Consider the following 62,311-nt stretch of genomic DNA (forward strand, 5'->3'; position numbering starts at 1 on the left):
CAATGGTGAGGTTACATTGTAAGAGAAAGCCATTGCATTCCTCCGCCGCACCAGAGAAGGGCGCTGGCCTGGCCATGGGACTGGCGAAGACAATCGGAGAAGAAGTGTCAGAGGTGGTGTGAGTGGGTGAAGATGGTGGAGCTGATGGCACTGGTGGTTTGGGTGATTGCAGCAAGACTCTCTTGAGGGAATCCACCAGCTCCTGGAAGGGATCCGGTGCACTCATCCTGTCTGTGAAGCTGTGTTGGTCCGATCTTCAGTCACAGTATGGGTCGGACACGGGATGAGTATATAAAATAGATTTATTAGACACAATGAGTTTCAGAGGGAAAGGCAAGGAGGTAGAGATGGTCTTGAATCCACACACACTATATCTTGTTCCAGGAACGGAGACTGGGGCTTGACAGACAGACGGATCCAGGGGAGAACGATCTAGGAGGATGAGAGGAACCCAAGGAGCAGACACAGAAGGTAAGACTTTCGAGGTAGGTATAATATAAAGGATATTGTTCTTTGTCTCAACAGGTAGTTGAAGAGGAGTCCAGGTCGTGTCGACGAGATCGGACGGTGAGTGTGTGTGGGGATGGTGTTTTTATCTTGAGTGCTGGTGATGAGTTGATGAGGTGCAGGTGGACGTGATCAGTATTCAGGTGAGGTGGAGCGTTGTGATTGGTGGAAGGTCGGGCCTGGCCGATCTGTGACAATTACACTGTTGAAGTTTTTGAGTAACTTACCCAACACTGATTGTAACATTGCAATCTAAAAACATAATGTTTTTAAAGCAGAAGTTAAATTCACTAAACTAAAAATGAAAATAAAAAAGCACAGACTAATTGAGTAAAAAGGCTATTTTGATTACCACATTACAATCACTTTACAGTTAGCGCTATCATACAAATACACTTACTTGTAGGTTTAAAATTCTACAAATGTCACATTTATTGTCCAACTACAAATATTTCAGGAACATGTAAATTTTAGTCAGAGTTATTGCGCTCCTATTTCATTGCGCTCTGCCTGTTTGGCGCGCATGCGCGCAGCTGCGCTCGTTTTAAATTAAGTCTGTAAAGTTTAGCGGAGAATCGCAAAGCAGAAGGCTCATGCACTTCTGACAGCAAAATGGAAACATTTCCATGGCTTTCTAACATTTACAGATGGAGCCTATACCTGTGAAATGTAAGTTATGGATTTAGGAAAACATTAAGCGCGAGTGGTATCTCTGTCAGAGGCACACGCTGCCTTTCTGTCAGAGCATCTGACGGGGCGAGCGCGTGCCGCTTTAAACTGAAACTATAAACTATAGGCTAATATCTCTGCTGATCACTGATTGGCCCTAATGACGTCACTGCCTGCGTCATTAGGGGTCATATGATGCTTTTTTTAAAGATCATTATTTTGTGTATTTGGAGTAACAGAATATATTGACATGCTTTAATGTTCAAAAACCACATTATTTTTCAAACACTGTACATGATTGTAGGTCCTCTATGCCCCGCCTCTCTCAAACGCTTCGTTTTCTACAAAATCCCTCCTTCCGACAAGCACAGTCTGCTCTGATTGGCCAGCTGACACAGTACATTGTGATTGGCCGAACACCACAAGCACTTGTCGGAAATGTAAACCGCTTTCCATAATCGGGAGCTTCAGTCGTCTTCGTCTTAACTTTGATAAAGAATATCTCTTTAGGTTTGAGACTTTAGTCTTTGCAACTTCAGGTGTAGCGGCCACTCCGCTTCGCGTCTTGACCGCATCACCACCTCGGGTGTGCATTATTTTTCTATTATACTACGGCGCCGTTGAATGCTTGAATCTGATTGGCTGACGAACGTTCTATGGTGTGCAATTATTTTCAGGGAACGTAGTTCCAGGCAGCTCTTGACCGCATTACATGACCATATCACTTCGCCAAATGATTTCTGTTATTTCAAAGGTTTTACAACAGCAAAATAACCAAGACCCACAAGGACACTGGCCAAATAAATAAATATAGTAAATAAAAGGATAAAAACGACAGATCATGTCCATATTTTTGCCACAAAATTACGCTTTATTATGTACAGAAAGCACATACTCTATCTCTCCCGCTCTCTCCCTCACAGACCGCACATACATAACAGTTACAGTTTGCACACACACTAGCATACATCGCGCTAATGTTGTTAACGCTACTCTGACGATTTTATCAGTAAACAACTTAAAAACTACATGACTTCTCACAAGCGAGGTAACAACAAGGGCGCTGTTCGTGAACAAAAGGAACTAAGTTTCACTGTAACTAGAGACATTGCTGCCGAACACTATTGAGAGACGCACAGAGGTAATTCTCTCTCTCTCTCTCTCTCTCTTTCTTTCTCTCATAACTTAGTTATTAACTGTATTAACTACATTAATCTGTTATCAACGGCTCAAGCCTCCGTTACTAGGTTTAAAATGACGTTTTGGAATTAGCAACAGAGGCCTTGGATGAGATGCTGAAGAAATAATCCTACTCACAATAACGATTTAAGTAGAAATACTGGACGAATGCCTTGAAATATATCATCTGATCGATGTCTTGAGGTGTGGACACTCCGCTTCGCGTCGTGACCGCATCACCACCTCGGGTGTGCATTATTTTTCTAATAATTCAACGGCCCGTCGTCAATTATTCCTTACTTAAACGGCATGAGACACAACAGACCTGCTAGATTTAAATCAGCACAGCCAGCGAAGGATCTAATGCGACTGTTTCGAATGAGCGCACCTTTCTTTTAAACAACAACAACAAAAGGCTGTTTCGTTGTCTGTTGAGGAAGTACAGATGTTCCTCTCGTGGAGAGCTTGGTGACGCAGAATGAAGTCATGAAGCGCCATAAGTGATCTACTTCTGAGGGTGATATTTTTACAATGAATTTGTGGTTAATTTACTTTTGTTAAATGTGCCATTTGGATTCAAAATAAAATAAAACCTAAATAAAAACCTAAAAATTAAAATAAAATAAATTAAAATAAAATAAAATAAAGTTCAGTTATATAACAAACGGTGCATTTGTAATGAATTTACAAAATACCATATGCAAGTTTACATTAAAGGGACTTCTATGAATTGTGGGTGATATTTCATACAATGCAATTAATTTAAGGAACAGTTTGCAATTTACCTTTTTTTAAAAAAAAAAAAAATATGTACAATTTGAATTCAAAGTCAAATAAAAAAATCAAACAAAAACAATTTATTTAAATAGTTAATTAACACTGCATTTGTATTTTCCTTAAATGTCCTAAAATACAATACAATACAATAAAATAAAATACAATAAAAAATAAAATAAAATAAAATAAAAATGTCTAAACTACAAGCTCAAATGTCATATTGGGAGATGAAGCTATTTGGTGAGTTTTCACATCAATTGTTTTGTTTTTAAAGGTAATCATTGCAATAATTGCCACTTTATTCATTTTAATAATAATGCTAAATGACATCCAGTATGGTAACTAAGGAGATCTGATGTCACTGAAGGCAAATTTGAGCCTTGTGACCAAAAAGAGAAAAAAAGAAAAAAAAAAAAAGAAAGCACTGGGACAGACAAATGTTGTGGAATAAAATTACATTGAAATAACACTCCACACTGCAGTCCCTTGATAAATTTAATTTGAATGCAATTAAATAGTATTGCTGTTCATTTTTCACAGTCACTACATTGAGGATTCAATGACAACTATCAAAAATAATGTAAATATTTGTAATGCAGATGTAATGATCACCAAGTTGTTACTCTGCTTGTGTAATTATAATAAAAGTAGGCTGAGGAAGTTTTGACAGCAAAATAAGTTGTTGTGATGGATTGCATGTGATGTAATACAATTAAAAGAAATTAAGGATTTGCATTTTAATGACATTATTATCATCAGTTAGACGGATTCATTAGTCTTTATTAGTTTGGTATCAGCGCAGACAAGTGCAGTCAGCAGAGCATGAGAAATGTAATGACATGAAAGCGCTTCAGTGTAGTGACGGCAACACACACACACACACACACTTGGGTCCAACGGCACGTAGATATGCTGCGGGGTGTCAGTGCAGCTGCAGAAACTAACTAGAGCTTTAAATGGAACTGTCATAACCTTAGATCATATCACACACACACCATCATCAACATATCACATCACTTCATATCATCTTGCCTTTTCTTGGCAGACATGGCATTGACAGCTAGCAGATGGGTCAGAGTTGTCATGACGACAGACCATCATGATCTGGTGACTCAGATATAACCGCGTGTGTTTGGAATGTATATGTCTCTCTTTTTCCTTCTCATGGCCTCCCTTGTGCTTATTTTGTATTATCGAACAAACACGTTGAGTTTTACTCTAATTATTAGGTTTAATTATAAGCCTCCTTTGGTGTCTGAACAGCGTTAATTAATGAAGTCAAAGAGGCACCCTCATTTTCCACATTGATTATCATCAATTAATTTAGCATACACACCAAGATAAGACAACTCTGTCTTTGGCTCATGTAGGGAATTAACAAAACCCCACGAGGAAATATTGCAGGTGAGAAACAATTCTAAAATCTGAAACCATATTTTTGTGTGAGGAAAGGACTAAAATGTAACGGAACAGTTCATCCAAAGTTGAAAATGTACTCACCTTCAGGCCACCAAAGAATCAGAACAGATTTGGAGAAATGTATTGCATTACATCACTTGCTCACCAATGGATCCTCTGCAGTGAATGGGTGCCGTCAGAATGAGAATCCAAACAGCTGATAAAAACATCAAAATAATCCACATGTTGTGGAAACATGGAGAAAGCAATATTATGGATGGAGGAATCGTATTTTAGCTAGAAGCGATTGTTTGAAGTTATAAACGTCGTAATGATTCATTTCATGTTGCTTTTCACTTCACAAGATGTTAATTGATGGACTGGATTGGTGAGGATTACTTGTGGATTATTGTGATGCTTTTATCAGCTGTTTGGACTCTCTTTCTGACGGCACCCATTCACTGCAGAGGATCCACTGGTGAACAAGTGATGTAATGCTCAATTTCTCCAAATCTCTGTTGATGAAGCAGCAAACCCATCTACATCTCGGATCACCTATAAGGTGAGGTCATCTTCAGTGAATTTTAATTTTTGGATGAACTATTCCTTTAAATGCACCTCTGCATATTGAATCCAACTAGCATCAAACAATGACATTTAGCATTTAAGGTGCCAAATTTGAGTGAACAGCATAGATTCCTGTTCATTATCCAAAGCTATGGCTTTAGAAGACTATGTAGTTTGCAAGTCATATGGACTACTTTTTAGGTGCTGTTTTTGGTGTGTTTCATCTCTTTTGAAGCTAAGTATCTTCAGTTGTTATTGTAAGGAAAAGAACACCTCTGAGATCTAGTGAAAGCCTCCTTTTATGCGAATCTGTGTCAGTGTTGCCTTTCTAGCTTGAGAATAATATTAAAATCTAATTTAACTTTAAGATTTTCTGCTTTTCTGCAAACAGTTTAATTTATTTCCTCTTAGATCACAAACAAATAAACAAAACAACAAACAACCTGGAGTAAATAAAACTCTTTTTATTTCATCCTACTTTTTCATTCTTTGTTCCTCTTTATTTTCATGCTGTGTTTCAGAAAGCAAGAGGAAATTTCCAGGGCATGAAAGATGACATTGATCAAATGCATTCTCACAGTCTTTTCTTTATTGGTATGCGGTGAAGGCTCACGCTTGGCTGTGCACCAAATAGTGCAATTTCTAATCTATCTGACAACCAGCGTCTCAGCTGGCACATCACTCAGCACCCACGTAGTTTGCATCCTTCCCACTGAACACATTTAACTGTGAGATGTTCCTCTCCTGCCTGCCCATTGATCATGTGGCAAACTCAGATTCTCTCGACTACAACATATTAGGGCCGATGACAAGCAGAAAATGTTACAAATGAGCTCGTACACGTTTGTCAGGTAGCGTAACTGTCAGGATGTACAGGAAAGCATCTACAAAGTGCTTTGTTTCATGTAGTGAGTTATTCTTTTTTCTCCCTGTAATATGCTACTCTACCTCACTGACTTCCTGGCTGTTGCTGTGTTTCACGTATGCTCCACCTGTTCTTTGATTTGGCCTTCTCTTTGATTTCTCTGTCTCAAATCTGTCATGTGTAATATCTCTCCCTCGCATCATTTTTTTCACACATACAAAGACAAACTCAAGCTCTTGAACACTGTCTTGCATGTACTCCTGCCTACCTAGTACGACAAATTGATATATCCAGTAAACACAAAATATTTATGATTGTTTTTCTGGCGATTAAAGGAATAGCTCACCTCAAAATGCGTAGTTGATGAAAATATACTCACCCTCAGGCTATCCAAAGTTGTAGATGAGTTTTTTTCAATAAATTTGGAGAAATGTATTGCATTACATCACTTGATCACCAATGGATCCTCTGCAGTGAATGGGTGCCGTCAGAGTATTATAATAATCCACAAGTAATCCACACCACTCCAGTCCAATAATTAATGTCTTGTGAAGTGAAAATCTGTGTATTTGTAAGAAAAAAAAAAAAAAATCAAATGGTTGCTTCTGTGCGAAATACCAGTCCATCATAAATAACACTTCTTAAAAACTTCTTAATGATAGATTTGTTTGTTATAAAGACACGGTTTTGCACTTCACAAGATGTTACTTGAACTGGAGTCATGTGGATTACTTGAGGTTTATTGTGATGTTTTATCAGCTGTTTGGGTTCTGACGGTACCCATTCACTCCTGAGGATCCACTGGCGAGCCGATGAAGGAACAAACTCATATCGGCAAGGCAAGGCAAGTTTATTTATATAGCACATTTCATACACAGTGGTAATTCAAAGTGCTTTACATAAAAGGAAGTGAAAAAGTCACAATAAAAACAAGGAATTAAAAAAGTAAAGTAAATAAAATAAAAACAAGATAAAAATTGATTTAAAAAGAATTTAAATAATAGAAAATGATTATACATAGTGCAATCAGTTCGGACGTAGCACAGTGCTCATTTGACAAATGCACAGCTAAACAGATGAGTTTTGAGTCTGGATTTAAATGTGGCTAATGTTTTAGCACATCTGATCTCTTCTGGAAGCTGGTTCCAACTGCGGGTGGCATAATAGTTAAAAGCGGACTACACTTGTTGTGTGTGAACCTTTGGTATTTGTAACTGACTCGATCCTAATGATCTGAGCGGTCTGTTAGGTTTATATTCGGTGAGCATATCTGCAATGTATTTAGATCCTAGGCCATTGAGTGATTTATAAATGAGTAAAGGTACTTTCAAATCAATCCTAAATGTAACTGGAAGCCAGTGTAAGGACCTGAGGACTGGTGTGATATGCTCAGATTTTCTGGTTCTAGTCAGAATCCTGGCAGCAATGTTCTGGATGAGCTGCAGCTGTCTAATGGTCTTCTTTGGAAGGCCGGTGAGGAGACCATTACAATAATCCACCCTGCTGGTGATAAAGGCATGAACAAGTTTCTCCAAGTCTTGACTGGACACAAAACATCTAATTCTTGCAATGTTTTTGTGATGATAGTATGCTGATTTAGTTACTGCTTTGACATGACTACTGAAACTAAGGTCTGTCTCCAGAATCACCCCAAGATTTTTGACTTGATTTTTAGTTGATTGATCCCTAGAGTCAAGGTATGCATTCACCTTGAGAACTTCATCTTTGTTTCTAAAGGCAATGACTTCAGTTTTCTCCTTGTTTAACTGAAGAAAGTTCTGGCACATCCAACAGTTTATTTCATCAATGTATTGGCAGAGGGAGTCAATGGGGCTATAGTCATTTGGAGATAAGGCTAGGTAAATCTGGGTATCATCAGCATAGCTGTGATAGGCAATTTGGTTCTTTCTCATTATACAACTTTAATGGCCTGAGGATGAGTACATTTTCAGCAAATTTTCATTTTTAGGAGAACTTCCCAAATTTACAGTCATTTTGTATCTCAGAGCAGCACACAGTATACTCTTAAAAATAAAGGTGCTTAAAAGCTTCTTCACAGCGATGCCATAGAAGAACCATTTTTGGTTTTACAATGAAACATTCAGCCAAAGGTTCTTTAAAGAACCATCTCTTTCCTACCTTTATAGAATCCTTCTTTCGCTACAAAGAACTTTTTGTGAAACAGAAAGGTTCTTCAGACGTTAAAGGTTCTTTATGGAACCGTTTAGACAAAAAAGGTTCTTCAATGGCATCGTGAAGCACCTTTATTTTTAAGAGTGTAGTGGTGTTTCTAAATGAATCAGTGTTTATGAACAAATTGTTTAAGTGAATGACGCAATGACTTACTCATAAACAGCCATTTGTTTCGAACTAAGCGATTCACACATAAAGAGTCATTTGCTTCATTACTGAATGAATCAGTGTTCTTGACCGAATCAATTTGAATGAATGATTCATTGACTCACTCATAAAGAGAGTCAGATGTTCGTTCCTGAACAAATCATTATTTTGAATGAGTCAGTTGACTGAATGTTAACACACAGAAAGAGTGAAGGAAAAATTGGCAACTCTATACACAGACCGGCCATCTGGACACACATCTATATCTATACATGGACATCTAAATATATACACACACACACACGCATGCACGCACGCACACACAAATGCATATGTGCCATTATTTTTTATAAATATATTACCATTACTGCCCACCACTCTCACATTTTCCCCTGACTTTGTGAAAGTATCTGTGGAAAGCTGCATCTCTAAACTCTCTCGTATTTCACAGTGGGTGGAGAATGTGTCTGATTTATTTCAACCCCACCTCTCCCCCAACCTCAAACACGTAGAGAGCAAGCCGGAGCGAGGGAGGGGAGAACATGGATCATGATAAATAACAAGAAGAGGAATGAGTGTGTAGCTGTCCTCTTTTCGTGCCCTGAGATGTGTCATTAAGGTAGGCAGGGAGGGAGTTTACTGACATGTTTATGACAAAATGTCCCTATAACTGATGAAAGACCATTTCATGCTGGAATCTTGATGCATGCAAAACTGTGATTTTTCCTCCCGATTTGTTAAACACCTACAGACACCTCTTTAAACACCTCTTTTCTTGCAAAAACACATTGATATCTGTCTAAGATTGGCTCATTGCTCTCAGTGTATCTATAGTAGACAGCAAGGACAGGGGTTTACTCCCCCCGAGCACACAGATAAAATCAACCCTCATTTGATATGAATTAGAGTCAGTGTCATTCAGCTGCTGTAAATGAACGCCTGCGGTTTGGGGAACACAATTCTGTTTATTACTGCTGCTCCACAACACTTACATAGTGGCTTATATTGTACTAGCACATTTAGAGCAACTTTTGTTAAAGGGACAGTTCAGACTATCCAATATGTAATGTAATGCACCACAACAACACTTAAAAGTAGTCCATATGACTTGCACACTATATAGTCCACTATACAGTGGGGCAAAAAAGTATTTAGTCAGCCACCAATTGTGCAAGTTCTCCCACTTAAAAAGATGAGAGAGGCCTGTAATTTTCATCATAGGTATACCTCAACTATGAGAGACAAAATGAGGGAAAATAAATCCAGAAAATCACATTGTAGGATTTTTAAAGAATTTATTTGCAAATTATGGTGGAAAATAAGTATTTGGTCAATAACAAAATTTAATCTCAATACTTTGTTATATACCCTTTGTTGGTAATGACAGAGGTCAAACGTTTTCTGTAAGTCTTCACAAGGTTTTCACACACTGTTGCTGGTATTTTGGCCCATTCCTCCATGCAGATCTCCTCTAGAGCAGTAATGTTTTGGGGCTGTCGCTGGGCAACACGGACTTTCAACTCCTCCAAAGATTTTCGATGGGGTTGAGATCTGGAGACTGGCTAGGCCACTCCAGGATCTTGAAATGCTTCTTACGAAGCCACTCCTTCGTTGCCAGGCGGTGTGTTTGGGATCATTGTCATGCTGAAAGACCCAGCCACGTTTCATCTTCAATGCCCTTGCTGATGGAAGGAGGTTTTCACTCAAAATCTCACGATACATGGCCCCATTCATTCTTTCGTTTACACGGATCAGTTGTCCTGATCCCTTTGCAGAAAAACAGCCCCAAAGCATGATGTTTCCACCCCATGCTTCACAGTAGGTATGGTGTTCTTTGGATGCAACTCAGCATTCTTTCTCCTCCAAACACGACAAGTTAAGTTTTTTACCAAAAAGTTCTATTTTGGTTTCATCTGACCATATGACATTCTCCCAATCCTCTTCTGGATCATCCAAATGCTCTCTAGCAAACTTCAGACGGGCCCGGACATGTACTGGCTTAAGCAGGGGGACACGTCTGGCACTGCAGGATTTGAGGCCTTTGTTACTTTGGTCCCAGCTCTCTGCAGGTCATTCACTAGGTCCCCGTGTGGTTCTGGGATTTTTGCTCACAGTTCTTGTGATCATTTTGACCCCACGGGGTGAGATCTTGCGTGGAGCCCCAGATCGAGGGAGATTATCAGTGGTCTTGTATGTCTTCCATTTTCTAATAATTGCTCCCACAGTTGATTTCTTCACACCAAGCTGCTTACCTATTGCAGATTCAGTCTTCCCAGCCTGGTGCAGGTCTACAATTTTGTTTCTGGTGTCCTTTGACAGCTCTTTGGTCTTGGCCATGGTGGAGTTTGGAGTTGGACTGTTTGAGGTTGTGGACAGGTGTCTTTTATACTGATAACAAGTTCAAACAGATGCCATTAATACAGGTAACGAGTGGAGGACAGAGGAGCCTCTTAAAGAAGAAGTTACAGGTCTGTGAGAGACAGAAATCTTGCTTGTTTGTAGGTGACCAAATACTTATTTTACCGAGGAATTTACCAATTAATTCTTTAAAAATCCTACAATGTGATTTTCTGGATTTTTTTTTCTCCGCTTGTCTCTCATAGTTGAGGTATACCTATGATGAAAATTACAGGCCTCTCTCATCTTTTTAAGTGGGAGAACTTGCACAATTGGTAGCTGACTAAATACTTTTTTGCCCCACTGTATAAAGCCATAGCTTTGTATAAGGAACAGGCCTGAATCAATATGCTGTTCACTCAAAGTTGGCATCTGAAACGCTAAGTGTCATTGGCTATTGCTTGTTACATCATTTTAATATGCAGAGGTGCACTTAAAGGAATAATTCACCTTAAAATTTGCTGAACATTTACTCACCCTCAGGCCATCCAAGATGTAGAGGAGTTTGTTTCTTCATCAGAACAGATTTGGAGAAATTTAGCATTACATCACTTGCTCTCCAATTAATCCTGTTTGCAGTGAATGGGTGCCGTCAGAATGAGAGTCCAAACAGCTGATAAAAACATCACAATAATCCACAAATAATCCACACGACTCAGTCTATCTCTTAACATCTTGTGAAGTAAAAAGCAAGAACAAATGCATCATTAAGACATTTTTTTTTTAACTTCAAACCATTAATTCTGACTAAATAAAAAGAGTTATTTTGCATTATATTGCTAGTTTGGAAAAAAACATCATGCACCAAAACCAATAGAAATGTGTTTGAAAATAGTCATTATTTCTACAGTTCTGTTTTGTGATGCTAGTAGTGCATAAATAAAACACTTGCCTATGAAATAGACTGTCCAGCATGGCAATGGCATTTGAATCAGACTTCGAATTTGGCAATTCATGCAGATATCCACAACTCCAATATTACACAAACATAGCCGGAACTTGGATATGCACGGTCCATAAAAATATTTTGCTTTTAAGCAAATGAATGCATAAATGAGTTCCTACCTAATGAAATTATTATGATAAATATATTTATAAATACAGCTGTGTAAAACACAATTAAAATTTTATATTAAGATTTTTCTGATATTTTGAGGTAGGAGGTGGATGATTTTATTGTACAGATGTGATATGGCTACAGTGAGCCTTGTGCATTCAATTATTATCCACATTACATTTACTGAGTGATAAACTTATCCTATTCCTCTACCTCTCTATTTAGAATTGCTCTCTGGTTTTCACAAAGGTATTATGGTGAAATTCAAACATTCGCTGTACTTAAGTTTATCTGTCCCTTAAGACACGACTCCAGTAAACGTATAAAATAGCAAGCATCAGTTTTGCTCCTATCTCACCTGCACAGAGGGTCCAATCTTATATTTCTTTCCATCAAAATCACACAGTCATATGCCTGCTCTCTCTCTCTCTCTCTCTCTCGCTCTCGCTAATGTCAACAATGGCAATTCTCTCTTCAAACATACCATTAATTTCCCCAGGCGTGCGGCAGGGATTAGTACAGTGATCTGTCTTCAGGGTCATTCAGAGAAACACATTAGGATGATCTTTCCTGTTCACTTTCATCTCTTCGCTGATCTGTGGCCCTTTTAAACATTGTATAGCATGACTTACACCAGACTCTTGGAGCCCAGAAGGAAATGGTTAAAGCTACATCAAGACACCAATCTTTGACATTTTGATGCTGGGTTTCTTCTATCTAGCTGCTGGGAGTGAATGTTTAGGGGCATGTGAAATGATCATGCTTCCATGAGCTTTTCAGGTCACAGATACAAAGTCAAGCCGCGGTTGATTCCACTGGTCTGGCCTGAAAGTGAACTAAAACAGGTGTTCCTTGGTGAGCATAAGAGACTTTAAAAAAAAAAACATTTAAAAAATCTTACCGACAAAACATTTGGACAACATGGTTGTCACGTGTTTGAGTTCCTGTTTGTCCATATTTGATTTAGTTCCTGTTCTCATTAGTTAATCTTCATTCATTCTGATCACCTGTGTTTAATTATCATCTCGTTTGCTCCTTTTGTTTGCCTGTCTTTATAAGCCTTCCGTTTCTGTCTATTCTTCGTCCTGGATTAATGTTATCAAATGGAAATTGTGTGTTGATGTTTATTAAAAACTTGCGCCTTTTGCTACAACCACATCCCATAACAATGGTACATACAAACATGCAACAAAACTATGGATTAAATCAAATGCATATTTCTATGAATATGCATATTCACCCCCAAAAAAAAATCACTCACTTTCTTGAAAACATTTCTCTACCTGTTCAAACTTGTGTCATTCTTTCAAACAAATAATATTTAAAATGCACTTTAAATGTAGATTTAAAGAGAATGAGAATTAAGCTCCACAATCAATTTTAATGATACATATTTATGTAAATCAAGATAACATTCAAATGCAGTTGCTTTGTCTGTGTAATTAAATCACCCTAATTATCATACATAGACTCAACAGTAACTTAGCCAGCGGTTCACAATACTGGAAACAGAGAAAGTGTTTGAGAAAGAGACTGGAAAAAGTTATTTTTGCAATTCAGTTTGGTACTGCTACTCGCATAGAAACTACACAATGAGACTTTAAAAGTTAATATGCATGCATCATTTGCCCTGTCACAACTTCAGTAACATAGTCAAGCGCTGGGAATGGGTCAACATTTCCATATCAGTCACTATCTCCATTTTCCAGAGGGAAGAAATAGACTCTGATGGTAAACTATTAAACTACTTTACACTCATAAAGCAGTGAAGCTGCCCTGATGTGCTTCTCTCCATTCTAATATGATATAACAGAGAGAATGTTCAGAGACCGACTAACAGCGAAAGATCTATGATATTATGAAGGATGAAAAACCTCATATCATGTCTATAAACCCAGCCGCCCTTGTCAAATGAGTGTACTCATTAAACATTCAGATTCTACATATTACAGCACACAGCAGGATTCAGCTTGAAGAATGTGAGATAAGTTAATGTATAATGTTTAATACAGAAAGCAGTTACAACGGACTACAACGGCCAGGACCGCAGTCTAACACGAATGAATACTTAATTGTGATGTATTTAACATTGAACCTAATAGTGTTAGCTCGCTGGAGATAATCATATCGCATTAACAAGCTCCTGACAAACTGCAGACTGCAGTGAAAACAACATCACATTAAAATCTTATAAGGCATAATGCTTTTGTAAACAAACAATGTATAATGTGGCACAATATACTGTCTCTGTTCCAAAAGCTAGTTAACTGCCTATAGACAGCATTTAAAGCATCACAGACACTCTTACAATATGAAGACTGATGGAAAAAGTAGATACTTTAAAATAATAATAATAATAATAATTCTAAATTGTATATATCCTTAATGGAGAAGGCAATCCCACAGTGCACTGCAACAACCTCAGTAACTCAGATGCAGGGAAAGCAAGAGAAATGTTGATTGTAAATTATTCATGAAATACAGAAAAGTACTGATTAAAAAAAAATAAAAATAAAAATAATTAAAATTATTATAAAATAGTTTAACAAAAATGAAACCTGATAAGTACATAAGCAAAGTTTAAACTTATAGTAGATTTCAAATGAGTTTAATATTTGCATGTTGTTATGCTAATGATACAATAATTTTTTGGGGGGCTAAAATATTTTTTAGAATATTTAAAATTATTTTTAATTGTTTAATTTACATTTGTTCATTTATTACAATTATTGAAATATGTGTTTTCAATATTTTTATATTTAAAGATTGTAAAGATTTTTATTTTTATCAGTACTTCTCAGTATTAGTATAAAAAATTATTTTGTTTTCCCTGCCAACTATGTTACTGAGGTTGTAGTAGTGCATTGTGGGATTGCCTTCTCCATTAAGGATTTACACAATGCTACCTCAGTATTTAAAGAAAAGTATCAACTTGATTGAAGTGAAGTGAGTGAAGAAAGCATTTGTGGATAATTTTGGCAATGTCTGCTCAAAAACTGAGGTGAAAAGCTCAGATCAATAAAGCCTACAACCAGTCATTTCCTGTGCTAATGGAAAGAAAAGAGTTCATAAAATGGTCAAATCCAATATTTGGTAATAACATAGGATAATAAAAACAAATTGTAAGCGATTTTTTGTAGGTCATAGTCATTGCTTTTTTTTTTTCTTTTTTTTTTTAACTAGTATTTTCGGGAAAAAGAAAATCCTCTCCAGGAAAAAATGACCGGACATTCTGGACATTGATATTCCAGCTAGCTGATATTTCAGCCTGAACAGCTACTGACAATTGCCTAAAACCAGCAAGTCAGTAGACCCTGACCAGCTTAGACCAGAAAATCCACTCAGGCTGGTTTAAGCTTTATTTATTTAATTTCTCAGCAGACAAAACTGAGGTGTATAAGCTCTGATCAAAGAAGCCTACAATCAACCAGTTCCAAAAAGAAATAAAAAACCTTTCCCAACTGAAATAAACAAGTTCATGAAAAGATTCAATAAGTGGTAATAGCACAGCATAATGAGAGATTTACAAGCAATTTTTAAAACGTCTGCCATTTTGGACCAGGAACACCAAATCATCACCAAAAGGATTTTCAGCACACCATAAGGGCTATTTCAACACTAGCCTAAACCAGTTAAGGCCAGCAATCATTTTACTAGCAGGGTTAGAAGGCAGCTGTCTATGTAGGCAGCAGACAGTAAAGCAGCTCACTGAGTTTTGGAACAGAGCCACTGTGTTAAGGCAGATAAAGGCAAGCGAGAGGGAGAGAGAAAATTGGTGTGAATTTATTTGACAATGCACACAGCATTCTTTGATAATTGGAAATGCTGAAAGGATTGAGGAAATTTTCCATATTCATAATTCAGTAAATGGTTTATTCTTGCCCAAGTTCTTTATGCAACAAAACCTCAGATAACATGAAAATAGGCTTAAAGAAGCGAGTTTGGAAATGAGGGGTGAGGAGCAGTCGGCGCCTCAACTATTCACCTGAGCGTCATTATAAAAAGGTAGCGCTCGAATTGGATTTCAATCAGACATTTATTTGAATTTGCTGCTGAAGCTTTAGTCAAATAAGAATGAGCATGAGAAAGAAGCGCTTAGGCACTCAGAATAGTGAGTACATGTGAATGTGTGAAGGATGATAGAGTATAAAATGATGCCAAATGTCTGCGTGTAGCTTTGATGACAAAAGTAATGAAGAAATATATGCCAATGGATTTTCACCTCCCTTTGTAGAAAGTGTGCGAAATACAATAATGCTGCTAGTCGGTAAACTTTTGCACATCAGCGCTGATGAAGAAGCGCCCATGTGTGGAAATGAGAGGTCTTTGCCCATTGACGTTAATCTCTGCATTAGCATCTGCTGGGCCATACGTGCACAGATAAACCTTTAACCAGGCCCATGGATCTTCATTACCGCATGCCAGTTAAAGCTGCAGTTACTGCCAAATGTCTCTGTTAGCCAGATGCTACGTTTAAGTGTCACCACTGCAGGGATGCGTTTAGGTCAATATCATCAAAATGCCTGAGCAGGACACTTTCAAAGACAGTGAACAATTAGTTTAGTTGTATTAGACAAGAAACGTTCTTATTGGTGGTAAAGTGTGGGCTAGTGAAAAGAATACTCTGTATGTCTGCAAGAAAAAACTAAATGAGTCTAAATGAAAATAATGAAGTGCTTTTATATAAAGGAATAGTTCACCCAAAAATGTAAATTTGTTGAAAATGTACTCACCCTCAGGCCATCCAAGATGTAGATCAGTTTGTTTAGCATTCCAGCACTTGCTCACCAATTGATCCTCTGCAGCGAATGGGTGCCGTCAGAATGAGAGTCCAAACAGCTGATAAAAACATCATCAATAATCCACACCACTTCAGTCCATCAATTAACATCTTGTGAAGCAAAAATCTGTGCGTTTTTAAGAAACAAATTAATCTTTAAGACATTTTTAACTTAAACTTTAGCCATTTTAAAAATGTCTAAAATGACTCCTCTATCCATAACATTGTTTTCTGCAGTGAAAAAGTTGTCCTGTCTGAATCAAGAGAGAAATATGCAATATGCATGTTTTGGATGAAAACCATTCAAAACAATTCATAAATATGTTGGTGGATTTTGATGTGGGAAAACAACAGGGGATGGGCTTTATCACTGGAGGAAGCATTATTATAGATTATGGACTGTTATTTTGGCCAGAAGCAATGGTTTGAAATGTCACAATGACGGATTTGTTTCTTACAAACACACAGCTTTTTGCTTCACAAGATGTTAATTGATGGACTGGAGTGGTGTGGATTAGTTGTGGATTATTGTGATTATCAGCTGTTTGGACTCTCATTCTGACGGCACCCATTCACTGCAGTGGATCCATTGGTGAGCAAGTGATGTACTGCTAAATGTCTCCAAATCTGTTCTGATGAAGAAACAAGCTCATCTACATCTTGGATGGCCTGAGGGTAAGTAAATTTTCTGCAAATTTTCATTTTTAGATGGAACGATTTTTAATAGCCTCCTTTTGGTGTATGTAGTTATTTGTGCAATTATTGTCAGAAAAAATAAATAAATAAAAAATACATGCACATCTGATTGATAGTTCCATTTTTTCCCCTAAATAAATAGGGCCCATAGTGTACTGCATTTGTCAGCTACCTCCTGGTTATCAACTCCAGTAAACCTTCATGCATGTAGTGATTAAAACCAAACATGCATAAAGATGCATGTGCATTTCTTATGTGCCATCTGAGTTTTGTTTACAGCGAGTGTACAACACAATCAAAATGAAATGCATGCATCCCATATTTACACTTGCTCTTTACGGTTTCTCATAACTCAGAGCATCTGTGTCGCATGCCAGCTGTGAATGAAGACACATTTGTTTTCCGAGCGATGAGTAAGATTATGCTCTATTTGTCATGTTTTATGAAAATGTTTGTGGATTTCAAGCTCTGCTCATTCTCAGATCATCCTCTTCAAAGAAAAACATGTCCCTAGGTAACCGCTGGCAACCTTTCCTGCAAAAAGGGTTTTTCTATGTATGAAATATTGTATTTTTGCAGCTCATGCCTAATACAGAGTGAAAGGTCATTGGAGCAAAGACACAAGGTCACTGATATTTTCGAACGAAACCCCTCATGGTCAACCATAAAAGCACTCAATGAACCTCCATTTCTCTCATACACAAACAGATATTCTGAATAAAATACAACAAAAGTAACACCTATTAACCATGCAAAGCCTGGCATGTGATATAATAGTCAAAAAAAGTTTGCGCATGTTTGTTGTATCATATTTGATACATAAGGCTTTTATGGCTCATATAGTATGATACAGTAAGAATATGGAGGCCAAGGACAAAAAAAAAAACACCTCAATTTAACTATGCATTTTGCTGCAATTGCTGATATTTAAAACTAAAAATAAAAAAGCGGGGAAATTCTGACAGGCTTGTTATGTAAATCAATTAGATCTTTATAACAGTATATCAGACTACTTACATACAATATCAGTTGTCACCCAATAATGTCTTCATAAGATTATATTTAATTGCTTGGTTTAATGATCAAAGCTCTGCAGTTTTTATTATGTGGCAAAACATGCAATACACAACAATAAATGATATATATATATATATATATATATATATATATATATATATATATATATATATATATATATATATATATATATATAAAAAATCCTCAAAACATTTATGGATCATATTTGATATGTTTAAAAAAAGAAAAGAAAAACACTATGTACAGATAATCATTCAAAAGTTACTTCAGTCCAGTAGCAGGGTTATTAAACTAAAAACCTCTCTCTCTCTCTCTCTCTCTCTCTCTCTATATATATATTAAAAAAACTAATAAAAACACAACAAAATTACTAAAACCCTAACTAAAATTAAAATGACAACAGAATATATAAAAATAAAAACTAATTAAAAAAAATGATAGAAACTATAATAGTGTAACTAAAATAACATTGGCAAGTTTATCTTCATGAAATATAACAATATACAATTTATTCTTATATATGTTTAATAAAAATCATTTCACAGCAAAAAGAAAAGTGAATCACAACTTCAAGGTGGACATTTTTAAAATTATACTTTTATAATTATACTCAGGCTTTTTACTCACTTAAAAAAGTATAAACTATCAATCAGATGCCAGAAGGCATGCCGTAGATCATGTACAAAAGGGTTTTCAGGGGTTTGATCATTTAGAGGCCTTTGTATATCAAATATGTAGGCTTTATAGGGTTAAATTCACAAAGGGACAATGATCTAAATGACCTTGTTGGCATTTAACCAAACCAAATACTGCGATTGTAAATGTTCACAGAAGACCCTTGTCTTTGACACAGGCTGACGTTCTGTCACTCAGGAAGTCTGGAGTAGTGAAGCGCACTCCAGTCACATGCGCATCTGTCACTCACCCGTCTGTCACAGTCGTTTCCCTCGCACGCTGTCACACAGCAGCTGGTGGTCCGGCGGAGGAGAGTTGAGATGGTTGTTCATTTAGACGGCAGATGTTGGATACAAAGTGACATCGCTAACTTAATACATCAAATCATTACGTCTCCACCCATCCAAATGCTGCCCTACTTACTGGAACAGAGAAGGAGGGAAACTGATTCACTAATATGATGATCTCAATCTTGAATTTATTGCTCTTACAAGGAATTTGATTTTGGGATTTATATCTCACTTGTATGCTAACTCAGCCTCCTCATTCTATAAAGTATATTCATGCTAAAATGCATCATATAACGAATATATGAATGCAACTGCATTAGAAAAATAAATATTAAAACAAGTGGCATTTTCAAAGTAATGACTCTAGAGCTCTTCTTGGAAGTATCTCCCCTTTTTAGAGCCATTTTTGACCTTGAGTGTTCACTAACCGGTCCCAAGGTGATTTTTAATGGATGTATGAAGTCAGCTCCTCTCAAGTTCACACAAGTGTCCTGCTGAGTGTATTTGGTGTTTAAAAACTAGGCCCATCCAGTCACAGTTACATAATACAAAAAAAAAAAAAAGATGTGGCATGTCTGAAATTATGAAGGAAAGAAACTTTTTTATAATTTTGAATTTAGCAAGAGAAAACATGATGTTCTTCTATAATAGTCAGCAGTCAGTGTCAACAAAAAAGTAGAACAAAAATGAAATCTGTATATAATAAACATTTTGAGGCTTGACTGCATGGTAAAGAAAAAAATCTAAACATGTGGTACAGCTAACAAACATAAAGAAATAAAATAAAAATCATTTTGGTGGCACTGGCCAATAGCTAGGTTTTAAAACTGCATAATGAATTGGAATAGGAAAATAAATAAATAAATAAATAAATAAATTTGAGACTTTTTTTTTTTTAATTATAGATTAAAGGTTTACAAAGAGAGAACAATAGAACGATAAATAGATAGACAGATAGACAGACAGACAGACAGATACTCTGAACAGTACAGTTCTATCTCAGGCTTTGTTTTATTTATATATGCCTCAGCTATAATTATTTTTGCTTTGATGTAATTTTTTCACATTGCTGTGACAGGCGACTGTACATTACACAAACACAGGCTTTGCTTTCGACAGAATGATTGATAGCTTTGATGGTGAAGTTCAGAGAGAGTGTATTTTCTTCTCAAATGTTAAATGTACTCATGCACTCTTTCCACTTTTATAAGCACCTGCATCTAAGGCAGTGAGAATATGAGTGCTCTTGCTGCTATAAAAATGAACACGACATGAGAATGGAAAATCTGAGGCACTCTTATCATTCCTTCAGGTAACTCAATGTTAGTTTTCAACATTCATTTGGGGTTTGGAAAGTGAAGAATACAAAAAAAAAAAAGGAGATACAAAACAGTCCTGTTAAAGCACTAGGCAGCAGAATAGTTGAAATTACACATTTTTCAATTTTGGGAGAACTATCACTTCAATCTGTTATTGAAAGTTTGTTTTTGAGCCAGTAATATGAGCCGTGATGCAATCTGACTAATCACTGCAGTCATGAGTGTTTGATGGCATATTTTTTAATGTTCTCTGAATGTTTTTTTTTAAATGTGTCTATGCAAATGCTAAGGGAACATTCCATTTTATAATTTGCAAACATTATGGGAACATTATTTTTGAATGTTCTCTGAATGTTCTGATAAAAGTAGTGACATTTAAATAATAATAATAATAATAATAATAATAATAATAATAATTAGACAAACTAAAATGTTTCAGAAAAAAAGAAAAATTTCCTGACTAAACACATTTATATGGACACCAAAATACTGATAACTACCAAAAATCAATTCATAACCCAATTCATGGTTTACATGCAAACCAATAACATGGCAATGCAAGTAAATTGCATTTACAAGACTGTATTAAAAAAACAACAAACAAACAAAAAAGGCTATTCCATGTCAGAGCATTCTATTTATTATGTGAGTTGTGATGTTAAATAAAGCATAAAAAAAAAAAAAAAAACGGATCAGCAAGAAACTTGCATAAATTAATTCAACTCATATTTGAGGTTTCTAGAACTGTACCACTTATCATTTGGCTGCACAAGATGAGAAAACGTTTTGAGAACATTAATAAAGGCCAGATAACTTCTGAGAATGTTCCCTGTTACCTGGAAATATTGAACCGTGATAAAGACAACAGACAGAGAAAACAAAAGTCTATTTCATGCTTTTAAGAGCCCTGCAAAAAAGAGCCCATGACCTTCTACCATCTGAGCTGCAGGAACCTGTGATGTAATAAAACCACATACTCATTTTTGAAAACACAGACAGAAAACCAGATTGATAGAGGAAGTAATGAAAGACAGAAAGAAACTAAAGTCACAGTCGGTTGCCCATAAAACTTTTGATTTCATAAGCAGCCTTGTGGAGAAAGAAAAACAAGCATTGGTTTTCAGACAGGCCTGTGGCATGTCATTAAATGAAGCCACAGTTGGGCTAGTTCTGGTGTCTTCATACACGCCATGACAGCTTTTACACCTCCACTGCCAGCGTCTCATCCCTGTGCATATCTTTCCCTGGAACGGCAACTCAGCGCTTTCCCATGACATATTACACAGAAACACAAAACACAATCTCCCTCGCTACCATGTATCTCCATCAACATGAAGGAAACAAATCAGCACTGAGGTGTTTCTACCAACTAAATCTTGCCTTTCAGACACACCGACCAGGCGAGGCAGACTAATTACGCTAGAGATTTACATGCAGAAATGGTTTTGCCCAGGCTAGCATTTTCATGGCAAGTCCTATTTATTAAATACTAATATAAGCACATGGTAGCATGCATTAACCCACCACTGCATGCATGGCTAATATATCGACTTAATCGATGGGTTTAAAAGTGTCATATCTGATGTTACGATTTGCATGACCGGCAAAATTTTTTATTTCAAATACACAAATACACATAAGTGCATATTTAAAAAGGTCTGATTAAAAATCTAAAGCCATTGGAGAACTTTAAGCTCCTCAAATATACATTTTATAATGACTCTGCATCATAATGATGATATTTATAACAGGACCTCTAAATGTAACATGAAGAACTTTATAAATTCTAGATGCCAAGAGGGTACAAAAGGCACAGAATCACTGGACTGCTAATAATACAACATTATACAACATTGCAGGAGCACAGACAACTTAAGAAAATAACCTAATCTTTGGCCGAGAGGTTTTCCAACCAACAACAAAAAAACATTTTACTCATAAATACACAAAAGAAATGGCCAATTGTTCATGGGACATTGCCAGAAATGAGCAGCTGGCCATTCTAGTGTCAAAAATGGGCTATTTACGAAGAGACCATTTCGATTTTATTTCCAGGGACATTTTGCTAACGATATAAACACAAACTGTGTCATTTTTACGTCATACTCAGTTTAATCGGCTAAATTCTTAATACAAAAGTGTTTAATTATACAATTACACTTAATAATGCTCCATGCTGGCTCTGCTTTCATTTCATTAATCTGACAAATGCTCGGTATCAGCACACACAGCTATTTGTATAACTAGATATGCGGAGAATGCGATTTAAATAAGTAAAAAAAAAAAAAAAATTCTTAGAGAAAAAATATCTTTTATTATTTTTATTGTAAAAATAAATAAATAAATAAAAAATACACTCAAATCAATGTTACAAATGAAAACATTGTTATGTAGAATATGAAAAATAATTTTGAAATTTGGATTCATTGTATTTCACAATACAACAATAGATAGATAGATAGATAGATAGATAGATAGATAGATAGATAGATAGATAGATAGATAAAAAAGTAAAAAAGTAATATATTTAAAATACATTATTTCATACTAAGCATAGTTCAAATATATTAGCATATTTACTGACATATCGCTCGAGACTTACTGATATAACAATTATTATTAAACTGCATTTGGAGTACTACATGTGAACAATGCACACTTCTTAATATTAAGCCTAAAATGTGTTTTAATGTCACTATTGATGAGGATTGTATGATCTGTGAATAATGTTGGTCTTCAAATTCAAGATATTTTGTTGTACCTGAAGTATACTAGCAATAGCTCCACTTTAGCGCAATCAAATGTTATATCTTTAGTTGGACTTCAGCACTACTTCTGCATATAAAGTGCATTAAGCACAAAATTAGTTGTTCCAATTAAGCAGACCCATTTATTTTATTTATTTAATTCTTTGTTTAACAGGGACAATAGACAGTCAGAAAACTGCCCCAGAATTAGCTACAGAGCTAAATGTCATCTGTTGTCCCTGAGCAGGAAAATACAAAACAAATGATGTGACAAAAACATCAGTATAATACCATGTACAGTAAAATACCCCCAAAATTTAACAGATAAAAAAATATAATCCCCCACATAGAAACTACAATTCACATTTCTACAAAATATACTTTAAGGATACCACTTTAGTATACCAAAAGTACAAATGCAGCATATTTTTAAGTACACAAATATGTAAATGTATTTGTAGTATATTTAGCATTTCCACAAAAGTTGTTTGCACCGCGCTCTTCCGTCGCTTGATCTTTCATTTAGGTGCGTTGATCCATTAAATCACTTACTATACAAAACTATGATCCGCACTCACATGAAACAGTCTTTTCTTTTTGATGCTACAAAAATGTAGTATTAGCATGAAATAAATGTAATTCAAATACATTTTAGTATATTTATTTTTCACTAGAGTAGATAAATAGAAATATAAAATGTAGCCGATTAAATTGAGTATGATATAAAAATAACACAATTTGTGTTTATATCATTAGTAAAATGGAAAATAACAGTCTTAATTGTGCTGTCATGTCGTAAACTGCTCGTATGTAATACATCCATGATGGCAGTGAGTGCTTTTTTTTTCTAGACCTTCATCTTCAACATAAATTCACAGAAAAAAAAAACGTTCCATTATGATACGGCCTTAAGAACCAGTGAAGAACCTGTACTTCATGCAATCACACATTGTAGCTTAACGAGACAAGGACATTCGATTCAATGAAAGTGCCGCATTTGCTTTGAGAGATCGGCACTGAGAGGAGGAAAGGAGGTAGAGCTGTTTCTTTTTGCGTGAGTTGCAGACGTGAGCATGAAGAACATAACACAGTGCGTGAGGTATATACATTAAAAGTCAGCTGCTAAAAAAAGGACAACAAAACAAATGATGTTATTTTGAGTGAGGAAGAGAGAGAGAGAGAGAGAGAGAGAGAGAGAGGGAAGGACATCTGTTCCCGAAATAGTCCTGTGTGGCTGAGAAATCTGCACTGTCTGCAGTTTTTTTATATAGTTATCATTCACTAATTTCATACCCTATGACCTTCTGTGCTCTTTTTTACTTAATATTTGGCCAGATGGATGAAATATCATAGCTACATTTAGTACATTGCTCATTTTGTTTCATGACTGAGGGCTGGTTCAAGTATCGACCAAAGGCTAAATCTAATTTCACTGAAAACACTGTGCGAATCGCAACAACGTCTTGAAGGCTCTAGAGCTGTGGCCTGTTCTCTGCCTCAAGATGGAGTACATGCGACACTGCGTTTCCATGGAATCATGTCTGGCGGCATGGCAACTGCGGAAGGTTCCCCGGGCGGTGCTTCCATTGATGTTCTAATGACCAAACATGGAATATCTGTGACACTAAAGGCAACGTCTACATATTAATCAGCACAGGTCATAAGCTTTGTGTGTTTATAAGGAGACTCATAAAGTAGTCTCTAAAAAATTACATGTAATCTGTATTACGCAACCAGATTACAAAAATAGTAGTACTCATAATTAGATTAGATTACATTTTAAAATGCTCATAATTTTTATGGATTACATGATTACACTTTTTTTTTTTTTCACACAATGGCAGTAAATGATTCATAATTTAATGATTCTCCCCAATTCTTCTACTTTTCTCGTTTAATAGTCAGTATTCACAATATAGAATGCATGTAAATGTCATGTAAATTACAACCTGGTCTCATAAAAATACGTACATCTGTGCACTTTTTGTGCGACACCGTTTTACGTACCTTGCTGCACGTTTCGCCGCAGTTTCAAATAGAAATGTCCACTGAGTGGCGCTAAAACACAGGTTCAGTATGTGAACCCTGGCACGTTTTTATTACGTAGATATTGGTACGTATTGATGTTTTTTTATTACGTTGCTTCAGATACATATTGCGGCGGTTCAGAATTCAAATATCCGGGGACTGTCACTAAAAGTTAATACTCTATCTTGTTGGAAATATGCCCTACACCAAATCCAGCCCTAAACCTACCCGATAGTGTTAACAAATGCAAAACTGATATAAAAACATATTAGCTGATATAACTGTGTCATTTGAACTTCCTTTTACGCAGACTTTTAACTGCTTTGTCGAACCATAGTTACACAGGATTTGAACCGGTGTTTCTCGTCTCCTAAGTCCGTCTCCATACTCCGTGATCTACTGAACAAACTTGTTGTAGATGAAAACCCATAGATATGAAGCTGGATGTGCGCGATGCTAACGTTCAAAAGCATCAGTTTTCAAATCTCCCAGCATATTAATATTGTTTTGAAGTCATAGCATGATATTCTTCAAGTAATTGTGCGAAAATTACGCTTTATTAATCGCAACTCTGTAAATTTGTGTGAAAGTGTTCATTTATTTTGGAAACTGCAGTGATATGTACTTATTGGTACGTATTTCATGTCACGCTAAAAAGTGCACCCAGGTACGTAAATGCCATGAGACCAGGTAGGTAAATTAATTTGCAATCCATGCATCTCAGTTTGGGGACAAAAGTACCTCTCAATCTGTACCATTTATGTGATGAATAATTAAGCAAAAATAACAAATTGACAAAAATATTTACTTTAATCCCCTAGAGATTTAGATAGTAGTTAGTTAATATTTAAATAATTTAACAACACGTGTGCATGTTCTCTGTTGGTTAATGGTCATATTTTTATTTTTATTATTTTTAAAACAATAATCCTATTTAAAACCAGGGGTGCGGCACCAGATAATTTTTGAACTCAGGTGCTGAGGGGATGCTAGATAGGGGGAGCTGGGCAATTAATAGTAAATATGACCAAAACAGGGTATTATTATTTTTATATGAATAATAAAATCGCTATATAGGTGCATTTCAAGTGTTTATGAGGACTGTGGGACTATTATCGTGCTTACTGTATGACATCTATCTATCCATCCATCCATCCACTCTAACATCCTAACACTCTCTGATCAGAATTTTTGGCCATCCAAAAGAGAGATTATCCATAGAGATAACTCAAAAAACAAATAATAACATGCATTTTTTGGATCATTATGGTAACACTGAGTTTAGGGACCAGTTCTCACTATTAACTAGTTGCTTGTTAGCATGCACATTACTAGGATATTGGTTGTTTATTAGCACATAAAAAGAACATACTAATGCCTTATTCTGGATGACCATATTTTAGATCCATTAATCCTACCCCATACCTAAATTTAACACCTTACAAACTATTCGTAAGGAGCAAATTAGGAGTTTATTGAGACAAAATTTGTAGCTAATAGTTAGTTAATAGTGAGAATTAGTTCCCAGACTAAAATGTGAAAATTATTACTAGCTGCTCAACCAAAATTAGTATTTTGCGAAACCAGATTTGATACCACAAACCTGGCAAATTTTGGCCAATTCTTATAGCTTTAACAGCTTTAATTAATCAAATCAGAAGACTCTGTATTGCTATAATACTCACATGCAAGAAGAAACATTGAGTAAATATTGTGGCAGTACATTATGGCAGATTGCTGACGTAGACAAATTACTTGCAAAATAAACTTGGGTGAATAAAAATTGCTTGCATAATTCGTGATACAATGCTAGCTCATTATAGCTATTGTGTGCTCTTACAATTATAAATTGGCCTCTTTTTGAGGTATAATGGATCACATAGCATAAGCCTAATAGTGTTTGATAGGACATACAATGTGTTTTAAAATTCCCCTCATTCTTCTAATATTAACTGATATAAAAAAGATGAAAAAGAAAAAAAGAAAAAGAAAAAAGAAACAGACCCGGACTTGCACAGAAGAGCAAATGATAAATAAAAGAATGTAATGAGCTGCTGTTTTCTCAGAACAGCCTGAAATACTCATATAGGCTCTGTTCCAAAACCTCATAAGTTACATTGCTGATTACTATATGTACAAATGCATATGATTTCTAATGTATCACACAAGCTCATATGCAACTTAAGTGTCATGCAAATAGTGCACAAGAGAGCTTAGTATTAGCATGTTGGTAGGCTTACCTTATAGATAAAAATACACAGTACAAAAAAATATTGTACAAGATAGACAATTTTTAATTAGATTTCACTGTTTTTATTCATGTATTTTTTTTACAGTATGGTAACATATAAACTACTGTTCAAAGGTTTGGGGTTGATAAATATACTGTATATATGTATTTTTTTTTTTTTTAGTTTTCTCATTTAACAAAAATTTTTTTTTTTTTTAGTTAACTATTATAACCCTGTTTTATTTCAATATATTTTACAATGTAATTTATTCCTGTGATGCAAAGCTGAATTTTCAGTATCATTTTCAGTATGCTGATTTGCTGCTCAAGAAACATTTTCTGAATTATTAAAATAATTAATAAAAGAAAATCATGAATAAAAGAAAAAAAGGAAATCTTACTGACTTCATACTTTTGAGCGGTATAGTGTATAATGAATTAAATATGAATATTTATAATTGATGGAGTGGATTTATCCATTGAGCTACCATTACCTCAAAAAGTGCTAGTGTGACACTGTGTTATAATTAATAATCGGCATACAGTTGGGTGATAACTGTATCACCCAACTTTTGGTGTGTCAGCATGTCTCAGGAGCGAGTCTGTGATGCCTTAAAATATAGCCTATATAGGCAGCTCATTAGATTTTCAAACAGAGTATTGTAGATGTCTTGTTGTGTTGTTAGTGGAGATATACGGGTCAATTACACTGCAGTGAATATTCCCAGAGGTATATGCAGCAATGCATATATAGAGATAGCGTCAGGTGAACCTCCTGCACCCAGCGCCTGTCTTGTTAGCGTGCAATCACCTGCTTCCAGATGTTCACATGAACACACACTTCTTCAACTGTACGAACAGAGTCTCTTGCTTTCTGTCTGAAATGTGATAACTAATGGGAGTCAAGTGTTTACTGCTGCTCTCAGTATCACCTGGCACACTAGAATGCAGATCAGTACCTGACAAATAGCTTTTCGCTCAAGAGCTGCACTCTTATTGTTTAGAGGCAGATATACACACTTGTACACTTTTGTCTGGTAGATGTGAATAAGAAGGAGGCACTCGATTTCACACTTTAATGGAAGGTTGTCAACTGGGGGTCAAATTATTGTTTTTTTGTTATTGGCAGTGGGATTGCGGTCCATTCTGCTGAAAATAAAATGAGTCAAGATTGACAAAGACACTGGTTGTCTGCTCCATGCAAGCTTTTTTTTTTTTTTGTGTACAAAATGATTTCTGTACAAAAGTGCAATGCAAATTGAGCCTGGAAATAAATTTACAGATAAAGTGGAGACTGGAGTTACAATGGACCTATTACAAAACTTAAGGAGCTTATAATCTAAGATAGCAATCAAAGTTGTAAGAAACTGAATATAAATTTTTTTTTCAACATTAAGGAATAGTTACATCTGATGTATATATCTAGTTGCATATGATTATTTATATATATATATATATATATATATTAGTATCTACTATATATAATCATATACACAAACTTTGTTGTGTATATAAGCAGTATGTATGCATATAATCTTTTTATTAGATGGAACTATTTTTATTACTTAATTTTGTTTATAGATATTATTGAAATTTTGAAATATAAAAAGTATATAAAAATATACTTAAAATAAAAATTGAGTATACAAAAATGTTATGAATGTTAAATATACAAATAAAATATAAATGGTTAATTTGATGTAATTTTTAAATATTGTGTTAATTTTATATATACAACACATATCTATCTATCTATCTATCTATCTATCTATCTATCTATCTATCTATCTATCTATCTATCTATCTATCTATCTATCTATCTATCTATCTATCTATCTATGTTAATTTGATAGATAGTTTCAAATTAGTGACATAAGAAATAAACATTTCTTTAATGGCCTTGCCTATGTTGCTCCCTACGTAGACAACAGAGTGCAATACAGCTCACTAGATTTTGGAACAGAGTCCTTCCTTCTATCTGTGAATGCAGCATGAATTCCCATCACGTTCAGGCACAGTAGATACTGATACGCTTCTGAGTTTGCATTAAGTGACAAGACGGTGCATTTAATTTCCTTTCCTGCCCTTTACATCATGTTTTTAGGAGGACTCTTTGATATTCAAAGCGCACAGCTTGAGAACGGATAGTGGTCATTCATCAGTCCTGTCAATTTCACACTGCAAACACATACAGGTTTATTCATTCAATGTGAGCCATTTAAACAGCACTTCCAAACCTCCTTCCGCCCCTCACTCAATGCTACGACAACGTTCCTGCAAATTATGACTTATGCTAATGGCTCCCGAAAGACCATAATGAGAAGTGAAATGGCAAAAGCGAAGTCGTTGAACCACACAGATAAACACAAGGGGATGTTAATGGCCACTGGAATGAAAAGTCAATGGGAAACATGAATGTCTCGATCCGCTGGGCCATTGCGGGTCCATTTGTATCCCAGTGGACTATAGCTAATGCGCAATCACGGCTTCCAACACAAGAAGCCCGATGAATAATGTACTTGATGATGTTTGCTTTCTGAAATGACGCAAATCCAGCAGCTCACGCGCAGCCCGAGGGATCGGACTTCTGAGTTCAAACTCAGAGAATCATTATGGAGTTTTGTATTGAGAGACTCATTAGCAGTGGGTGTTAATTTAGCCTGAAGACAAATGGCAAGAGGCATATATATTTAAAAGTAATTTCTCACCCTTTATGTGGGTGGTATTGATCCTTCATTCTTTACCATCTGGAAATTAGCGTCGCATCTCATTCTGTGCCAGGAGAAAAAAATGTATATAAAAAAATATACACGCACACACACAGTCCACATTTAGGCTGAGCGAGCGAGCGAGCGAGCGAGCGAGCAATCAATCAATCAATCAATCAATCAATCAATCAATCAATCAATCAATCAATCAATCAATCAAAAATCATTATTTCAAAAAAATCTATCAAAAATCATTATTTCAAAAAAATATTAATAAAAATATTTCATTCAATTATTTAATTATTTAACAAATTCTGGAGTCTGTGCAGTTCAGTATATGAAGATGATTATTATTATTATTAATAATAATGATGATAAACAAATTATGCAATATGGACATTTTTACTTTATATATTTTTAGCAAATCTGCTGTGATCGCAGTTCAATATTGATATATGTGATTAATAAAAATACTGGCAAGCCTATTGTTTAAAATGATTACTGATTGTTAATACAATATGTCAATTATTACTAGAATTAAATTATTATAGTTGTATATCACGTATATTAATGAACTGACACATATAATAGCTATACATTTGTATGTATATATATATATATAATTAAATATATCTTAAATATATATTTTATACTCTATACACACAGACACACACAAATATATATATATATATATATATATATATACAGTGAGGAAAATAAGTATTTGAACACCCTGCTATTTTGCAAGTTCTCCCACTTAGAAATCATGGAGGGTCTGAAATTGTCATCGTAGGTGCATGTCCACTGTGAGAGACATAATCTAAAAAAAATCCAGAAATCACAATGTATGATTTTTAACTATTTATTTGTATGATACAGCTGCAAATAAGTATTTGAACACCTGAGAAAATCAATGTTAATATTTGGTACAGTAGCCTTTGTTTGCAATTACAGAGGTCAAACGTTTCCTGTAGTTTTCACCAGGTTTGCACACACTGCAGGAGGGATTTTGGCCCACTCCTCCACACAGATCTTCTCTAGATCAGTCAGGTTTCTGGCCTGTCGCTGAGAAACACGGAGTTTGAGCTCCTTCCAAAGATTCTCTATTGGGTTTAGGTCTGGAGACTGGCTAGGCCACGCCAGAACCTTGATATGCTTCTTACAGAGCCACTCCTTGGTTATCCTGGCTGTGTGCTTGGTCATTGTCATGTTGGAAGACCCAGCCTCGACCCATCTTCAATGCTCTAACTGAGGGAAGGAGGTTGTTCCCCAAAATCTCGCAATACATGGCCCCGGTCATCCTCTCCTTAATACAGTGCAGTCGCCCTGTCCCATGTGCAGAAAAACACCCCAAAGCATGATGCTACCACCCCATGCTTCACAGTAGGGATGGTGTTCTTGGGATGGTACTCATCATTCTTCTTCCTCCAAACACGTTTAGTGGAATTATGACCAAAAGTTCTATTTTGGTCTCATCTGACCACATGACTTTCTCCCATGACTCCTCTGGATCATCCAAATGGTCATTGGCAAACTTAAGTCGGGCCTGGACATGTGCTGGTTTAAGCAGGGGAACCTTCCGTGCCATGCATGATTTCAAACCATGACGTCTTAGTGTATTACCAACAGTAACCTTGGAAGCGGTGGTCCCAGCTCTTTTCAGGTCATTGACCAGCTCCTCCCGTGTAGTTCTGGGCTGATTTCTCACCTTTCTTAGGATCATTGAGACCCCACGAGGTGAGATCTTGCATGGAGCCCCAGTCCGAGGGAGATTGACAGTCATGTTTAGCTTCTTCCATTTTCTAATGATTGCTCCAACAGTGGACCTTTTTCACCAAGCTGCTTGGCAATTTCCCGTAGCCCTTTCCAGCCTTGTGGAGGTGTACAATTTTGTCTCTAGTGTCTTTGGACAGCTCTTTGGTCTTGGCCATGTTAGTAGTTGGATTCTTACTGATTGTATGGGGTGGACAGGTGTCTTTATGCAGCTAACGACCTCAAACAGGTGCATCTAATTTAGGATAATAAATGGAGTGGAGGTGGACATTTTAAAGGCAGACTAACAGGTCTTTGAGGGTCAGAATTCTAGCTGATAGACAGGTGTTCAAATACTTATTTGCAGCTGTATCATACAAATAAATAGTTAAAAAATCATACATTGTGATTTCTGGATTTTTTTTTTTTAGATTATGTCTCTCACAGTGGACATGCACCTACGATGACAATTTCAGACCCCTCCATGATTTCTAAGTGGGAGAACTTGCAAAATAGCAGGGTGTTCAAATACTTATTTTCCTCACTGTATATATGTATATATACACATTAAAGTATAAAGTCTGTCTGTCTTTCTGTCTGTAATCACTCAACTTCACTATTAGCTAAAGCTAAATTTATCAAAGCTAAATCTCAGCGTGGCAAAGATCCTTTGTAAATGATGATTTCAGCTGTATTCATCCCTTATGCCTTATTCACTCCACACAGGAGAGATTTAAGACCACAGGAACGAAGGATCAGTTGACAGTCATTCTTACTCTTTCCCAACAGACTCAAATGAAATTCTGAAGAATGGTTTTGTATTCTTAGATCAGGAGAAAATGTCAGATGGAGAAAGCGAGTTCTCCCTTCGGCAGATCACACACTTGCCTGATATGCATTTTAGCAGCACATTATATTAGTTTTAATTTGTCTTCGGTGTCTGATGCCTGTCATATTAGTCTTTGATCTGTACAGTATGGATCCCAGAGTGCTAAAATACAAGGGTGTGATCTATAGCATCTCGCTGAACACACACACACACACACACACACACACAGTAAAGGAAAAATTTACTCTCCATTTGCTCTCAATTTAATCTCATTGCCTAATATATATAATAATATAATAATAACATTCCTATGGGGAATACGAGAGAGGGAGGCAGAAGAAAAAAGGGAGGGGAAGAAAAATGAGAAAGAGACTAAGGGGTCAGAGGTAATTAACCTTAAATGACTGTTTACTCTAACGATCCTCCAGGGTCATTAAGACTGGAGCACGCTGCAGTCTTTAGTTCATAAAAACGTGTTTAATTTTTCATTTGCTGGAACACTTTACCAACACATTCAGAGCTATAATATTTCATCCCCACTGGATATCAGTAGTTAAAAGATTCAGCAGCCGGATTGACCTTTTTTTATATATTTGGGTGGGTTTTGAGGAATTATTGGGCTGGAAAACCAAAAAAAAAAAAAAAAGGGCCAAATAAGCACACACACACACACATATAAAAGCTGTGTAAACAATGGCTGGTCTCTGCTTCAGCTGTTTGATTCACTCTGCCGCTCTAAGAGACTGTGTACACACTGTAACACAGACTCATGTAAAATACATGTTTAATCTGCCAAATGTCCATCACAGGCAGTGCATTTGTAAAGACTGATTTATGCTTGTCACACGATAAAGTCTTGTCCAGTGAAGAAGAAACACAGATGGAGATTTCAAACATGTTATGAATATCATACCACATACTTGTAGTAATTCTCCACTGCACACAATGTAAACTGTGCGCATAATGTACATTTTATGTATGAATTGTAATACCTGGATGATTTACTATATCTGCCAATCTGTAAATAATAAAACTGAAATCTCTGAATGGAAAAACCTGCCTATAAACACAGTGGCTGGATGGTTGTCTGGTATATAAATCTGTTTTAATGTATCATGGTGGTTGTCTGGACACATAAATAGCCTACAGTTAAGATATTTTAGTATATTTAGAAAGTATGATTATTAATGCAAATATATGCATAATATTGATCAAATGGGCACCGCTCTCTCAATTAAAAATGCATGACATAAGTCAAATCACAACAATGTAGTATTTTTATTTCACATTACAATATGTAGTAAAAAGTATAGCGTATAGTATAATTATAGTATAGTTCTGACATGAAATACAAAGGAAAAAAGAGAAAAACAATATAAACTGTAATAATAATAATAATAATAATATAAAACCTTTATAAAGATTATACATTTAAATGTTGCTTGCAAAATAAAATAAAATAAAGTAGACATTTTAATTATTAATTTCTTGAATTCTGATGTAATTCTGCATAAAGGGAAACAGGACTATAATTATATATAAACTATGATTAAAAAATATATAATGACTGTAATCACTTTAAATGTTGCAAATTAAATTAAATAAAAAATTTAATTAAATTATTAAATTAAATTAAAATGAGGCAAAATAAGAGCCCATTTTAAACTCTTATTAAACTCTCTAATAACTTCTTAAATTATCACGTAAAAAAGACAGTAGACAGGGAGAAATAGTCAGTTTCTTAATAAAAAAAAAAAAAAAAAAAAGACAAACTGTTAAAATGACTATAATACGTTATAAATAAAAATAAAACAATAAACTAAAATAAAATAAAATAACCAACCAACCTCAACCCCATTAGTGTGAGCATGTGTGCCTTCATTTGTACCACAAGATGTTTTAATGCGTACAACATAGTTTAGGCAGATGTGAAGGGTAACTTCTCACAACAAAAACTTGAGCTTTCAAGAGCCCATTTTAATTTCAGCTTCTCGAAAATAAACTACAGTATTATGCGTGCAAAACCCATTTATTCAAACAGTGTTCTCAAATAAACCCCCAAACTCTTCTGGCATTCACCTGCTGAGAGATTTTGCAAGCATTCTCGTCAATGCACTTAAAGAAACAGCCACCCGAAATGACTATTTCACTACATCTAAGACGGCAGAGCCTTGGGCTCCAGTTTGACACACATCAGAGGACATTGGCATAATTTAGGCTCAAATCTTATTGACAAAAGCATCTCATGAGCAAGTCTCAATCCTTCAGGAACGTTAGCGGTATTGTAATATTCTCTCGCAGTAATCAGACAGGCTTCTCATACATAGTAAAGCGTCCTGCGCCTCCTCGTTCTCCTCAGCGTGAGCTGTCAAACCCAAAGCCTTTGACAATACTGCTTCCAACTCTTTGAAGTAATTTAAATACAGTTGGCTCTGTGTTGAATTAAACACAATCGGATGGAATATACGTCTGCTCGCACAACAGAGATGAAAAGAGAGGGCATATACGGTCACGCCGGGTTGTTTTGGTATCAAATCGTGCTCAACCGAAGAAAACAAATTCACAATTAATTAAATCTGCAGTGAATTGTCAAATAATTAGCAAGTAGTACGTGTGATCTGACGTTACGCTGTGGCGAATTTAATTTCACAATACTTTCACCATCAGATCTGTACAGGTGATATCCAGTCATCTAACCCTAATAAACATCTCTGAATGAGAAAAAGAAAATCACTATACAATTAAAATTGACCCAATTTACATTTTTAAAGTAACAGTAATATAGCATCACATCACTTGCTCTCCAATTGATCCTTTGCAGTGAATGGGTGCCATCAGAATGAGAGTCCAAACTACGGTGGTCGAGAGAGCTCAACGCGCTGCAACTTCAGAAAACACACGCAAATAGAAAAAGCACTAACAAATCAAGAAAACATCTTCATCAGTTTGACAGCAGGTGCTCCAAATGCTCACAACACAAACAAATAAAGAAACGCGCTGCAAATTCTCACATCACAACCAAATAAAGAATATTATTTGCAACGCGTTTCTTTGTTTGGTTGTGTTGTAAGTATTTGCAGTGTGTTTCTTTATTTGGTTGTGTTATGAGCATTTGCAGCGCGCCTGTTGTCAAACTGATGATGTTTTTTTCTTAATTTGCAGGTGTTTTTTCTATTTGCTGTCGGACTGTGTCTCTACGTCTTGTGTTTCCCCTCCTCTTGTGGCCTTATTTGGAGTTCCTGTTCCTGTCCTTGTTTGCCGTTATCATTAGTTAATTAGTCCCCAGCTGTGTGTTGTTAATTATCTAGTCTCCCCAGTGTTCTTAAGCCCTGTGTTTCCTTGTCTCAGTGTTCAGTCTTGTAGATTGTCATAGTTGTGAATCGTCATTGTGCAATGTCTATATGTCAGTAGATGGTTGTAGTCAATAAAGTCTTAGTTCCGGAGTTCCACGTTGTGGCGAGTGGGGCGGGGCTGAGAGCCGTGGGAACAGAGCGAGGCCGGTGGAGTTAATGATAATGAGCGACACCTGCGCCACTCACCGGTCTCGAGTCCCACGGAGGAGCTCCGGAAGGATAAAAGGAGGAGTGACGACAGTGGAAGACGAGAGAGGACCAGGCCTGGACTTTTATTTTGTATTTTATGTGCGGCAGTCGTCCGTGAGGGGCTGCCGCTTTACTTTGATGTTTGTTTATTTTATTAAAAACTGTTCGCCGGTTCCCGCCTCCTTCCTTCCATTCCACGAACCGTACTACACACGTCTCCTCGTTTCCCTGGCTCCGATGATACGTGACATTTGCAGTACGTTGAGCTCTCTCAGCCACCGTACCAAACAGCTCATAAAAACATCACAATAAACCACAGTTTATCAATTAATATTTTGTGAGGTGAAAATGTTTGTGACATTTAAAACTTTAAACTGTTGCTTCCAGCTAAAATATGAGACTTCTTTCCACAATATTTTTTTTTTCAGTGAAAAGGTCATCTTATCTGAATCAGGAGAGAAATATGCCCAGATCAAGCACTGTTTATAAGTGCAAACAGCCCAATACAGTCCTAAATATGTCAGTGGATTTTGATGTGGGAAGAAAACAGGGGATGGACTTTTTCACTGGAGGAAGCATTATTATAGATTATGAACTCATATTTTGGCCAAAAGCAATTGTTTAAAATTAAAATGTCTGAATGATTTGTTTCTTACAAACACACAGATTTTTTTCTTCACAAGATGTTAATTGATGGACTGGATTACTGTGATGTTTTTATCAGGATTTTGGTCGCTGATTCTGACGGCACCCATTCACTGCAGAGGATCCAATGGTGAACAAGTGATGTAATGTTAAATTTCTCCAAATCTGTTCTGATAAAGAAAGAAAATACTCTACATCTTGGATGACCAGAGGGTTAGTACATTTTCAGCAGTTTTACTGTTTGTAACCATCAAAATGTAATATCTTGTTCTGGCATCACTAAGCTGTATTTTTCATGATCTAATCAATCCCTCTATATTTTTCCTCACTGAATATTCTATTATATTTATATCTGTTCTATTTACAAACACATCAAACTGAAGTAAAATATGTTGTAAATGTGTTTCTTGTTGGCTTTTAACATCAAGCAGAACCGTGAGTGATAGAAGGAAAAGGGGAATGAATTTGGCAAGGATTGTTCTGAGATAAGGTGAGATCACATTTACAAACTTCACTTCGCACTCTCACACCCTAGATACACTCAGGTGCACAATACTCAAGGTCCTTTATCTGCTGACGTCGTTTCAGTGTTTGACATGAGGGTATGGAGGCCCATTTGTGGCTCAGAGTAAAAAAATAAAATAAAATTGGTAATTGTACGAAAAAGAAAAAAGAAAACAAAGAAAGAAAATACAGCATTGTTCTAGTATTAAAATAGTTTTTGTTATTTCAAATAAAGCTGGAATAAAATATATATGTTATATCATGTAAGAAATGATTACTAAACATTTGAAATGTTTACAAAAATTAGAAATGCTGTCGTGGCAAATAACTAAAATAAAATTACTAACATTGAAACAAAACAAACAAATAAATAAAATAAAAAATGTATATATATATATATATATATAAATGACAAAGGCATGTAAGAAATGATTAAAACCTAAACTAAACTTGAATATTGAAAATATAAAAAATAAAATCTAATTAAAAAAAAGGTATAGGCTACTATAGTAGTATATAAATAAATTAAGACAAAAAAACATAAAATAGAATATCATAATTGTGATATATAAAGTCACATTTTCACACAACTGTGAAATATAAAGTAACTATAACGAGATTTAAAGTTACAATTATTTTATTTATTTATTTTCCATATGTAGTTTCATATGCGGTTTCCGTATAGAGGTGAGTAAATAAAGACAGAATTAATTGAATTTATTCCTCTAAGTAAGGCAATTTTTATTTAATTATTTTATTTTATTTTATTTTACTGATAATGTGAATGATGAACTGAAAAAAAAAAAAAAATCAATAAATGATGGTACATTATCAATAAAAGACTATAGCCCAGCAGGGCTGCATGCGATCAAAACCAGAGCTGAACATCAAGTGAAAGAAAACGGCACAGTAAAAACTCATTTTAGATATGGGGAAGAGATAATGTTCAATTTAAAATAACAGCAGAGTATTACTGGCATGCATTTACCAGCTAAAGAGATGTATTTGAGAGATACGAAGGAGCGAGAGATGCTGGCTGATTAGATTAGATCATTTGCATCATCTTTGGCAGGAAACTTTCATACACAATGCAGAAATGCAGTGATTTGCTGTCATATTTCTTCATCAGAATACGAAAGAGTCAAATTAAGAAGAGGCAAAATTACATAAGGAGAAAGGTGGGAAAATACTTAGAGGTGATTTTCAACTAGACAGTTTGAGTCCAAGAGAGGAGAATGATGGGAACTGACCCATCACCATCACCTGCCCACTTGCCACAGATTCCCGGTAAGAGGATCTGGCAACCACACGCACATCATCAGACACCTGCGCTCACACTTTTACACTCATGCTCACATTTGGCCTCGCGCTTATTCTCATGCAAAAGCCTACACACACAAACACACACAAAGCCACAAAAATCCTTCCCCACCAGCCAAGAGTGTGTGTGGGCATACATTAGACTCCAGGACCCACTCGGCTGGCACCAAACCCAAACACACAGGGGAACGCCAGCTGTGGTTCCCCATCTGGGCCGCTGGATGTGTGCGCCTTCCAAAGGGAAGTTACTTTGAATCTATAGCTTTCAAACTACTAACAAAGTAGAAACTACTAACAAAATGTATTTAATTACACTGGAGTTTAGGGTCGGTAAGTAACTAAATAAGTACTGTAAGTCATTCATTCATTCATGCACTGTATGGCAAAAAAAAAATTACATATTGTTTTCTCAAAATATATTTTTAATATATGCTAAATATACAATTTGTTGTAAAACAATAAAGCTCAATGAAATATATTGTTGAATCTGAAAATATTAAGTTTTAAATACATTTAAAATCTCACAGTACAGTAGTCTACATTTACACTAAATGCAGTGAAGGATGAGCTGAAAGAAAAAAAAATACTCAACAACTAAATTTGTTAAAAAACTGGGAAAACTGAGACTTCTTGAATATGTGTATATATATATATATATATATATATATATATATATATATATAACAATAGTGTATTTTCTTTTACAATGGAACATTCTGTTCTGTGCTAATTTTTAGTTTTATATGTTCACATTTTTCTTCAAATGTGACGTGATTGTATTTGCTTGGATTGAAATGTATGGAGGGCAAAATTTTTAAATGTTTTTCAAATATATATATATATACATACACATTTTTTAAATGTATTTTCAAAAATATATATAAAAAAAAACATATATGATATGGAAATATTCCACAATGCAACGTATGCAACATGACCAACTGTGCCAAAGCAACAAGGAGTAATGATTTTTCACATCAATTTCTTGACTTATTCAATTATATTGACAAAAACTAGATTAAAAATGCAAAATGAATAGCACTCACTGGATTAAACATGCAAGGTAACATGACAACAGTGTAGCATAATACTGTTTGAAATGTTTACCATTACATAAAATGTTCCATTTCACATACTTTTTATAAAATGCAGGCAGTATGTGATTCATTAAAAAGAACTGATTGAATTACTGAATTTAATTGCTTGTAACTGTGCTTGAGGTCACAACACATTCAAAGATGGAAAAACATGGGAACAACAACAAAAAAGTTTTGTATTTACCAACTTCATTAACAGCAATTTAGGAAAATATCACTCACCTCAAGAGCAAGTCGCAGTAATTAACCCATAAACTGGTGACTAGCGTGTTAGGTCAGCTTTAATGCTGCAGCGCAAGAAGACATTCTAAAGACAAACAGAAGATGAGAAAGAATTATGAGAAGTTTCACGATAATGACAGACTGGCGGAACAAATGTTAAACACAGATTTAGTTCTCTGTGACGAAGATTAAGCGAGCATACTGAAAATACTGCTTCTATTGTCATAACACTCCTCCGAAATCCCATCTTTGAAGCTCGTATCCCAAATGCCTCTTTAATCTCTGACCTTGATTCCAGCGAGGCATGTTTAAGGCTAAGCAGATGCCATGAAAGGCTCTGAAGAATCAGAAATACTTTAATAAAACCACTTTGAAGATGCACTGATTTTTTTTTTCTCCCTTCAAAAATAAAAATTCACCACCCCTCCTTTTCCTCCCTCCATTCTTTTTCTTGACGGCCTCCCTCTCTCTTTTATGTTGCAGAAACATCGAAATCTGCCATCGGTGCGAGGGGGAGAACAATTTAGCGGCTGATAAGCAGTCAGGCATGGGCAACCTCCGCAGCAGGGCACCGATACTCAGCCCAGAGCAAACCTCTCTCCCAGCAGCCCTTAATGGACAATATTATGTGAAATCGCCTCTATTGTTGAGACGCCAAGAGTCAGGAAGTATCAGGACGAAAGAGAAGCATCTGCCTCGGCTTGAGTGGAAAGCCTGTCCGACTAGACTGGATTCTGAGCGATTCTCTTTGTGTAAACAAGGTATGGATGAGAGTGATTGTGCTTGAGCTATGAAGAAGAGCAGTGAAGGATTTTGACATCAAAGTGAGAGGAAACAATACAGCTTTGGGAAGGCAACTGCAGTCAAGCTACTGTTTTTTTAATAGTTATATTAAACGCCACTAACAAAAACTGACTATATTGAAGGGATACACAGAGGCATTAAATGTCTAACTGATCACAAATATTTAATTAGAGAACTTTAGTAAGGGTTTAAAATTTTAGGGTCGGGAATGTCTCTTCTGCTCACCAAGGGTGCATTTATTTGGTCAAAAATACAGTAAAAACAGCAATATTGTGAAATATTATTATGGTTTAAAATAACTGTTTTCTATTTGAGTAGATTTTAAAATGTAATATATTCCTGTGATGCAAAGCTATATTTTCAGCATCATTACTCCAGTCTTCAGTGTCACATGATCCTTCAGAAATTATTCTAAGATGCTGATTTGCTGCTCAAGAAACATTTCTTACTATTGACAGTTGCGCTGCTTAATATTTTTGTGGAAACCTAGATTTATTTTTTTATTTTTTCCTGGATTCTTTGATGAATAGAAAGTTCAAAAGAACAACATTTATTTGAGAGAGTAATCATTTGTAACATTATAAATGTTTTGACTGTAACTTTTGATCAGTTTGTCTTTTCTGAATAAAAGTTATATTGTTTTTAAATTAAAAAAAATAAATCAATCAATCAATCAATCTTCCACTTTCCATATATTCACAATTCTCTCATTTTAGTTAATATGTGACCACGCATTACAAATTAAATCACTTTTAAATAAATACTACCCCCTTTTTAGTAAATTGTAATCACTTTGTACTAATTTGTTCCCTCTTTTTAATTAAATCAAAACAAGGCATTAAATTAGTACAACACTTTTCTTAATTCACAAATTCTTAATTTGTGGCCACAATTTAACAAAAACGAGGGAATAAACTCTTAATTCATGGCCACAATTAATATATTTTCGTCCGCATGTCATGTGCGGGGCTCTGTAGTGTTAATTTACCCTCTGAATTCTCAACGTACATATGAGAGAGAATACATACACATGAGTGTGTTTCATTACTGCATCAGATAACTCAGCTACAGAGTCACTTACGAAATACAAAAAAAAAAAAAATTATAATAATTTCAAAACAATTATATAGCCCTGCATGTTAGGGGGGAAAACATAGCTCATTACTGGAGAATCAGCTGAATTTCCATGCCACTAACAAATGTACATTTGGATAGATAATGAAACTTACTGTGTATCACATTTGGACAGTTTCAGAAACATGAACAAACCCTTTCAGTCTTTTCAGACAGACTTTCTATTGACAAAATTATCAATAATTTCTTAATTTCTCAAAACTGAGATTTCTCATTTTCAAGTGTATTTCTCAGTGTGGTTTCAGACTTTTTACCTTATTTTATATAATGCTGATATTGTACATATCAGTGTCTATCCAAACATAAAATGCTATTGTGCTACAACTACTACTTACATATGTCAATGAATATTAATAGGGTTTCTGTCTGAATGAACAAGGTATAAAACCACAAACACTTGATACCAATAGAAGTGTATTCTGACACATTGCTCATCCCGAAAGGTCAAATAAATGAGTTGCTCTTGGTACTAGAGCGTCTCGGCTCATTAGTTAACCATATGGCCATGAATGCTGATTAAGGCCTTTGAAACAGTATATTTCATATAATGTTTTTATGCATAGGTCTCTTTTGTGAAATGTGTGAAACTTGAAGTGACCTTCATGTGGTATGAAAACGTCTTAGGTTACGTATGTAACCCCAGTTCCTCGAGGGAACGAGACGCTGTGTCCAAGAACGCTAGGGGAACGCCTCCAGCGTGACCGCGCTCTGATACAAATGTAATCTGTCCAAAGGATGGGCGAGACGTCACGGCGGGTGACGTAATGGCCAGGAAGCATAAAAGCACGTGCGGTGGAACCGGTGTCAACTTCAGGAATTAAGCAACCACTTGTAGGGATGCCGGACGTCTCGTTCCCTCGAAGGCCAACTTCTGAAGAGTGAGTCTTGATCCCCAAGAGGGGAGAGCAGAGGACTCGAGGCTATGGAATAGCATCCTGATCCACCACATAGCAAACGCTCTCTGGCCGGAGGCCTCAGCCTCTGGAGGAAACATGTACTAGGGGGTGTCTACCCACTGAAGGTCACCGAGAAGGGCGCGGTAGGCCGGTATAACCGCCACGTAAACCCTCAGGGTGGAGTGGGTTAACCCTGTGGAGGAACAGGCCCGCACAAACTCCAGAACTGTACCAAACGGGCAGTTGGCAGGGTCGAACTGGCAACCTCTGCACCATGAAGTGACACTTCACTTCAGGGTGTACAAGTCCCTTGTGTTGTGGAGAAAACATGTAACTAGGGGGTGCCTACCCACTGAAAGGCCACCGAGAAGGGCGCGGTAGGCCGGTATAGCCGCCACGTAAACCCTCAGGGTGGAGTGGGTTAACCCTGCGGAGGAACAGGCCCGCACAAACTCCAGAACTGTACCAATTGGGCAGTTGGCTGGGTCGAGCTGGCAGTCTCCGCACCAGGAAGTGAAAAGTTCCACTTCAAGGCGTATAGTTTCCTCATTGAGGGAGCTCTGGACTAGAGGAAGGTCTCAACAACCTCGGATGGGAGACCGGAAGCTATGGGCTTTGCCCCCTCAGGGGCCACACCTACAACTTGACAGACCCCCGCTTGTGAAAGGAGATCCCTCCTGACAGGAATCTCCCATGGAGAGCCATCGAGGAGAGAAATCAGGTCTGAGAACCATACTCGGCCCGGCCAGAACGGTGCTACCAGAAGTAGACTGACCTCGTCCCAGCGCACTCTCGCCAGAACTCCCGGGAGCAGAACGATCGGGGAAAAATGTACAGACGAAGCCTCGGCCACGTCTGTACCATGGCATCCAGCCCTAGTGGAGCTGGATGAATTTAGAGAGTACCAGAGGGGACATGCGCTGTGTACTTACCTGAGTAGCGAAGAGGTCCACCTGAGCCTGGCCAAACACTCTCCAAATGTGAAGCATCCCTTGTTCTATGTGCGATCTCATTCGCCGCCGCTGCCAGAACCGCGAGATCATACGGCGGGGAGAAGCACGATCAGCCCCTTTTTTTTTTCTCGAGCTGACAGCACGAACTCCGTTCCTATGCAGGGACACTGCTATAATGACAACCTCGTTCATAATAAGCTTGTGCAAACAATGCTCGTGCAAACAATTTCTCATGCAAACAATTTCTCGTGCAAACACTGAGATTTCACAAAGCTCATCGATGCCCTTCACGTCCACCTCCTCGGAGAAAGACAGGCGGAGCGTCGAGCCCTCTCTCTGGGGGGAAGAACCCGCGGGGCTTCCGAACCCAGAGAGCGGGCGCTGGATCTGATGGGAAGGAAGAAGATAGGGGCTCGCCCGTCTTCATTCCTTCCACCTGATCCATCTGCGATCCCCACGAGCGCATCCGCTGCTCCGCCTCGGCGAAAGCGGGCCGGTAACGCAAGGAACGCAGGTGAAAGCTCCCTCCTCAAAGAGAGCCCTCTGAGAGTAAGCATACGCAGCGACAAACGCTCACAACAGGCAATCAGCTCCCTCGAGAGCTGACTCTGTGTGCTCTGCTCTCAAGCAGACCACACACGGACTGTTAGTGAAAAACACACAGCCTGTAATGCGATCTGCTCTTGCCCAAGTGCTAGTTTTCTCTGCACTTTAGACATTGTGGAGCTTATTTCAAGTGACAAACAACACTAAATAAGACAGACACACACACACAGAGTAGCGGTTGCTGAATGACAAAAGCTGATGCCGGTTCCACCGCACGTGCTTTTATGCTTCCTGGCCGTTACGTCACCCGCCATGACGTCTCGCCCATCCTTTGGACAGATTACATTTGTATCAGAGTGCGGTCACGCTGGAGGCGTTCCCCTAGCGTTCTTGGACGCAGCTCGAGTTCCTGAAGAGCAACCTTGTTTTATATTAACGATAATTTCTTTTTAAACCGAAATCGATGTTAAAGTAAGTACTGTTACTCGAGTAACAGTATTTCACATAATCAAACTGCAAAAAAAAAAAAAGATCAAATTACATAAAACAGCAGCTTCATGGCATTGAGCAGACACAACAATTTGAGATCTAATAATAATTCACTGTTACCTAACATTCACATTGAAACATGTACACTTTAATTAGAGACATGAAGGCTAATCTGTTTAAAAAAACAAAAACAAAAACAAAAAAACAGGCAGGTTATTATTATCAACTAAAATGAAAACCATCAATTCATACATATTTTTATAAACTTATTTAAAATAATAAACAAAACAAACTACAGCAAAATGCATAATTTCCACTGACGCATTTTTAAAATTAGCTGTGTATTCTGATAAAATACAATTTCTGTGATAAATAAATATATTTTTTTCCATGACATCTTGCATATTTTAAATGTTAAACTAAAATATCTAAACTGAAAATTAAAGTGCATTTGAAAATACTAGCCAAATACAAATTGTAATGTAATGAGATTTAGGAAAGCTATAATGTTGAACCTGATTTTTATGCATACATCTACATATGGGCATATTTAAACCAAGCTTACAACAGCAAAACTGACATTAAGACAAATAGCCTCTTCTGTGGAACATCAACAGACAGCAATAAACCAGATCACTTCATGTCTTCTACATTTTGATTTATTTTCCTGTCCATTATTTTGTGATTATACAATTTATTGTTTCATACCTTATTTTCTGCCTGTTTAATGAGGCATTTGCCTGCATTAGAAATTGACAGTAGACAAGTCACTCTTGTTATTAGAGCTTTTCTATGTTTTTATTTGAACAATGCTGTTGTATTTTAGGGACGTTAACATACATAAAAGTGCAGACTGGACTGGAAATATTCTCTGGTCAAACTCAAACACTTGTGCTTTTTTAAGATACGACTTGATTATTTATACACTGGCAATAAGAAAAACAGGATGGAAATAAAAATAAAAGTCCTTTTAATATATTTTCTAATATATATATACACACACACTGTATATTAGTGCAGTCAAATGATTAATCACAAGCAAAATAAAAGTTTTTGTTTGCATAATATACAGTATGTGTGTGTTCTGTGTATATTTATTATGTATATATAAATGTATTTTCATGTCTATATTTATATTCATATAATTTATATTATAAATAAATTCATTTAATATATAAAAATAAAATTTCTCTGAAAGATATACATGCACGTGTGTGATTTATATATACATAATAAATATCAGTACACATATCATATTTTATGTAAACAAAAACTTTTATTTTGGATGCGATTAATCGTGGTTAATTGTTTGACAGCACTAATATATATATATATATATATATATATATATATATATATATATATATATATATATATATAGTAAAAAAAATCAAAGCAAAAAGCAAAAAAAAAAAAAGAAAAGAAAAGGTAAGTGTAATATTTTATCCAATATACTACCACATAAAGTAACACTTGGCGACGTTTGTTACCTCACTTAAAATCAAATATAATATCCAAGTGCACTGCTGCCATAAAAAACTATTGCCACTATTGACTTCCTGAAACCTAGCCAGCTGTGCATATTGAACCAGTATTGATGGGAATCATTCGGCTATTCATACCACAACATATGGTTTTACTGCGCCACCTGAGATTGCAGTTATTTTTATCATGTGGTGAAAATAGCGTCAGGTTTGTTGTGTGCGCGTCGGTAGCGGAGCGTGTCGATGTCAGCATGTGGTCTTTGAATACATGACTTCTAGGCTGTTATGGTAGGCATATGTTTTCTAGTATGCCACTCCGTTGGGATTCAAAGCATAGTCTGTATTGTGTTTTTGGGGTGAAAGTGTGTGTGTGTATATGAGATGATGTTCAGTGTGTCTGTGTAGATAGGAGACAGATTCAGTATATGGTGATATCTGCATCCTCTTTTAACATACACAAACAAACAGCATCAGAAAGACTTACTCATGCATACACTCCCAGTGTAATGTAATTCAGCTATCGGGCTGACGATGCACAGTGATGTAAGAAAGTCAGACCCCCATGTATCCCATCGATCAACCCACAATGAAGCTGTGATGCATTCTGGGAAACAGCTTCAGCCCATCAGTCTCCTGCAACTCTCAAGTGTAAGAAAAGAGAAATAGGAGATTCCTCAGCGTGTGGTTTATGTGCTTTGTAAACCTGTATGTAATATCAGTTTTGATAAACATGTTAGTCCTCCTCGCCGCCGCTCAAGGACTGCAGAAGCTGCATATGTATTTTCCACACAATGTACACTAGTTTATGGAAAATACATCTGTCAGTATAAAAAACACAATGAAAGTAGTCAAGATAACTTATTACTGCTTAAAAGTATTCCCTTACATTTCAGCTGAAATTACAATATCAACATTTCATAGAGAGTTAAGTTCATAATTAATATGAATTTATGCTCATTGCAAATGCTCCTTCAAATTTGAGCCAAGTTAACTTTGCATAAATAATATATAACTACATAATACATACATACATACATACACACACACACACACACACACACACACACACACACACACACACACACACATATATATATATATATATATATATATATAATTATTAATTTATTTGTATTTGATTATTTAAGTTTTAAAGTATTTAAAGTTATTATTTTATTATTTAAGTTTTTCAAGTATTTAAATTTAACTTGTTGAATCCATGTGTGGATTTCATGATCCATGTGTGTGTGTGTGTGTGTGTGTGTGTACACATTAATAATAATAATTATTAATTAATTATGTTTAAGAAGCTGAATTGATTTGATTTTTTAATAAAAATACAGTAAAACTGTTATTGTGAAATATTACAATTTAAACTGTTTTCTATTTTAATGTATTTTATTTCTGTGATGCAAAACTGACTTTTCAGCATCATTAGTCTTCAGTGTCACATGATCCTTCAGAATTCTATTATGCTGATTTGCTGAGCAAGAAACCATGAAACACTTTAAATAAATAAATAAATAACTAAATTAATTTAGTTATTTATTCTGCAAGGATGCATTAAATTGTTTAAAAGTGATAGCAAAGACATTTAATGTTACAAAAGATTTATATTTCAAACAAATGCTGTTCTGTCAAACTTTCTATTCAACAAAGAATCCTAAAAAAGTATCACAGTTTCCACACAGTTTCTCATGCAGTCAAAATCTGAACTATGAGAATGAATTTAAAATGTTGTAGTTTTGCCGTGCATTGCATCACTACAACTGCAACCATCTAGTAGTGCACATAAAATGGCATTTTCAAAGACATTTGCTCAAAGAAGAAATTGGTTATTAGTGAAAAGCTGTTGGCAAGTTAACAGTGTCAGTCTAAACGCTCCCCTCGAGGGCTGAAGTAATCGACATTTGTTTTGCTTTGTTGTGATAGATACGGAGGCACCCTGGGGCCACTATTAGTAAAACTGTCACACACTCCCTGAAAAGCAGTCAGAAATAAGGGTGCAAAGAAGCCGAGACCTGCACGTAACAGAAATTTACACAGCCACTGAGTAAAAAAAAAAACTCTGAAGAGACACTGAAGACGTGGCTTGATTGCTTGGACTGTTTTACTCTTTGAAAGACAATTTATTTTTATCTGTCTGGAATATAAATCAAAGGGAGAGTAAAAAGATGGAAATTTAATCAAAGCGGTGACGGATTCTTGCGTTAGTGAAAGGAAATCACCGTGCTAGTTCGCTCGCAGGGCCATGACATTTTGGAGATAATTTAACAGATTGCGTGCCATTGTTCTAAAATCTGAGCCAAGCTCTCCGTGAAGATCTGACAGGTGCCTCATGCGCAGCACACTCCGTCAAATGGCATTTATCTTTTCCTCCATAAATTTCATTCCATGGTGTTGACAATGAAAAAATATCATCTCCAGTCTGGCAGTGGCACAAACATCCCAATGCATTAGAAAAAAACAAATTGGCTGGATTTATCATTTCATCGTACATCAATCACACTTCCTTTGGAGACAGTGAAAGTTTTAGATATTATTTCCATGTTTGCTGGCCTGCTCTGTTGAGTTTAGCCAAAATTAAAATGTTACATTAAAGGACTTTTATTTGATTTTCCCATTCATTGTCCAATTGTTATGCACATTTTGGGATTTCATACAAAAAAAGCAAATACAATTTACAAAATGTGCATTTTTATTCAGTAAGATGTGGATAAACGTCAAAAAAGTCATGTGATTGATTAACTGAATAAACAGCTCTAAACCACAATTACATTTAATAAAAGAGCCAGTCGCTACAGCTTACATTTCCATTTTGTGCCAATTTCCTAGGAAATGACGAATCGAATACATGGGAATGTTGCTTGATTCAGAAAATTGCTAATTGGGTGTTGAGTCAAGCAAAACCAGCTAAAAAAAAAAAAAAAAAGAAGCAGAATATTTTCCTCTGGAATGAATGGGTGGCGTCAAAATGAGAGCTCAAACAGCTGATAAAAACATTGCAATAATCTACAAGTACTCCACACATCTCCAATCCATCAATTAACAAGAAACAAATCCATCATTCATGTTGCTTTCTCCAGTGAAAAAGTTATCTTGTTTGAATCAGGAGAGAAATATGCACAAATCAAGCACTGTTTACTAGCTAAAACAGTCCAAAAGAGTTCTTCACCGGAGGAAGAGCTTTTATGGATTATGGACTCATATTATGGCCAGAAGCAATGGATTAAAACACCTTAATGATGGATTTGTTTCTTACATTCTCACAGCCTTTTGCATTACAATATGTTAATTAATGGACTGGAGACATGTGGATATCTTGTGAATTACTGTGATGTTTTTATCAGCTGTTTGGACTCTCATTCTGACGGCACCCATTCACGGCAGAGGATTCATTGCTCATCAAGTGAACTAATGCTAAATCTCTCCAAATCTGTTTCAATGACGAAACAAACTCATCTACATCTTGGATGGCCTGAGTGTGAGTACATTTTCAGCAAATGAAATTTTTGGGTGAACTATTCATATCATGACAAATCTAAAAAGATTTGTCATAATATGAATGGGTCATTGCATGATGGTGGGTCCCAAACCCCCTGCACAATGCATGTTAATCAAATCTCCCCCAACTGGCCTGCAATGATTGCAGTTCCAGCAAATTGGAGAAGCACTTTAGAGTGTGGCTTTTGACCGTCAATTGAACGACGCTCCATTAAACAGTAAGAGATGCTGTAGAGAGGAAATGTTTGTGGGAAAGCAGTGTGGGAATATGTCTGTGGTGTGTTTTGGACTCCACGGCTGTACTAACTCGATTTCAGTGTCATATTAGCCTGGCCAGAGATGTGACGGATTTTTAGCCTCTGTTCTAATCCACAATCCACATTCTCCCCCACTCTCTCCTCTCGAACATTACATTCCAGACACTTTCAATTTAATTATTTAAGTCCCTCTGTGAAATTCTGGACTGTGGAAAATCTAGAGAGAGAACAGAGAGACAGGGAGTGTATTTCAGAGCAAGCGATAGCAAAAATGCAGAAAGACAAAAAGAAGACAGATACATGTGTACAGTGTTAGGGAGTAAATACATACATACATACACAAAACACACACACACACACACACACACAAATATATAAATATATATATATATATATATATATACTATAGATAGATAGATAGATAGATGAAATATATACAATATGTTATGAATATTACAAGATATATACACAAGCAATATACATAAGAAAGATACAACAAAAAAACACAAAATTTTAATATATATTTTTATAATTACTATTGTATTGTTCTTATAATATAGGACTAATCATGTTGAATTTTTCATAAAATGTCATATATTTAAGGATGATTGCAAATATGCTGTTTTCATACAAAAGTTCAACATACATAATGTTAATAATGATCAACTTTCATTTAGACACAATATTTGAGACCACTGGGTGTCTCAAAGAAACATTCCCAAATGACTGTTTTGGAAGAAATCATTTGAGCGAATGATTCAGTGACTCACTTATAAAGACAGTTGCTTGCTTCATTCCTAAATTGAATCATTGGAGCGAGTGATTCAAATGAATCACGTGTAAAGATAGACTACTCATTTGTCGCCACCTATAGGTGTAACTATGCAACCTATATAAAAGATCTATTTTCTACTCGACCTGACCTTTAACAAATACTTTCATCTTCAAAATTAAATAATATTTTTGACTGACTACAACCATTACGTTTAATGTTGAATTAAGGGACAATGGATATATAGAGAGGGGCTTTTCATGAAGAGTTTACAGTCAACATTACGTATAATCCATCTGGCATATCATGTAACAAATGAGATGAGAATGTCTATACAGCAGGTCCATCATGCCACTTTACCGGTACAAAGGGGTTTCCAATTAAACACACACTGAGGGCTACATCATTTAAATATCTATAGGCTTATGCCATGAACATGAACTCATGCGCGTGCTTATTAACCCAGTTATACAAAAAGAGACATGATCAGACATCTGCCATGTAATTTGGCAACTTTGTGACATCAATTACGCTGACACAAAACTCTGAAAAGTTGTGGCTCTTTCACCCTCTTCTTAATCACTTTCTGTCAAGGCAGCTTTTGTCTCGCTGTTTAAGTAAGCCAACACGGCCGAAAGCCACCAGTGTGACCCATCACTCAGACGCTACTAAATTAGCTTTCCCGCGTGTCATGTTGAAGTTGCCGAATCCTGTCTCGACAGGAAGTCGCCCCGAAGCTCTTCCTGTCAGCCTCCATATCTCAGCCGAGGTGTCAGGCAGCTCCATGGGTGCGACGGAGTTCCTGAGAGCGACTCTGCAAGGTGAGGCCAAGAAAACCCTCACCTCTTTTTTGTTTTATCTCTCGCTGGGCCAGACATGCAAAGGGCGAGATGCACGGCTTTGCTTTTCTCTCTTCGCTTCTTATCTCAGCAGAAAACAGAGAGGGCTACTCACAAAGGGCTGTCTGTTTTTCACTCATCTTCTCTCTGGCATTCCTCTGAAATGAGAAGACCGCTCTTTACAAGGGTCACCTGCCAAGGAAACATTTTCTCTTTTCACTTTCAGGTGCTTTTCTCTCTGCTCTTTATTTCTTGTTGTTCTCTTTTCACCACAACACAAAGAGAGCTCATTTGGAGCCTTGCAATGTCAGATCATTCAGTGTAAACACTCTCATCTATACTATCACCAAAACTCAGCCCTTCAGTTTCAACAGCAAATAAATGACACTCTGCACAAAAAACCCCCCCAAAAAAACAAATGCAGCAAACGACTGAAAAGCAAGGTTTCTGTACTTATGAAAGGGGATATCTGAAATGCACATTATAAGGTCCATGTCTGTTTCTTGCATGGATTCAATGCATCACCAAAGTAGCGTATGCATTTATTCAAAGGAGAAAAGACCAGAATTTTCATGCTGGCCTGTTTTATGCAGGTTTGGTGCTGGTCTACCAGCTTGATATGTTTTCGCTAAGGAGGTCTCGATGATTAAAAACAGGGAAATTAAAATTAAATTTGAAAGAAAAGAAAGATAAGAAATAAAAGTGAGAGTGTGCTACATTATGGTCAGCTACATCATGAAACACTTGCAGTGTGTTCTTAATGTATATAATTAGTATAGAGCAATGCATGGAGTGCATGTTAAATAAAGGTCTGCTTATTATTTATTGTAATTGACCCGAGTTACACTAGTGTTTTCAAAAGGTATGGGGTCAGTAAGATTAATATTTTTGAAAGAAGACACTTATATGCTCACCATGGCTGCATTTACTTATTAAAAAATACAGTAAAAACAGAAATATTTAAAAACATTTTTATGCTTTAAAATAACTGTATTTAAAATAACTTTCTATCTTAATATGTTTAAAAAAAAAATTGTCAGCAGCATTTACTTCAATATGCTGTCTTTCCCCCCAAAAGAACAGCATTTATATGAAAAGTAAATCTTTTTATGAATATCTCTGCTGTCACTTTTTGATTCAATGCATCTTTTCCTAAAAAATCATTCATTTTTCACTTTTGAACAGCAGAATGTGCCCAGATCCATGATTTTAACACCTTATCAATCACTTAGAATGTTCTAGCAACCACTTAGCAACACTCAAGCATTTTTTCAAACTTTTATGCAATGTAACTGTTATTTAACTGTGCAGCAGCAGCCAATCAAATTCCATCTCGCTCTAGGCAACAACAGTGCTGAACTATATCCAGATATTACGGCTGATCTCATGACAGGTGGAACGGGTGGAACTTGCGTATTTCTGTCTCGGAATGACTCAGGAGAACGACTATAGCTGCAAGAGCTCGACAAGACGTGCGCGTGATCCGCCGTTTGAAGGTTATATTCATCCACAGCACAAAATTCACAATCTCCACTGCCTGCTGCATCTGTTTTAGTCTATTTCTCCTTTCTGCCTCTCCCTTTCAGAAGCGGCTCTTGATCAGGAGACAGAAAGACAGCGCGTCTGCGGAGCCAACGGGAGAGGAGAGTGCCAACCGCCATGGGCAGCTCATAAAGCACAGACAACTTCATAAAAAGAGGAAACTGAGATACAGAGAGAGAGAAAATTGAAAGACAGAAACAAAGTGAAAGAGAAAGGCAGATCGACAGACACACAGACAAAGGTTGGACATCTGTACTGAAGCTATAAAGTGGCTTCTCTTTGTCCCATGCTGCCTCTCAATAGCCTCACGTCAGGACACAAAGGAGATGCACAATGGCTTGTTGAGAGACAAAGAATCACTATAGTTTCCCTGAGAATGTTTCAGGCTACCCAGATCTATCTATCTATCTATCTATCTATCTATCTATCTATCTATCTATCTATCTATCTATCTATCTATCTATCTATCTATCTATCTATCTATCTATCTATCTATCATCTATCATCTATCATCTATCTATCTATCTATCTATCCATCCATCCATCCATCCTCTTTTCTGTGGCAGGAGATGGTGCATAGCATCAGACTGGCGATGGTTCAGTCCGTTCCTGCCACTGGAACTGATTGCTCTCATTAGATTCTTTAGCCTCTGGGTCAAATCCAGCTACTGGATCTGTGAGCTCGCTGATATTCCACAACCCAGGCCAATTTCCCTAATGTTTTCTCCCTCTCTTTCATTCCTTCTTTGTCCTTCATTCAGCTGGATGTTGCAGGCTTCTCGTATTGTATGTAGTGAAGCGACGTAGAGGTCTGTGCCATTCTCATTCACTCTCCTTGCAATTTGCTTATGCATTTTGTTTTTTCAAGGTGTTTATTCTTTTTGATTTTGCCGAAAAGGAAAGAGAAAAGTTTGCAGTTTCTAAGACAAAACAACAGTGGTGGCAAGAACAATACTTCTAAATAAAGAATCATTAAACATTATTAGCAGTACAATTTATGCAAGGAAAAGACCAATCGCTACCCGGCATACAAATATAGTAGTATGTAAGAAAAAGATCAATTGCAAATATTATGATGGAAGAATTACAGACTCTCTATGACCAACCAATATCTGTTAGTGGATTTAAATAATCATTGCAGGTTTACACATAAAATTTAAACCACAAAAGTATGAATTTTACAAAAAAAACATTAGTCTGTAATAATTTTCATCCTAAATTTACCGCAAAATAGTGGTGCTGCGCTCATGAAACTGAAGAACCAATCACCTGAGCCGTAAATGTCATGTGACTAATCTTTCTAGAGCAGCAGGAAAATTATGTAATGAAGATGCTGATTGGCTGAACCAGGGTTGTAATATTAATTAAAACTAAAATTGAATCTAAAATTAAGACTATAGTTATAATTTTTTTGTTACTTAAAATAAACTTTTACTGATATATAACTAAAACAAGCAAGCAAGCAAACAAACAAACAAAAACAGCTAGTTGCCAAGGCAACAGTTTAACTTGATATAGTAAAATAATTAAAACTAAACACACACACACAAACTGAAAATACAACAAAATTACTAATATGTTAAAATGAAACTGATTCATAAATATTGATAAAAACTATAATAATATATCATTGATATTAAATTAGCACTGTATGGAACATTCACAGTCTGAAACCCAGGCATGAAAGGCAGCAGAGACTGAAAAATATCAATTTTATGCCTTAAAAAAAAACATCAGTCACTAGTAAAATATCTACTATAATATTATGAAATATTGTATGCTGCATGCATTTAAAAAAAAAAAAAAAAAAGACAGCTACTTTAGAATGGCCTTCAAAGAGAAAGATGCTTTTACTTGCAGATGCTTTTTGCCTTTACATCCCTTCACTGTAAGTGATTTCAGTGATTTGATTCTGAGCAAATGAGTGAGTGGAGAAGCACTGAATGTGACATGTTGATTGCGAATGAACTAAACGAACATGGCACACCATTTATGAATAAGCATCTGCTGACCAACAGTGACTGAATGAAAGGCAGTTTTCGAGAAATACTTAAATAGTTAAACAATTTCCCCAACTCTGTTAGAGCCGCTCTGTACAAAAGTGCTTACTAAGTGACAACTTGCAAACTTGCTTTCTAGTTTCCTGTCCAGGCCCTGACACTCCAGCCTGTGGTTACTTCCTGTCCCTAGTGTAAACCGTTACATTAGGAGCGCCACTGGTGGGAACAGTCTCAACATCTCAAAGTTTTATTAGTGCCCAATTAAAAGTTTCTGAACTATCTAAGAAATGAATGATGCAGGAATTCATTTAAAATGAATTATATTTACAATGAATTATATTGCACGTTTTCCAAGAATGTCTGGGATCTTTTTAACATGCCATACAAGGTTTAGTTCATCTGCGAAGCCTGACATGCATATGAATTTATATTCCATTCTCCCCATATCACGAGCTGACGGCTAATATTAAATATGAATTAATGCAAAGATAAATGTTTAATGGATTGTCTTATTACACTATTTGAATGGAATGAGAGGAATAGGCTGGAAATCGCTGCACATTTTCAGGTCAAATGGACTGCACTGCTTTGTAAAGCTATAATCTAGAAGTCTAGATGTGTGTTTATTCTGTGTCAATTACTGCATGCAATTCATGTCTTCGCAGACTATTAAACGAGCCGCTGGCTCTGTTCAAAACCCTAGCAAATGCCTAATGAAAAAAATCATGCTAGTCAATTTCACAATTAATTACACAATAATGGCAAGTAACACTGAATTAAATGTATTTTTTTTTTAAGTAGAAAGACTGATTTTTTTTTAGACTGTAAAACACTATTTTCTTAGTCAAACAATCTTTCTTTTATTAACAATTTTGAAAAAGGTTTTTTTATTTTTTTTTATTTTGGACTCAGACTTTATTTAGGTTAGCGCCACATTTAATTTTCAGTAGACAAACTCTTTTTTTTTAAGTCACGAGTTGCCAAAATTGCATGAAAAATACAGAAAAATCTGTAAAAATAGTAATATGAAGGACATTTCCATATTTTTTGCAATATTTTTTTTAAAAATGTATTTCTGAAATTTGCACTACATTGCATTGTGTTTTAGAGTTAACGGAAATGTCAGTAAAATTAATGGATAATATAAAAATATTACCAGTACTTTTGTGTGTGTCTGTGTGTTTTACATAATTATGCTGGTAAGCTAATACTAATGATTAATACGAAGAGCAAAAAGACAAAGTGCAAACAAATAAAATCAATTTTTAATAATATTTTTAATTAAACTCATCATTTATTTATTTATTGGAATTGAATACATTGAATTATTCCATATTTCTAATTTTTTTAGTAAATAACTGTGCACACTAAAACCATGAACATTTATCAGTATAGGGTCAATTTTGATTTCATGTTGACTTGAAATAAATGAGGCTCCAGTGTCCCAATTATATAGTGTGACCAAACAAAATATTGCTTGATTTGGGGCTTTTGCGTCTATGTGGGAAATCTACATCCTTGCAACAACATCTAATCTTCCCAGTAGCCTTATCAGATCATTTCTCTGATAGATTCAGGGCAGTTATCCTGTCTAAGATCCCCTGAGATAACACAGCAAATCTCTTACCTCCTACTGTACATGTCCAAATGAGACCTGGTAGTTTCATAATCATGTATGAAATCGATATATCCCACACTTTATTCTACAACTTTAATCCCCAAATTGACCAATAAGCACCATTATACTCTAGTCTAGATAATGGTCTCCTATATGCACTGGAAACCATTTGTATAATAGACAGAAAGCCTCCCACAACATCATTATAGAAATGGCACCGACTTTCTTGACACATAAGGGAGTCGAGATAAAGGGCTGGAACAATTTGAGCTCAATTACTTTCATCTATATGCTGATTGGTCTCTTTTTCGCCTTTGTCAAATGAGGACAAGCAATTTGTCGGATGTGACGTGCGAGACAGAAGGCATGGAGCTTTACAGCCAAATAAAAAAGGCCTTTGGTTGGGAGACGGTCAGCTTGTGATGACCAAACCTAGAGAACAAAAAGACAAAGACAGATATGGAAATGAATGATCTTCTCTAATGTGGTAGCCATTTCACAGGCACAATGCCTTAATGCGAGTTTCTTTCTAGGCATAACGACCCCATTGCGTGCGCTCGGGTCAATCTGCCGAAATCACGTTCCGTACACACAAACTCCTTGCCGTGTGTCAAAGCATCATTGCTCCCAAGGACGATGTTGACAGCTACGGGTTCCGGGTACATTACGTTGGAAAAATCGCTCACTTGAGCAAAAGATATCACAGCGGTTTAAGACATGTTTCATGAGCAGACGCTTCTGGCTCGAGTGAAGGACATAAATTAACCATGGAAGCCGCTGATGGACGCGGTTCGGGCGTCTACAGTGGAAGTGTTGCATTACATGTTCCAGAGCCGCTATGATAAATGAAGCCGTACAGCTGAGGACAGCAAAAGAGAGAGAGTTACGATGAAATTAAGCATGCTGATGTGCAGTGGGAACCGCTGCTGGGGGCGGCAGCATTGCATTACCTGCATATGATCTGAAAATAGACGAGCCGGAGAGAAAATTACGTGAGGCATCTGGGCGGGTGCATGAGTCAGGCTGTGCTCGTGAATCCTTTATTGGAAATGTATTTATGCGCTGGACGTGGGAAAACGAGGATGAGAACTGAAGACATCTAAGAGGCGATGAGAATCATTTTTAACATTTACATTTAAACATTGTTTAGCAGATGCACTTATCCAAAGTGACTTTCTAATGACAGCTACTATGACAAGTTTATATGAGTTTATTTCCTGAGCTGTAAACTGATTTCTAGTCAGAGAGACTTCAAGGCAAGCAGCACTGCAACCAAACCAATAATGGCTCAAACACTCTGGTTCGGTCAATCAGGTCATCCTTCTCCAGACCCACAAGTGTCACGGTCAGATCAGATGGTAAACATCTGATTCTAGTAGTTTTTAACTTCAGTGTAAGTGTCAGACAGATATGTTTGGCTCTTCCACTCTTGCTGTTTTTCCATGCATGTTGAGTGTGTCCAGTTAAAAATAGCTGAGCTCTGATCCGTTACATTTCTGGCTGTTTTTGAAAGGAAGTGTGTATTGTGCATGTATGGATTCTCAGAGTTTTTGCTGCCCTTGACTGAAAGTCACAATGAAGTGTTCCTGTTCCAAATTAAACAAAGCAGGCCTGAATTATATCTGGTTTAATTGAAAGTTTCGCCTGTAAATCATGAAACAATCAAAATTCAGGCTAGGATCATCTCGACACGCCAAGCTGTGAGGGAAAGACATGCATTTAAGTTCATGTCTTAACTGACATCCAATTTTCTGAAATATTGCTTAATGGAAATACCGTTTATAAATGTTTTAAAATGTATTTATTTATTTTTAAAGACGCCTTATGCATTTATTTGGCTGCATTAATTTGATCAAATATACAGTAAAACAGTAATATTGTGAAATATTGTGTTTTCTATTTTAATATATTTTAAAATGCTTTTTTTTTTTTTTCCTGTGTTGCAACGCTGAATTTGAAATATACTGTACACGATCCTTTAGAAATCATTCTAATATCCTGACTTGCTGCTCAGGAAACAGTGATGTTATCAATAATGTTGAAAACCGCTTAATATTTTGGTGGAAAATGTAATGCTTTCTTGCCAAATAAAATAATTTCTTTCAAAAAAATTACTGACCATTACTGACTTTTTTGATCGATGTATTTTCAATATTTCATTGTTCCTAAAATTATAATTTTTTTAATTAAATAAAAAAAACATAAAAAGCTGTATTATAAAAATATATTAAAACAATTCTTGTCATTTAATAAAAATATAAAGCTCTAAAAATTAATGTGGAAAGCATAATAATTGTATCTTTAAGTGGACATATCAAAATCACTTAGCTTTGATTTCAGACTTGCGTATCTTGACATTTTCAGATCACTTCTGAATCTCTAGGAGAGGAGAAACATATAAGATCACTTTTCTCTTAAGAAAATAATCTTAACCAAATGTCTCACTGTACTCTGCATTTACTCTCCTGGCCATCAATCTTTTTTTTTCTCATATCTGGGATTCCTTGTTTGTCAATCAATCATTATTACAAGAAACCTCTAAGAAATATCTTTAGTATCTGACTTTTTCTTTATTCTGTATTTTTTGCAATCTCTCTCTTCTCACACTTATTTACCTCCTTTCTTCTCATAGCTTCACTCATGGGTTTTCATTGAGAGCTAATGAATGCTTTACTTCACATTCAATATGGCAACACTGAAGCCAAATAGTCTCTGCTTTAATTAACTTAGCCGAACAAGAGAAGTATGAGGAGTCAATATTTATTATGTCTTAAGACAGCTGGGCCAGCACTGGGCCCAAGTCCCTCAGCAGCCCTGAGAGCTAATTGCCCGGAGGCAAACAGAGGCTACTCTCATCAACAGTGAGGTGAGCTGCCGTCGGCTTCCTAGATTTCCCTAAGTGCTGGAATAGCGCATTGCAATCACAATGAGAGGTAGAGTCACAATGCCATCTAATTAAATGCATCTGAGATGTTTCCATGAGATAAATTGAAGAATAAGATCCCTGCACATCCACAAATAACAGGTTGATGAAACACAGCTGCAAGCACGTCACATCAGTTGTTAGCTAGTTCATAGACAAACAAAAAGTATACATTTAACATCTATAATCTGAAATATTTTTATTGAATAAATATATAATATTTTACTTAAAATATAGTTAATATACAGTACAGTACACACATACATATACTGTATATATATATTACATTTTGTTTATATATCTATTAAACGACAAAGCCTAAATAGATAGGAATTAATAACACTGAATTAAATTGTTATATATTAAACTGTAGGTTCTTCGAAACAAGCTCTACATCAATACAAGCTCCACTGGTGGCTTAAAGGAGAAAGCAAAGAGTACAGCATTTAAAAACAACCTATATTTGGCAGCATACTTGCAGTGAAGCCAATAAGCAGAGCGGGCTGCATCATCTCAGACTTCACTGCATGCAGGCCAGCTTCATGTCGAGAGATCTCCAGTGAGACCTTTTTAATTAATGCTCCATTTAGAGTTAATATTACATTTTTATGCTTTCTCCTCTTGCCACCTTGTCTTCTATCTCTCCTCTGCAATCTTGTATTTCCATAACATTGGAAACTGTTGTAGCTAGGGAGCAAAGCTTCCCACCGCAATTATATCATTGTGTCAGACACTGCGTGGAAAGCTGTGCAGGTTTAAAGGTCATGGCAGTGTTTCTATTGGAAAGAAAAATAGAATTAAAATGTTATTAGGTTAATTCTCTAACACGATCATTGCACAAAAAGATGGAATCAGATTGACATTTGCCCCTACTAAAACAAAATAGCACATGTTTTGTATGATGGTTCAAAGCATATAGTGCTGGTGCTCATTTGACTTATTGTATTCACTATAGAAAGGAATGGAAATATCCAAATTCTACAGTAGTTTCATGCTTTAAATGGTCTTGGGTGGCCTGCGAAACAAATAAGACAGAAAAAGAAGGTATTTGTGATGTGAAAAATGTCTGTTCAATGTGTCGCTGTCATCTGGAAGATGCAATTTTTTAAGAGTAGCAAATCTGCAATACTTCACTAAAAAATTTCATGTTAGAATGACATGTTAGGTCTAGCAACAGCCTTGTGGACGGCGTGCCAACATAAGGTGCGACAATGCTTTAGGCAATCAAAGTTTGAGTCCTGTCTCAATCTGTTCCCCTTCCTCCTTTCCTGTCACTCCTCAAACTGTTCTGCCAAAAAATATAACTTTTATATAAAAAAAGAGAGATTGACCACTTTTTTTCCCCCCACAGCATTTAAAAAGTATGTTTAAGTTATGATCTCCTTTAAAAAGTAATCAAGAAATCAATAGTTTTGTTCAGCAAGGATGCATTTAATTGATTGAAAGTGACAGTAAAGACATTTGTTTTTGCTATTTCAAATAAATGTTGTTCTTTTGAGCTTTCTATCAATCAAACAATTCACAAGAACAAATTCAGAAGGACACTGAAGACTGGAGTAATGATGCTGAAAATGCAGCATTGCATCAAAGGAATAAATTACATTTTAAAATATATTCAAATAGAAAACATTTATTTTAAATTGTAATAATATTTCACAATATTACAATTTTTTAATGTATTTTTAATCAAATAAATGTAGCCATGTTGAGCATAACAAGGGATTTCTTATAACATTAAAAAGCCAACCCCAAAACTTCCAATGGTGTAAGCCATTTCTAATATTCTCATGCTTTCCTTAAAAATAAATAATCAAATGTAAAAATCTTTTTATAAAATAGCTGGCTTTGCCCAAGTGATCAGCATGTCTTTGCAATAAGCCTTCCCCCTACAGACATACCTGAAGATCTGGGGGTTTACAGTCAGGCCTCAGTAAAGAGAGGGATAATTATGTGTTGTTCAGAGCAGGCATGTTGCTAAAATGATCCTCATTAGGGAATTGCAGGAACCTTAGGGGTCCTGTTTACTGTGAGCATCCCAAAGGAGCGGCAATTCAAGGCCAGACTAACACGCCAGGCGCCTCTATTCATCTCCATTCCTCGGCAACGAACACTGCAGCAGGTCAGGATATTTTCAGCTTTACTAACTTCTTAACCAGCAGTCTTTTTCTGAGGTTGTTTTCATGGCATTATAACAACTAAAGGAATAGTTCAATCCCAAATAAAAATGTAATTACTAACTCATCCTCACATCTTGCCAAACCTATTAGCTGTTCTGTTGCACTAAAAGGAAAATTTCAAGTAATAAATAAATAAATACATTTCTGTATGACTTTGGACATGAAAGTTGCATATTTTTATGTTCATAAATTTGA

At 36.0% G+C, this 62,311-nt stretch overlaps 1 long non-coding RNA gene across 1 annotated transcript; it reads left to right on the forward strand.

The window, feature by feature from the left end:
* The first annotated feature begins 36,226 nt into the window (after positions 1-36,226).
* On the forward strand, positions 36,227-38,921 carry LOC131551397 (uncharacterized). The gene is made up of 3 exons (XR_009273748.1): positions 36,227-37,248; positions 37,467-37,525; positions 38,669-38,921. It is a non-coding gene; the product is annotated as an uncharacterized LOC131551397 (long non-coding RNA).
* The last annotated feature ends 23,390 nt before the right edge of the window (positions 38,922-62,311 follow it).

Source organism: Onychostoma macrolepis, chromosome 12, assembly GCF_012432095.1.
Source record: "Onychostoma macrolepis isolate SWU-2019 chromosome 12, ASM1243209v1, whole genome shotgun sequence".
NCBI lineage: Eukaryota > Metazoa > Chordata > Actinopteri > Cypriniformes > Cyprinidae > Onychostoma > Onychostoma macrolepis.